At 43.6% G+C, this 72,089-nt stretch overlaps 3 protein-coding genes and 1 pseudogene across 3 annotated transcripts; all 4 read right to left on the reverse strand.

The window, feature by feature from the left end:
- Positions 1-8,094: 8,094 nt before the first annotated feature.
- LOC136470186 (uncharacterized) lies at positions 8,095-10,365 on the reverse strand. Its single transcript, XM_066468115.1, has 3 exons — positions 10,125-10,365; positions 8,196-8,580; positions 8,095-8,098 (listed from the first exon to the last, which is right to left on the reverse strand). The coding sequence occupies exons 1-3, from the start codon at positions 10,183-10,185 to the stop codon at positions 8,095-8,097; spliced, it is 450 nt and encodes a 149-aa protein (XP_066324212.1). The 5' UTR covers positions 10,186-10,365.
- A 1,473-nt stretch (positions 10,366-11,838) lies between these two features.
- On the reverse strand, positions 11,839-19,351 carry LOC136470187 (uncharacterized). The gene is made up of 4 exons (XM_066468116.1): positions 19,313-19,351; positions 18,703-18,865; positions 12,385-12,436; positions 11,839-12,268 (listed from the first exon to the last, which is right to left on the reverse strand). The coding sequence occupies exons 1-4, from the start codon at positions 19,349-19,351 to the stop codon at positions 12,109-12,111; spliced, it is 414 nt and encodes a 137-aa protein (XP_066324213.1). The 3' UTR covers positions 11,839-12,108.
- Positions 19,324-22,836, reverse strand: LOC136474019 (uncharacterized; annotated as a pseudogene).
- Positions 22,837-24,578: 1,742 nt separating this feature from the next.
- Positions 24,579-25,936, reverse strand: LOC136474020 (heavy metal-associated isoprenylated plant protein 16-like). Its single transcript, XM_066471638.1, has 3 exons — positions 25,732-25,936; positions 25,530-25,608; positions 24,579-25,413 (listed from the first exon to the last, which is right to left on the reverse strand). Exons 1-3 carry the CDS (start codon positions 25,735-25,737, stop codon positions 24,887-24,889), a joined length of 612 nt encoding a protein of 203 aa, XP_066327735.1. The 5' UTR covers positions 25,738-25,936; the 3' UTR covers positions 24,579-24,886.
- Positions 25,937-72,089: the final 46,153 nt, after the last annotated feature.

The raw sequence follows: 72,089 nt of genomic DNA on the forward strand, positions 1-72,089 counted from the left end.
TTATCGCACAGCCATTCACAAGTATGTAAATAAATGACAATAATTGTATCATGAATGCTTCACAGCATGTTATTTGAGATAACTATGAGCATATCTATAATGATATGGTGTCAACAGTCAGCAATTTATTACTAGCAACCAGATGGTGTCCGATTGCTTTGATGCCTGCCTGGTGTATATATCGCATTTATTATTTATTTTCCATTTCCACTAGTCCAGTTGAGTTGAGCAGAATAGCGTATTCAGAAATACATTGAGAGATTAATTGAGAAGATGAATAAATGGCAATACAAAAGGCTCAGTATTAGAAATTTAGAATACCCAAATAAGTCAGAGATTGTGAAAGATGGATCATTTGCAGCAGGTGTGATTTCCTGTATTACAAAGATGGTGGCCGGTGATGAAGAAACCCAAGACAAGATAATTGAAGAACTCGACCTGTATCAAAATCAGCAAGGGAGTTTTGGAAGTGAAATTGCCACAAGGCAGCGAAAGAACAAGAATTTCAATCCAGGTGAGGTTGCTGAATCGCTTCACCTCCTATTCATGCTCAGCCATCATTTTGAAAACGCTTTGCCACATTCTGTTCAATAGTGTTGCTTGTGGGATACCATTTTTTTAAAAGATTTGCTTGTACAAAATAGCAGCAGGATGGAACTGTTGTAGTTGAAAGTCTAGGTTGTGGAGGTCTTATATTCTTGCTGCAGAATTGAGCCATTCTAATTCAGCCTGGTGTGAACCACACAGTAGTGATTTGGTAGACTACTTATTGCATTAGTCATAGACTCATAGTTTCTGTGCCAGGTGTGTTGCTGCTGATTAGGACAGGAAGTTTTCTAGCTCAAGCATTGTCTGTACATGTATTTGGTAGACTAGAAAAAAATCTTGAGTTTGATTCTTCTAATAGTTTGGTGTCCCTATAGTCCCATTGTCTGTACATGTATTTGGTAGACTACTTATTTACAGTTAGGTGACTGCAAGCAATAGGCTTAAAGCCATTGCACATTTGCACCTCAATAGCTTTAATTATCTATACATAGAAAGCACTTAACTCTAGCTGCTACCTGAGGTATCCTCCACCCCACAGTCGGCAGCACCCCCGCAACCTTGCCACTCCAAACATTACAAAGATGGTGGCTGTTCAAATTCTAACTTGTTTAATGTTTATGCAGCAAAATGGTGGCTGCACCATGGCACAAGCACACCAAATCTTAGGAAATTGGCAGCAAGGATTCTGAGTCTGACCTGCAGCTCCTCAGCTTGTGAGAGGAACTGGTCAGTATTTGAACAGGTAAAAAGAAAATTATGACATGCATCTTTGTGTGCATGCTATCTTTTTTGAATTTTAAGGTTTGTTCATGGAATTTAAATCTGACCTGCAGCCTTGTCTTCACTACTTGACTCGTAGGTTCATACAAAGAAGCGCAATAGGCTACTTCATGAAAGGATGAGAGATCTTGTATTTGTTAAATTTAATTATAAGTTAAGGAATAAGAGAGAGAAGAAGGATAGAGATCCTTTGGAGAAAGAAGTAGATGATGTTGTGGCAGATGATGATAATGAATTCATTACTGGTATTACGCCTTTGCCAAGTGAAATGGAACAACAACAATGTACACAAGAATCACATAAGCACACACCACAACAAGCACACACCACAAGCTAAAAGGAAAAGGCCTGTGCACCCTAAGAAGAGGAAAGTCAGGAGCCTGCAGTCTTTGATGAGAAATGGCCCAGTGCAGCCTGAAGCTCCATCATCCGATTCAGAAGATTGTGCTAATGGTACTCTAATGCAGACTACTAACTCTGATAAGTCTTCCTCTCCCTATGTCTCTGAGTCTAATTAGTGAGACTAGAAGAAATGAAGATTGCAATATTGCCTCGTATTAGTAATTTAGTATCTGTCTGATTGTAATATTGCATTATCTGATTAAGTGATTAGTGAGACTAGAACTCTTGATGACCTTTTGTGTTGTACTGTTAGCTTTATTCAACTGGTTATGTATCAACTATCAACTGGTTATTGCCTTGTCTGTTAGTTTTAAATGGCCCAGTGCAGCCTGTTGTAATGTACTCCTTTCAATCAGTAATGGTTATGAAGTTATGCCAATGTCATGCTTACTTGAATCTTTTTTTTCAATCAGTAATTTTCCCTTGTGCTTCACATGAGGAATATGTTTGAATGCTACTTCTAAATTTATCCTAGTCCTGATCAGTTGCTGCTATCTGAACTGTTAGTTTGGTCCACTGGAAATGCTAGTTATTGTAGTTGCTGCGGATGGCTTAATTGATCACCAAACCAGGACATTTTTACATTTGTAGCAAGTCTAATGCATTGTTGCCTGATGAGGGTGGTGCTGAATTGTAAGCATGTAAAATGTGTTAAAAATGTCAGAGCTAGGCTTTCTTCTGCACTGATGTGAATCTTCTGGTTTTGTCTGCAGTTGGTGATCTGATTTAGTATCGATTATCAAGTTATGCCAAGATCATGTGTTTTTTTCTCATTTTTTTTTTGAAAAAACAGCTAAATGGCTTAGCTGCAGCTATATCCGGTTATATCTGCGCTTAGCTGTTGAGAAGGTCAGCAGCTAAGAGGCTTAGCCGGAGATTTAAAACATTGGTTTTTACACAGCTATGCCTGTGTCCCTATGACTGTGGTGGTTCTGTGCTCGAAGCTTCAGTCCGTTGTCGTCTCCACATACGTCGGAGGCGCCAGCAGCAGAGACGGAAGCGAACGCGAACGCGTAAGCTTTCCGTGGAGCATGAACAGCATATGGGTTCGCTGGATGCTGGTGGTTCGGCCGAGATTGTCGGTGCCACGACACCTGGCTGCCACGACGAGCCGGGTCGTGTCATTTCTGGGCTCGATCCGTTGACGTTGTCGATGCGCCTAGACGAGGGGCATGACGGTCTAGACATTGCAAATGATCCGATGATGGTGGAGCTCGTTACCTCGCTCCCTGTCATCCAGATAGCTGGAGCACTGCCGACTGTGCTTGATGGTACTGCGGAGGACGACGCCCCCTTACTACCATCTTCGCCTGCATGTAGCTGTGGGTCGCTGCGCCTAGGCGCGGGGCATGTCGGCCGCGATGTGGCAGAGGATCCGATCACGGTGGAGCTCGTTACCTCGCTCCATGTGATCCAGACAGCTGCAGCCCAGACAATGGGGCCTTCGTCTCCCGTGCTTGTTGCGCCCACACGGAGGACGAAGCCCCCAAACTGCCACCTTCGCCTGTGCGTAGCTGTGGGCTGGCTTCGGATCCTTCGGCGGACTCCCCAGACCTCAGCGAAGCGTAGAGTTTCATCGACGCCATCAAGCTACTTTATTATGTCACCGCCTAGGCTCCGCATCACCAAGGACCCAAAGGCTGCTGACGACGACGATATCGTTCCCAAGCGCAGCGCCCGTTTAGCTGCTAAGAGCAAGTTCAAAGCAACGAAGCCGGATGCCCAGGCAAGAAAGGTGCTCTTGAAAAAGCTCAGGCTCGAGGTCGAGGTCGAGACGGCGAAGCCTTATGAGGCGTCCTTTAAGGAGTTTCAGCAGAGTTTCACCACGCCGCTGACCCCTGGAAGGCGGGAAGCCATGGAGGCCCTCTTTCCGGGGAGAGGTCGGTGTCGACGGACATCGATTACGCCAAGCGAGGTGGACATCGATTAGGCTAAGCGGCCCCAACGCTTTTGCCTCGTTGTATCCATGGCCGTATAATCCTTTGAGTGTGTTGTGTTATAACTTTAGGATCGTTTAGCAGTGATCTAGCGAGTACAACTTTGGGATCGGTAGACAGTGACAGAGAGAAGTAGAGGAAGAGTGGGAGGAGTTTACCAGAGGGTTTGACAGGGACGGAGGAAGAGGATCCGGCGGCGGAGGAGCTGCCCTCGGCCATCGGGTCGGGGCAGAGGGGAGGTGCGTCGGTCGGTGAAGTAGTAGACGATGGTGCAGTGCAGTGGCGGTGGGCGGAGGTGCTTCCCGTCACTGGCTGCGCCCCTAGGATCGGGTTAGGGTTTGTAGGTGGGTGTGGTGGCTCACGGTGAACCTCATACCTTGAGCCGCCGGCCCCCACCTTCTTTTTATAGCGCAGGGTGACAGGGGCCCTCCAGCCATAGTGGGCTGGGCGCCCCCGATCAGGGCGCGTGGGTCAAGGGGCCCGAGTTGGGCCGTTGGGCCCAACTCGGGATTGAGATCATTCTAACATTCTCCCCCTTGATCTCATCTTTAACTTTATCTTTAACTTTACTCTTTCACTTTAACCTTTCATTTTACTTATTCCATCTCAGATTTGTGCATAGAACATGTTTCATCGTCACAGTCTATTGCCGTTGGATTTCACAGCTACAATACACATCTCTGGTTTGAAATAAATAAATACTTTATCTTTGGGCCCTTATTATCCAGGAATCATAGGCTTCTCCTTAAACCCATGCCGGCTACGTGTTCAACGAACACTTTGGGTGGTAAGCCTTTTGTAAGCGGATCCGCGAGCATCTTTTCAGTGCTTATGTGCTCAAGATTTATAACACGATCCTGGATTTTCTCTTTCACAACATAGTACTTTATGTCAATGTGTTTGGCAGCACCACTTGACCTATTGTTGTGAGCATACTCTATAGCTGGATTATTATCACAGTATAGAGTCATTGGTCCATTGATGTCATCGACCACTTTTAAACCGGATATGAATTTCTTTAGCCAATTCACCTGCCCTGATGCCTCATAACATGCCACAAACTCGGCATACATAGTAGAGTTTGTAGTAACTGTTTGTTTTGAGCTTTTCCATGATATAGCTCCTTTTGCGAGAGTGAACACATATCCAGATGTGGACTTTCTGTCATCTCCCGCATAATCAGAATCTGAGTATCCTAAGATCTTTAGGGATTCAGATCTTCTGTATGTTAGCATCAGGTCTTTTGTACCTTGTAAATATCGCAAAACTTTCTTTACCAATTTCCAGTGTTCAACACCTGGATTACTTTGGAATCTGCCAAGCAACCCGGTTACATAAGCCAAGTCAGGGCGTGTGCATACTTGAGCATACTGTAAATGTCCAACAGCTGAAGCATATGGAACACTTTTCATTTGGTTGAGCTCATACTCATTCTTGGGACACTGAAAATCCCCATACTTATCGCCCTTGACTATAGGTGCAGGTGAAGGACTACATTTATGCATCTGGAATTTCTCCAAGACCTTTTCAATGTATGCCTTTTGAGACAGTCCTAATACCCCCTTTCTTCTATCTCGGTGAATTTCTATGCCCAAAACATAGGAAGCTTCACCAAGATCTTTCATCTCAAACTTTGAGGACAAAAATCTTTTTGTCTCCTGTAGTAGACTCATATCATTACTTGCAAGTAAAATATCGTCTACGTACAGGACTAGGAAAATGTATTTCCCATTCTTAAACTTTGTATAAACACAATTGTCCTCGACATTTGCTTTAAACCCAAAATTCTTTACAGTTTTATCAAACTTCAAGTTCCACTGCCTTGAAGCTTGCTTTAACCCATAAATAGATTTCTTTAGGCGACATCCCATCTTTTCTTTGCCTTCCACGACAAAACCTTTCGGTTGTGCCATGTATACATTTTCCTCCAAATCCCCATTTAGGAATGCCGTCTTTACATCCATCTGATGCAACTCTAAATCATAGTGTGCCACCAATGCCATTATTATTCTGAGAGAATCTTTACATGAGACTGGAGAAAAGGTCTCAGTGTAATCAATTCCCTCCCTTTGTGTGAAACCTTTAGCCACAAGTCGCGCTTTAAATCTCTCTATCTTCCCTTGGGAGTCATATTTTATTTTGTAGACCCATTTACAGCCTACTGTTTTGGCTCCTTTGGGAATTTCTTCCAAGTCCCAAACATCGTTGGCACTCATCGATCTCATTTCATCTTCCATGGCTTCAAACCACTTGGATGAATGATCGCTTCTCATGGCTTGTTCAAATGAGGTGGGATCACCCTCCATTTGATACTCTTCAGTGATATTATTTAACTCATATATATCACTGGAGATAGCTGGCCTTCTTTCTCTTTGAGACCTTCTAGGGGCCTCTACATTTGGCACATCTACTATTGGAGGCTGAGATTGCTCCCCCTCATTTGTGGCAACATTTTCAATGGGTTCCTGCTGAACAGGTTCCTCATTTTCCTCTGTTGTTACCACAGGAGGAACAACAACAGGTTCTTGCTCCACAGTGTCTTGCACTATTGGTGCAGGAACAATAGGTAGCTCGAAAAATGGCTCCTGAATCACAGGATTGGGTGCACACACCCGCTTCTCTTCAAGATCAATTTTCCGAGCAGCCATACTCCCCCTCATCATTTCATCCTCTAAAAATATAGCGTGTCTCGTTTCCACAAACTTTGTGAGTCTATCGGGACAGTAGAAACGATAACCTTTTGACCTTTCAGGATAGCCAATAAAATGGCAACTCACTGTTTTGGGATCAAGTTTCCCAATATTTGGGTTAAACACTTTAGCCTCAGCAGGACACCCCCACACACGCAAGTGATCTAGTGAAGGTACCCTTCCTGTCCATAATTCATACGGTGTTTTGGGCACCGATTTACTTGGCACTCTATTGAGAATGTGAATGGAGGTTTTTAATGCCTCCATCCACAAACTCAATGGTAAATCAGAGTAACTCATCATACTGCGCACCATATCCATCAGGGTACGGTTACGCCTTTCAGCTACTCCATTTTGCTGAGGTTCACCCGGCATTGAATACTGGGCAACTATACCATTTTCCTGTAAGAACCTTGCGAAAGGTCCAGGAACTTGACCATATGGGGTATGCCGACCATAGTACTCCCCCCCACGGTCGGACCAGACTAGCTTAATCTTTAAACTATGCTGATTTTCCACTTCAGCCTTAAATATCTTAAACTTATCCAATGCTTCATCTCTTCCTTTAATTGGATAAATATAGCCAAACCGGGAGTAGTCATCTGTGAATGTAATGAACGAGTCATAGCCATCCACACTCTTTACAGGAAAGGGACCACAAATGTCAGTGTGAATGATCTCTAATATTCCTGTGCTTCGTTTGGCATTCTTTTTAATTTGCTTTACATATTTTCCTTTTATGCAATCGATGCATTGCTCTAATTCAGCGAACTCCAAAGGAGGAAGAATTTCATTCTTTACTAGTCTTTCTATTCTCCCCCTCGAAATATGGCCTAAACGACAGTGCCATAATTTCGCCGTTGCGTTTGTAGTTCGCTTTCTTTTTCTTTTCTCATTTGTAGACGAGGAAACGCTATCATTCACATTACATATGGAATTCACACTTTCACATAGCGATAACATATATAATTCGTCTTGTCGGAAGGCAAGACCAACACAAATATCATTAAACCAAATGACACATTTGCCATGTCCAAAATTACAGGTAAAACCTGAATCATCCAACTTTATTACACTTATTAAATTGCGCTGCAGTGTAGGAACATAAAAAACATCTCTCAAAGTAAGACTATAGCCATTAGGTAAATCTAATGCTACATCTCCAATTGCCTCTACTGCAGCCTGTACGCCATTCGCAACGCTAATGGCCTCTTCTCTTTTTAGCGTAGTTCTCGTCGAAATGAATCCCTGTAAAGAGTTTGCAACATGAATAGTTGCACCAGAGTCAATAAACCATGTTGACTTTGAAAACTTTGCATACAGAGATTCATTTACAAATGAAATAATATTCTCACCCTTTTTCTTCATGAGCTCTCTTAACCAATCAGGGCAGTCAGTCTTCTTGTGCCCCTCCTTTCCACAGTGCTAGCACAAGTTTTCACCTGCCTGTGGCTTGCTCTGTTGCTGAAAGTGTGGTTTCTGTGGCATAGGACCTTTCTTTGCTGGGGAGCCAGGATTGAAGGGCCTTTTGCCCTTCCCTTTGACCAGGTTCGCTTGGCCACCAGGTTGGCCATTGATCCTGAGCTCCTCATCAACACACTGAGCAATGAGCTTGTCTAAGTCCCATTTCTCAGGTTGCATGTTGTAGCTTATGACAAAATTCTCATACTCTCTAGGCAAGGAAGCTAAAACAAAATGGATAAGGAGCTGTGGTTGTATTTCCAGTTCCATTCCTTTCAGCTTATTTGCCAAGTGACTCATTTTCAGGATATGGTCACGTATGCTACCTCCTTTGAACTTTTCATTTGTCAATTGCCTGAACAAATGGGTAGCATACACTTTGGAGGAACCAGTGAACTGGTTCTTGATCCTCTCAAAGTAAGCAACAGCAGTGTCACACTTTTCAATTGACCCTGTAAGAGCTGGGTCAATTGTATTCTCAATGACAGCACAACATTTCTTGTTGTCACTGACCCATCGAGTATGCTTTATGTCATAAGCCATCTTTATGGGTCCAAAATCTTTCACCCTTTTGTCCCATGCTTCATTACTTTCACTGGCCTCCCGCACCGGTTCCACAGGCACTGTGGGACACGGTTCAGTGAGCACCCAGTCAACCTCAGCTATAGTGAAAGTGAAGTCAATCTTCCTCTTCCACTCAAGGTAGTTGTCTCCCCTCAGTGGTGGAATCTCTCTCAGGGCAGACATCAGGGAGGAACTACCTGAAATTACAATTCATATGAGGTGAGAACATAATACAAAATTTACTTTGCAATAATTCTAAATCACCGTTGGGTAGAAATAGAATTAATGTAGGCAACAACTATTAATCCACATCATAATATTGCTATTAATCAACGTTGGTCAGAATAATAACAACATTATAATCACAGTAAAATTATCCATTTTCAAATATTAAACTCTCCCGTTGGTTCGAATTTAATAATGAAAACGATAACAATTTAAATACGCAGCGGAAACTTTAACTTTTGTATAATCAATTTTCCAGAAACATTTGAGAAATAACTTTACTGTTGTCTGAACAAATTATCGTTGGACAAATTTGTGCAGAAAAAATATCATCTTTCAATTCAAAATGCATTCAAATATGCATCAAAATGATTCTGGAAAATAGAAAAACCATAACTGTAATTTCCAAAAGGCAAAAAAAACATTTCGGCCCACAACGCGGAGCCTCGGCCCACGGCCTCCCGCACGCGCGCGCGCGGCTGCCTGCTGGCGGCCCAGCCCAGCTCGGCGGCCCGGCCAGCGCAGCGGCCCCGCTTTTTTTTTATTATTATTCGTTGTTTGCGGCCCAAGACACCGAATTTGGCCCGGCCCAGCCGGCCTTTCCCGCCAGCGCCACATGCCGATCCGGTCCCAGGCCATAACGTGGGCCTGGGCCGGTTAATCGGCCTGCCTCCTCTGCCCGCCTGGGCCAAAAGGTTGGCCCGAGCGTTCTCGGCCGCCCAAAACCCATCCGACGGACGAGCGCCGATTTCGGCCGGATCAAAAACAGCGAGCCGGCGCCCCGGAACCCTAACTCCTCATTTCCATCCTCTCCCATCTTTCTCAGCCGCAGCCGCCGAGCAGCAGAGCGAGGCGAGCACGCATGGCGGCCGCCTGCGGGTCGCCGCCGCCGGCTCACCGACGGCCCGGCCGGAGCAGTTGCCGGCGGCTCCCTGTGCTCTCCTTCCTTCTTTCTCAAGCGCCGCGCGCTCTCTCTTCTTCTCTCTCTCTGCGCGGAGCAGCAGCAGTAGCCGGCCATGGCGGCCCGAGAGATGAAGACCGGCGCCACCGCGTGGCTCATCGCCGGCGCGCGCGTTCGCCCTAGGCGGAGCGCGCCGCCGTCGATCCGCCTCGCGACGGTGCCCAGTAGCAGGCGCATGCGCACACCGCACATAGGCGGCGGCGCTGCCCTCTGACCCGCGCGCCGGCGAACGGCGGCGGTCAGCCGCCGGACCAAGGGAGTGGTGCTGGTGGCGGTGAGCACAGGTAGGCCCAGGTAGGACCTCCCGTCTCCTTTCTTTTCCTTTCCCATTCCCAGATCCGTTAGGGTTAGGGTTCAACTTTCTTGATCCGATTGAAATCGGGTCAACAACTTTGATTTGATTCTTGTATACCCAAACTCGAGATCCACTGACTAGGTAGGCCACTGATACCATTGTTATAACTTTAGGATCGTTTAGCAATGATCTAGCGAGTACAACTTTGGGATCGGTAGACAGTGACAGAGAGAAGTAGAGGAAGAGTGGGAGGAGTTTACCAGAGGGTTTGACAGGGACGGAGGAAGAGGATCCGGCGGCGGAGGAGCTGCCCTCGGCCATCGGGTCGGGGCAGAGGGGAGGTGCGTCGGTCGGTGAAGTAGTAGACGATGGTGCAGTGCAGTGGCGGCGGGCGGAGGTGCTTCCCGTCACTGGCTGCGCCCCTAGGATCGGGTTAGGGTTTGTAGGTGGGTGTGGCGGCTCACGGTGAACCTCGTACCTTGAGCCGCCGGCCCCCACCTTCTTTTTATAGCGCAGGGTGACAGGGGCCCTCCAGCCATAGTGGGCTGGGCGCCCCCGATCAGGGCGCGTGGGTCAAGGGGCCCGAGTTGGGCCGTTGGGCCCAACTCGGGATTGAGATCATTCTAACATGTTGTACCTGCTAGGCTTTTGCTCTAGCTGATCGACGACGAATCCTGGCTACTTATGCACGCTAGCATCTTGCCTGTGGGCATGAAGCAACCGGAGTTCGTCGATGTTGTAAAACAATTCCTTTCGTCTTAATGAAATATGGGTACATGTACCCGTTCGCGAAAAAAAGGGTCCGCCTGTTCCCAGGCTTGGGTTACCTTGCTCTGGTGTTGCTGCTAGATAGGGCCGCCGTGGAATATGATCTGTGATCTCGACCCTTTCTAGTCTACAGAATCACATTATATATTGTATTATTGTTGGGTGCCATCGGTCGATGTCGCACCTATCTACTGGACTATCAAAATTGAGAACTCTGACAACTTACTCTTTATCTTGCCTTATTTAAATCCTTACTATGTGTGAGTAATCAGTCTAGAAAAAGGCAAACTTCTTATTATAATACCCTAGCTGTAAGTTTGCCACCGAATGCATACTTAGTAGCTGTAAGTTTTGTTCTTCAGTGTAACCATACATTATTTGTAAACCATGCCTTAATTAAGACATAGGTTTATGCTTCAAAACTGAAATATGCTTTTAGTGAACGACCCATGAGATCATCTAACAGCTCCCGAAACCTACGACACTACGCGCACATGGGGAACATCACTTTGATTTCGCACAATCTGGTTTGAAACAAGTGCGCCAGCCAACACTGAAGACAAATAATGCATACAGTTTGCCAGAGGAACAATCTGAAGGCAGAGGTGCGCAAAATCTATTAACTTATCAATAACTTCTATTTTATACAGTAGATAGCAAAATCCATAGTATCTATTCTTACCATTTAACAAATAATTGGGAGCTCAGCGGTAGACAGCCGCTGTAGCAAGCTCCTATGAACGAATTTATAGAGGTAGTAAATATGTCCAGTTCCACATCCCACACTATAACAACACATATTATACTATTACTACATTCTGCCGATGCACTTCCTCTGCAGCAGGTGTGCATGGTGCATGGTACATAGAATACTTGAAACAATCAAATAATTGCATTTCCACCACAACTACACATACTGAAATATGCTAAGCAGGTTACTCCATGGGCTGCAGCATCACAAAGAATGCATGTCTTTACGAGATGTCCAGTAAGATATCCCAATACACAGAACAAACACATCAATAGCTTTCTCACTAACTTTATTTTGCAAAATAAGTACTAAACTAAAACATTCTCACAACTGCAGTGTTAATGGAAGGTTGTTATATGCTTGTTTTTGTATAATATGTCAATGCAGGCCGAGCAAACAATTCTGGATCCTAACCACTATGTATGTAAATCCACCCTTATGTAATGCAAGTATCAAAACTTAACCATCAAAATGTATATTGCCTACGTATAGTCTTCTTAGATATATGGTTTATCATCTCTAGAAATAAACTTCGTTTTCACATGTTCCAAACCATACCGCAACACGTGCAGGGGCGCACGGCAGCAACTAGTTATTACTACTACTGCAACAGGCTAACACCGACGGTGACATTCACAGATGGGAGCAGGGGTCTTGCAAGAACCGTGGGTGATCTATCTGACGTGGGGGCATGCCGTTGGTGTCGGTGTCTGGTGGGCATCCCATCAGATGGCACCACGGCCGCCGCTGAGGATGTCGAGCGCGGCGAGGGCGGCCTTCTGGACCCTCTCCCGCTCGTCGTGCAGCGCCCGGCCTTTCTCCACCACGGCATCCCTTGCGCGCTCCACCTCCACACCGATCTCACCGTCACACAGCGCGATCTCGCTGCCACCGTTGTCACAAGAGGCATGGCACAACGGGCGTCAGGGCCAAGCCGGATGACTTTCGCAAGGATTAATCGGGAATCTGAAATGATGATGCGCAGCGCGACGGGTGCTCACCTGCTCATCTTGAGCATGCTCTGGAGACCGCACTGCACCTGCTGCGACACGTCTGCGCAACGCAAAAACAGTTCACGCTCGTGTTAGCATGAGTAATACTGTATCAGGGAATGCAAAGGTGCCAACAGTTCTTCTAATGGTTTGCAAAGCAATTGCAGTGTGCACTTGTGAACTATCAGTAGTTTGGGTATATAGAATTTAGTAAGCTATGTACTCTATGGAACAGAGGTGATTTGTAGATGAAATTCGTTTGACTTTATGTAAAATCTGATAGAAAATATGACCTCTAGGATTGTAGATCAGGGGATAAACTTGACTTAGATGGGAGACTTGGTGATATACCTCGCCATACGCAGTCACGGCCACGGCGCCACCGCGACATGGCCACTGGAGTCGTAGTAGGGGAAGCCGTGCAGGCGCCCGCTTGGTCGTCGAACGCAGCAGCAGTGCAGGTGCGATGCTGTGGCAGCGACGAAGGCGATGGCGCTTCGCGTCGCTCACAGCGCCCCTCTCGATCAGTCTAGGGTTAGGAACTTCGGAGTGGGGCTGGCAGCTACTGGTGACCTCATGTCTTGTGCCCCAGCCCCCATCATCCATTTATGGCGCTGCGCGACGGGGGCCCATCAGCCAGGAGAACCGGCTGAACGCCCCAGATCAAGGCGCGGATCAAGGGCTCAATTGGCCGTTAGGCCAACTGGTGGAGATCATCCTAACATTCTCCCCATTGATCTCACCTTATAACTTAAACTCAACTTACTTTATCTTTTTCCCATTCCGTCACAAATCAGTGCATAGAGCGTGTCTCATCGTCACGGTCAGTTACCACTAGATTAAACAGCTACAATGCACCTCTCTATTTTGAAACAGATTCTCAAATAGGCCCTTAGTATCCAGAAATCATAGGCTTTCCCGTAAACCCATATCGATTGTGTGTTCTCTGAAAGCACTGGGTGGTTAACCTTTGGTAAGCGGATCCGCAAGTACAACTCATATGCTCAATGCTTTCAAAATGATTCTGAATTTTCTCCTTTACAACATATAACTCAATGTCAATGTGTTTGCCAGCACACTTGACCTGTTATCTTAGGAGTTAACTACTTTAAATGGTCATTGCTATTGACTACCATTGTTAAATCCGGGTACTAATTTTCTTAACCTTCTTTTGCCTATTACTGGGGCCTCATGACAAGCTATACTATGGTATGCATCATTGACGACACCACAACTGTTTCATTGAAGCTTTTCCACAATAATACTCCAACTGCGAGTGTTAGCAACTACTGTGGATTTCACTACACATCTCGTCAAAACTTAACATTTGTACCCACAACTATTTGAGAGTATTTATTCTTTCTTACTCAGCATGAGGCTTTTGATACTTTGCAAAATTGCAAGACATTCTTAACTCCATTTTAGTGATCTATATCTGGACTGGACTTCTGCCAAAATATCCCGGATACGTAAACTATGTCAGGGTAAGTTCTTACTTGTACTTGTACACTCATCAAACTTCCAACAGCTGAAGCATATGGAACCATGTTTATTTGATCGATATCATATCAGTTCCTGGAACACTTAAAGTTTTCAAATCTATTACCCTTGACTATAGGAGCAGGCGTAGGCGTAGGTTTACCCGCATGCATATTTTATTTCTTTATAATCTTTTCTAAGTATGCCTTTGTGATAGTTCTAATACCCCATTTTCTTCTATCTCGGTGAATTTCGATTCCTAGAACCAATGACGCTTCACCAAGACCATTCACATTGAAACTTGAGGACAAAACTCCTTCTCCAATGACAAATTAACATCACTACTAGTGAGTAGAATGTCATCTATTCACAGGATGTGGAAAATAAATTTTCCATTCTTTAACTTCACGTAAACGCTATTGTCCTTCTCATTTTCTTTAAAACCCAAACTTTCTCTTTGTTTCATCAACTTCAAATACTATTGTCTAGAGATTTGTTTTAACCCATAAATGGATTTCAACAGGCGGCATCCCATACGTTCTTTTGCTTCCACAATAAAACTTTTGGGTTGTGCCATGTAAACGTTTTCATACAAATCCCCGTTGAGGAATGTCGTTTTTATATCCACTTGATGTAACTTTAAATCGTAATGTGTTAATAACACTATTTTGATTCTAAAGAATCTTTGCATGAGATTGGAGAGAAAACTCTCATCGTAATCTATTCATCCTCTTTGCGTAAAGCCTTTTGCTACAAGTCATGCTTTATATCTTTCTACATTTCCTTTGGAGTCACGTTTTGTGTTGTAGACCCTTTTACAGCTTACTGTTTTTACTCCATTAGGAATTTCTTCTAAGTCCTAAACATCGTTAGTATTTATTGAATTCATTTCAACTTCCATAGCTTCTTACCATTTAAATGAGTAAACGTTTTTCATGACTTCTTCAAATGAGGTGGGATCACCCTTTATTTGAATTTCTTTACTAACATAAACATCATAGTCATAAAAAAAAACTAGTTTACTAATTCTTTGAGACCTCCTGAGGCCTTAGGTACTGGCACTTTCATATGGGGTTGTTGTTACTCTTCATTGCCAAGAGGCAATTGATTCTACAGGCTCCTATATTACAAGATCTTTATTTATATTATTCATCTTCTTCGAAGAGCTAACAACAGGTGTTGTATTAGTCATACAACATCAATAGGTATTGAGAAACTTGTTGCTTCTGAGTCACTGGAGTTGGCACGTAGTCCATCTTCTCTTCAAATCTTAGGTCTCTACATATATCTACATACCATGCTTCCCCAGATCATTCCATCTTTTTTAAAGATGGTGTATCTTTAAATATCTTATTTTGGGTTTAATCTGTTAAAACCTCATATGGTGCTTTAAGCACCACCTTAACATCTTTGAGGCTGACTACGCTACCTTCCTGTCGGAACTTTAAAAGGTCCAAGAATTTAGCTATTTATCTGTTTAGGGGTATCATTGTTGTGACCGACTGTCACATTCATCAAAAACTTTATCGCACTCTTAATGAAGAGTACACATTCATCAATATCTTTATCTCACTCTTAATGAAGAGTAGTTTCTTAATTGATCTTAATTCATCTCACAACTCTCCCCCTCGAAATGTGGCATGAACTTTACTGCCATAATTTCAAGAACTATTCAGAAAAACTATGAACGTGGAGACACTTATGACTTACTTCATTCACATGATTATACCATGCAAATAAAGTTATTTCTTGATCCATATAGGAGTACACTGTCCTTATTCCACTTCAAGAACTCGACGAGGTCTTTTATTAACTGTACTTTTGTAAGTCACGCTTGGATCTTTTTCTTGTCCTTTGATTAGTATTGACCATGATAGTGCATTTCTATTGTGCCATGGTCAATACTAGGATAGCATAAGAGCTATATAAACTTCTCTTGCTATGTAGGATACAAAAATATATGAGTCATCATAAAACTTTTCTCACCATATAGGATTGATTGGCATAAGTACTACGCCAAACTTCTCCCCATGCGGGATAAATATATATACAAACACGCATGCTTAATCCAACATTGATCAAATTAGACATGCATGTTATTTATTGCAACTCTTATCATAAAAACATTCACTTATACTTTATTTTTCAATTAAATCTTCCCGTTAGTTCCAATTTAATCAAAAAATTAATAAACTAACAAAAAACAATCCTGAACTGGCTTGACTCAAGCCTTTTCCTTCACATAGCCTAGCATTGCATCCCGTTGGTATGCAGCCGAGTGATTTCGTTGGTTAAATAAATAAGGTGCTTCTGCATCAATTCTACATCACCGTTGGGCATAAAATAGAATTAATGCATAAAACTCATAAATCCACTTGAAATACATATAACTACTTTTTAAAATTAAATTCTCCCGTTGGTTCAAATTTAATTAGAAGATAATCAACATCATTGCAACGAAAACTTGATAATAAAATACATTCTTTTAGTTCAGGAGCATTTCTTAGCCCTTATCTACTCTCTGAAAAATTGACCACGTTAGTGTAAAATTTATCAGAGATTTAAACTTCAAACTTAAATTCATTATAATATTGTTATCATCAACGTTGGTCAGAAAATAACAATATCATAATCTAACATAAACATAATCGGACTATTCCTCTAATTTAAATTTTCCCGTTGGTTCCAATTTAATTAGAGGATAAACATAATCATAATTTACTAAAAGTAACTGTTCTTCAAATTAAATTCTCCCATTGGTTTGAATTTAATTAGAACATAATCAGCATTAAACTTTACAGCGGAAACATAAAAAAATTCTTTATCTACTTTTCAGAAGCAGTATTTTACTGTACTCATCTACTCTCTGAAAAAAATTATCCCGTTGGTTCAGATTTTGACAGAGATTTAAACTAGACAAAAATCATCAAAATTTGCCTCTGAAAATGAATAAACATGAAAACTAAAAACTTAACTGTGCATTTGGGCTGAAACCACTCGCGCGTTGCGCGCTGTCGCGGCCCAGCAGCGAAAACCGACCCACGGCGGCCGCTCGCGCCGCGCTCCTCCGCGCCTAGGCCGCAACCTGTGCCTGGGCCGGGATTTCCTAATCCCGCCTAGGCTGAAAGCAGCCCGAGCAACGTCAGCCGTCAGATCGCATCGGACGGTTTTTCGCGCATGTCGCTCGAATAAAACCATGTCGTAGCCGCTCTCCCAGAAACCCTAATTTCATTTTCTCTTCTCCCTCCCTCTCCTCTCCATGCCGTGGCGGAAAAACGAGAGCTCCCCTCGTCGGTGAGCACGCTCGCCCTAGGCTGAGTGCGCCGCCGTCGAGCGGTCTGGGCGATGGTGCCCTATTCCCCCATACGCGCTGCGGTGGCGCTCTTCCCTAAACCCTAGCTCTTACCCTTTCTCCTCAGTGCAACAGACGTCGGAGAAGAAGAGTGCGGCACCGCCACAGGTCCCCTCGCCAGAGCACGCGCTCCCCAGTGGGTGAGCGTGCCGCCGTCGAGCGGTCCTATGTCGACGCCCTGAGCTCGCGCGCCGACAACCCAGCGTCGAGCGGTGGCTTGGCCTGTTCTGCCCGCGCGACGACAGGTTTCTTCCCACGCGACGGCGGAAAAATTGGGTAGGTCCTCCCCTTCCCCGTCCATTCGCTTTCTAGGGTTAGGGTTAGGTTTAGGCGGTTTCTCCTCGCGCCTGCGGCGGCTCGGGGTGACTTCCCGCGCGGCGTCGAGGCGACGACCGGCGGTGGTGATAGTGCGGGCGGTTCCCAGGTAGGAAAACCCCCTTCCTTTCCTTTCTCTTCTTGTGATCTAGGGTTAGGGTTTGGGAAAACTTGGAAATATTTCATCTCCTTCTAATTTCTTTTCACTTTTCTACCCCAGACTCGATCTACATACTAGGAGAACCTGGCTCTGATACCATTGATAGAAAATATAACCTCTAAGATCGTAGATCAGAGGATAAACTTGACTTAGATGGGAGACGCGACATGGCCACTGGAGTCGTAGTAGGGGAAGCCGTACAGGCGCCCGCTAGGTCGTCGAACGCAGCAGCAGTGCAGGTGAGATGCTGTGGCGGCGGCGAAGGGGATGGCGCTTCCTGCCGTTCACAGCGCCCCTCTCGATCGGTCTAGGATTAGGAACTTCGGGGTGGGGCTGGCGGCTACCGGTGACCTCATGTCTTGTGCCCCAGCCCCCACCGTCCTTTATGGCGCTGCGCGACGGGGGCCCATCAGCCAAGAGAACCGGCTGAGCGCCCCAATCAGGGCACAATCAAGGGCTCAATTAACCGTTACACCAACTGGTGAAGATCATCCTACCAAAATATCTAAGACAGAAATTCAAATACTACGAGTAAACTTATCAAGAGGGAGTTGCCTTAAATGTCGCATCAAATTGGAACGGGATGCAGAAACAAACAAATGGACACGGTATGGTATGGATCAAAAGGGTAACCCTGACTTCGACGGCAGAGACGCAGAGTAATAGAGCCCCATTTCCAAAGTCACTCCAGTAGCGTCCATTCGAGCAGATACAAATCGAGCTAGCAATTTACAAGCATATTTCTAAGCAGGCCACATGCTCGTGCGAAACCAGGCAACGAGACACCACGGGGGATTCAATCCCCGCACCCCAGCACCAAATATTCCTGAAAGGAAGCACGAATTTGGAAATTCCGCATCAGCAACCACAAATCTAGGCCGAATAATCGCTTCGAACCCAGCATCGCGGATGCTGAGCAGAAGGGGGGAGGGCGATCGCACTAAGTAAACGGCAGAAGCGGACCGCGAGCGAGCAAGTAAGATGACGAGAGGTCTAGGGTTCTATGCGGATGTGGTCGTACCGGAGAGGAGCGCGGAGAGCTTGGAGTCGCCGCCGTCATCCGCCGCCGCGTCGGTGAAGGCCTCGTCCCCGGTCGACGCGCGCGTGCGCTGCTGCACCGGCGAAGGGTCGGGGCTGGCTAGCTGTGGGTTTGGGGCACTCAACAGTGGCCGTCGATCTGCATCCTACGGCCGTGGCTGCTATCACCTTAAGCTGGGCCGGCGGGACGAAACGGCCCAAAGGCCACTTTGCCTGCCTAGACCCAGGTTAGGAAGATGCAAGCCAGTGCGGCCATGCTCTATAAGAAAAACGTAGGGAGTATGTGTATCCTTCAAAAACAAAATTCAAGCTTGGCTATAAACATTACAGTGAGTCAGGGCAAAAACACGTAGGGAGTATATGTATAGCCTTCAAAACAAAATTCAAGCTTAGCTATAAACATTCCAGTGAGTCAGGGCAAAAAACCTGACCTTTGAATACTATTCGCCAAGAGGTTAGAGGTGTAAAGGTATTTCGTTTAATGTTCACTGCAAAGAGTCTACAAGTTCTAAGACATCAGATCTCTTGCTGATGAATTGATTTGCCCAGGCGAAAGATGGAAGGAGCCACACTATATAGTGATTTCAACAGACCAGATCCTTCGTGATTCCAGCACAATAACACAGCACCATGCATCCGAGTCAAACATGTACGGCAAATTAAGCATAATATCTGATTATCTGACGGCACCGTCACCCATACAGCTCGCGCCAGGGCTCCTGATCAATTGGTGATTTTTCGATCCCTCTCTTGATAACAGTTTCTCTGGAGAACTCCAAAGCCATGTGCTTGGTCAAGTGCTCTCCTAAGCATTGTAGTACCTGACAATTGGAAGAAATTGGATGAGCTAAGACTCAACAAACTTCACATATATAAAAAAAAGGGCGTACCCAGTGCAGAGAGCTCCCGCTCTGTGCGGGGTCTAGGGAAGGGTGTTAATGGCAAGCCTTACCCTCGCCTGTGCAATGCGAGGAGACCGCGACTCGAACCCGGGACCTTCCGGTCACAGGCGGTAAGACTCTACCGCTTGCACCAAGCCCGCCCTTCTTCACATTTATACATGTATAAATTATAAAACCCTTTTTTCCCAATTCTTCAGAACTGAACTGGACGATCATAGCATGCAGGCTTTTAATGCTAGCTATGTGTGGTTATGCACACTACATCATATTACAATATGATAAATTCAGAAGTCAAAACTTTTAACATTGCAGTACTAAATAGACAGCTCAAGAACACCAAGAACCAGACAAGATGACCATAGCAAAAACATGGTGTATTGCTTTTCTTTTCTTTTCTTTTCTTTTTTACAGAAGAGAACTAGAAAACAATGTTATCTGCTGTCCGCATAAACTTTTAGAGAGTTGAATTGTACTTGCATCCTTATAGGCTACTATGGTACCAAGGTCACAGGCTAACGCATTTTAACATTGCCACTACCTAGCATGCCTATTGTTTTGCTGATGTTTCCCATTTGATCAGAACAATTCTAAAAAATTTCAGGACCACAAAGTCTGCAGAGCTTTCCACCAAAAGGGGGCCAAACATAAGCAAAGCAAAGCAGAAATACACCATTATTATCCATGGCAAGAGCCTTGAGCACTTGAATAAAAGAAAATAATGTTTTCACTTAAATCAATACAAAAGTCAAAATATACCTCAAGATCAGAAACTGTAGAGCTCTTGCCTTGGTGCTGCCCACCATAAGTGACAAGAAACTGTAGGCATCTTCAACACGCGCACCATTTCCAGCAAACATAATATTGGTTCACTACGTATTTGCAAGGATGTAGGAGGTTTAGTGGTCCCACCAACAAACGAGTGAGTATAGTCAGTTGTTGCCCCTATTTCAGCACCATGAAGTACAGGCGATGCTTTTGTTGCATGTTCCATTCCACGATGATAGCTTAAAGATCTTGTGTTGAATGGGACAATTAGAACTCGCTCAGTGGAGGTAGCTTCAGAAGAAATCAGTTCCAAGACCTCATTTACAACACATGCTGCAAGAGGGGGCTTATAGTCTGGCAGAACAAAAATGGACACCTGGCAATAAACAACATAGCTTAAGAAATACAACAATTTCCTTATGGAATGAGGAAGGAAAGACAGTGTATATCCAATATTAGCCATCAGAAACATAATTGATGTTTCATGTCATAGAAAAATATAGCCAATTTTTCACTAGTGATGATCATCAAAGTAGACTAACAGCTCGACAGCCAACAGCCCATGGGTCGTGTAATTTGGAAGTCACGTTAGCTTACTGACAGCTGGACAACAGTTTCAACTTGCAAGAGGACCACATTGACAAAGAATAGAACACTGTTAGCAGAAACAAGATGAAACCAATTGCATATAGAGCACATATTAAAATTCACAAAATGTTGTCCATTTCCTTACTCTATCTAATAAAACTCAAGCAAGAAAAAACAAGAAATGTGAACCCCAGTAGGAAAGTATCCTTTTTTCCATTGGCATAGCGCATAGGTTCCACAATCAGTACTGTGCAGTATCATTTTAATTCTGTCCAAATATGATAAGTTGATTGGGATTTAAGAATGAAATCCACGAAAACGTCAGTATTATGTAATACTTGCTAAACCATATTTAGTGTTGATGCATCAGGTAGACTATTGCAAGTAAAGAGGTAAACAGGACGACAGCAACAAAAACAAGGGTGGCATTCACAGAGCATTCAATGGGATCAAGCCAGTTATAAAAAAAAATTGGATCAGCCAGGATGAAAGCCCACAAAAACAAACAGCCGCCACCTAGCTTCAGTTTATTAGTAATATGTTCTAAATCATGACAAGTTGATAATGAGATATGCGAAACAAATCTTCATCTCTTTTCGACCGATGAAGGTTTCTGCCTACACTCAGTAGTCAGTACTACCAAACCCCGAGGAGTGGAAAGTTTCTGAACCCTGGAGCTTCCATGAAGTTACATTTTGCAGGGAAGTTCAACAAAATGGCAGTGACAGGGGAGACTTTTCGTGTCCTGGAAGTGCTCACAGGTTTGTAACCACAACTATGTTTCCATATGAGAAGGGACTTTCAACCTTCAAGGCGAAATAAAAATGTCCTAGCAAAATCCTTAAAGGATACTCCCTCCGTTCCAAATTATAAGTCGCTTTGACTTTTTTAGTACATCTATTTTGCTACGTATCTAAATAAATAATATGTCTAGATACATGGCAAAATGGATGAACCAAAAATGTCAAAGTGACTTATAATTTGGAACGGAGGGAGTACTGATCTTCCAGTTTTAAGCAGCAAATCTGTTGTGCCCCAAGTTCATTTTGTTACAGAATTACAGTTAGCTTGTGTAGTACCTTGCAGCCATTTATCCAACCATATAAGCAACAAATTTCCGTTCATTTTGCTACATTTCAACTGGCAGAACACGAATCAAATCGAATAAATGAGACACCTAGAAATCCTCTGGTGCCCTTACCTGTGGAGAGCCACCGGAATCGGAAAAGCTCAGGAGCTCGCCGGACGCCTTCTCTCCGTCGAGGCCGTACTTGCCGAGGGGGAGCTCGAAGGGCGAGGACTCCCTGCCAGAAACATCCAGCGGCAGTGAGCGGATGCCTACGTGCGTTGGAAAGTTATAGGTTAGGGTTTTCGGTGGGAGCGAAAACCTCGTTAGCCCGGGCCGCGGACGGAGCGCGTCGGCGAGGGCAGCGCCGTATCCCGCGGCGTCGCGGACGAGGAAGAGCACCCTGGGTGCCACCCGCATGGCCGCTAGTCGCCGGCGCCGCCGCAGGCGAGTCGATCGGAGGAAGTGCCGCCGGAGGGGAGAGAGACTGCCGATTTCGATCGACAGAGAAAAATAGTACAACACCGCAAGCCGCAGCTACGAGGAATCCAATCAAGGCCCTTCGAATAGTGGGCCTTCCCATTTCATGGGCCTCCTCGAGTCCTCCAGCCCGTTTAAATAATGATGGGCCTCATAGTTCGTCAGGCCCTTTCGGCTCCTTGCCGTCCTTTTCAGCCTTGCGTCGCCAAGTGTATTTTTTTTCATATAACTAACGGTGTATAATGGTGCCAAGTTTCTTCGATGACGATGAAGGATGCTGTCAGTCTTGCATCGGAGGTTACTTCAGGGACCGGGCATTCAAGTGCTTGTTTAGTTCCCAACCAAATTTCAAAAAAGTGTTACAGTAGCTATCACATTGAATCTTACGATACGTGTATGAAGCATTAAATGTAGAGGAAAAAAAATTAATTGCACAGTTTGGTTGAAAATTACGAGACGAACGTTTTGAGCCTAATTAGTCTATGATTAAACACTAATTACCAAATAAAAACGAAAATACTACGGTAGCTAAATTTCTAAAATTCGTGAACTAAACACAGCCCAACTCGTGCACATTACTGGTACCTGACAGGAGCGTAGCATGCAGAATGCATCAGCGATGCTGTTTGCCATGTCAACGGGCCGCCAAATTTCTCGGTGGCCCACCTCACGAGCAGGAAACTTTTGCTTCTTGAAACCGACATGGATCGTACTGCTCCTACTCCAGTACTGTAGTAGTTAGAAGATCTAGAGGCAGCTGATTGAAGTGGCAGCTAAGGGACAAAACCCCCTGACTTGACCTCACCAATGGAGAGGCACGCAGCCTGTTTGTTTGGCTGTGGCTTGTCGTAAACGATCGTAAATTTCCAGTCGGAACAGTATTTTTCTCTCACATAAACCAGCCAGCAGTACTTCTTCACGAACCAGCAACGATACGAACCAGCCAACCGAACAGGCCGACGGCCTCACTGAAAAGCACTGAGTTTAAAAATTCCACGTAGAACACACCTGCTAGCTAGATTTGGCACATCATCATCAGCGGATTTAAAATATCCAGTTTGCGTGGCTAACTGGTAACTGGGATGGCCTGCTACTGCTGATTATATATTTTTATTTCGAGTTCGAAGAAGCCCGGTTCAGTTGCACTTGGAGCGACAGCTAGCATTTTCTTGAAGCCAGAAAGAGAATGGTTGACAAACAGTTACTGGTTAGTTTATTGCAGTGGAGTGAGTGACTGCGCGTGATTATTCGTTAATTCGCTCCACTGATCGGATGGTATAGAGAGTTTATTGCACGGCTACGAAACCTCGTCGATTGCCCATCCTGGTCCATTGAGTAGCTAGGATGGGCTCTGTTATTTGCGTCTCTCTCAACTGCTAATTATTCAGGGCTTGTTCGGCTGGTATTAAAGCCGGCTGAAACTGTTTTTGTTATGAGAGAAAAATACTGTAGATTCTAGCTGATAAGCCGGCTGATAAGTTCAAGCGAACAGGCCATTTGTAGGAACACAGTAGTGAGTGAGTGACGGCTTGTGATTAGTCATACTACTATATTCAGCGTCTCTAGTTTTGGACAAACTCTTGACTACGATGCATGAAGCATGATTGATGGCAGCAGCAAAGTTCAGAGATGTCAGATGCTTATGCACCAAATCTCAAAGGTGCCGTTTTGAAAAATACCAGTGAAGTGCAACGGTGAGGCCAGTAAAAATACAGGTTCAGTCCCATTTGGATTGCAGTTTTTTTTTTTAATCTAGCATTTTTCATGTCAAATTAAACTGATTCGTGGGAAATTTCTATATAAATCCTATGAAATTCATACGTTCCATAGGCTTCAAAGGTGCCAAAGGACTTCTAAGATTTTTAGGACAGCTAAAGCAGAGAGAGGGAAAACACATGTACCCCTCATTCAAGCATCTATAAATCACTTTGACGCAATCAAATCTTGCCTGTTTTAGATAACGATGCCATAAATGACAATGTTGAATTATGGCTATTCAAATGGATTAGGTTAATTTGGAAACCCAAAAGTTATTAACAGAACAGAAGTGGTAGTGTCTAGTGTACAAAAGCATCTTTGGTAGTTAACTCCTAAATGCATAGTTGCATACATGTAGTATGTTTACAGGTCGACTAATTCCACTTGGACCCATCCACAGAAACATGTACAAGATTGACAACCTTCGTCCACGCCTAATCCAAACCCGAACAAAACCTAAAACACAACAAATCCACACATGGAGGAGTAACTAACCACACGGTTTCCAGTTCCTGAGAAGGCATCAAGATTCAAGCAGCAGCCAGCAGTTCAGCTTCAGCAGCAAGGCTTTGCAGATTGCTAGGCCGCGTCGACTTGGCACACAGGCACTAGAGTATGGTGCAGCTGTTGGTGCCGCTGCCATGGCGCGGCAGCGCCATAGTCTCCCTCCGCTTCCCGGAGGAGGAAGAGGAGGAGTGTTCCATGGGCTGGTAGTCGTGCCTCTCCACCATCGGCGAGTAATTGGCCGGATGGCTGCGCGCCACGGCCCGCGAGTAGCTGCTGACCGCGGCGCCGCCGGCACCGTAGCCGTAGCCATAGCCGTAGCCGCCCACCGGCGACGGGTAGTAGTGGTAGGAGTACGGGCTGGTGGGCGCCGCGGCGTAGCTGTGCTGCCACTGCTGGTGCTGGTTGTTGTAGGGCGACCGCGCCGCCGCCGCCATCGCCGCCAGCTCCTGCTTGGTCCCCGGGAGCGGGAGCGCCGCCGCCTCGAACGTGTCGTGCGTCCTCAGCTCCACGATCTCTGCCTCGCCCACCTTCTTCTTGAGCTTCTTCAGGAGCTTGTTCGAGTCCACGCCGTCGCCGATCACCAGCAGCAGGCTCTTGTCGCCACCGGCCAGCGTCACGGACTCCACTCCTGCTCCAACCAAGAGTGGGAAAAATGATTTGCTGTCGCTGATATGAATGATAAGAACGATGTGATTGCTTCTGAATTCTCATCAGAAACAAGAACAGAGCACGCATCATGCATACCGCTTCCGGCTGCTGCCACCTTCATGGCCTTGGCCTGGCACTTGTCGGATTTCACATGAATCCGGATTATGATCTCCTTCTGAAAAAACAAATGACAGGTGCATAAATATTTCTGAATATGCTCAAGATAGAAAATCTGAAATACAGTACAAGACTACGAGAGAAGCACAAAATTAAAGGAAGCTGGGGAGGAGATATTTACCCTCATGGTTCTGCTTTGCTGCTCTGTTTTGTGACTGAGCTAGTGAGCTCCAAAGGTAGCAAGCGAGGAGCCGCTTTGTGGGGATGCTGGGATAGGAAACAGGAAAAAGAAGCGTGTGGTTTCTCTCTAGTACTGACAGACAGGAACAGGACGAATGGTAAATCTGCAAGTAGCAGCCACTTGTGAGAAGGGCCTTGTTTCATTAGTCGGCACTGCTACTTGGAAGGCAAGCAAGCGTAATGATCGATCGATAGATAAAGCTCTCATTGGCGAGATATTTAGACGATGACTTTGACCCAAGAGATCACTACTACAAAAAGCATTTTTTAGGGGCGGCTGGTAACCCTTTGTAGGAACGATTTGGCCAGCCGCCCCTACCGAACCGTCTCTACAAATCATACATTTGTAGGGGCGGTTCTCAGATCGCCCCTACAAATCGATTTATAGGGGCGGTTGGTGATTGAGCCGGGGCGGCTGGTATTACGAACCGTCCCTACAAATCTATTTATAGGGGCGGCTCAAGAACCAACCGCCCCTATAAATCTATTTGTAGGGGCGGCTGTAGTACCAGCCGCCTCTATAATACCTATTTGTAGGGGCGGTTCAATCTAGAACCGCCCCTACAGTACGTTTTCCCGCAAAAAAAATCAAATTTACAATTCAAATTCGACCAGAACTGTTTGTTTCTGCGTATTCCGTCCAGCATCCGCGTTGCCGAACGCCCCGCGACCAACGTTTCGAACCGCGTTCGCGTTGCCGAACGCCACGCGACCAACGTTCCGAACGCGACTACAAGCACAATAGTATTATATAAAGTACAATTACAAGTCCAATTCGTAATGATATATATATATACAATCCATCATTAAATATACAAATTTCATACACATTGTTATCAACGTCCTAGAGCTAGCCTTTCAGTCTCACGAAGGTGTTGGTACTGAGGATTTGTACCTAAGTCAGACTCTCGATCATGGTAGGCGCCTCTGACGTGTATAATCTGGTCCAATATGAAGTTGCAAAGGTCGCCGACGAGCTCTAAGAGTTGGTCATCCTTGTATGGGTCTCTTTTCATTCCTTTCTCTTCTCTCCACTACAAGAAAACAAGTTTCAGTTTAGTATTTCATACCATTTATGAAGTTTTTATACTACGGGTGAAGAGGTTTAAACTTACCCTTAAGGGGTGTCTCCTGTAGGCACCGGTGTTACTCATCATAGAACATATATAGTATCCACAATGTACACTCCCAGGCCTCTATTTGGGGCACTGTGTGTTTTGCATATGAAAATATTAGGTAATGCTTTTGACAGCCATGTAACGGAGTACTGAAGAAGTAAGTTACACTTACCGCACATAGTATTTTTATAGCCAGCTTTTTCTTCCTCGCTAGATCATGCCTTCCGTGATGATGAGAGACATAGAACCTAAATGCCCTGTTCGAATTATTTTAGCAAATACAACTTGTTAGTATGCATAAGTGAACGTTACAAGTATGTATACAGACATATAAGCTAATGAGGATTGTCGATATGTATACGTCTTGAGAATCGATATGAAGTCTTGTATGTCGCCGGGTCCTTATCTATTGAATCAAAGACCCATGCCATGCTCTTCCCGACATCGACGGCTATACAAATCCAGTGGTTGCTGCATGGATTTAATCATAGAACTAGATAAGCTCTTTTACATCGAATAAAATATATCGAACATAGCTTTAAGTTATAGTTGAACTTACTCGAAGTTGTATGGTAGCCATATAGTAGAGTGTTGTTGGAGATTTTTGAAAGCCAGAGCAATGTATGCCGCAACCTTAAGGGACTCTTCCCTTAGCTTCGCACTACGGATGCGCTCTTTCTCCCGAAGAGTCTTTGCAGCTGCTAGCTCTTTGGCATCCAGTGTCCACCGTTTAGGGTAATTAAAATTTGTTTGGGCTATAGCTTGAGGGTCTATATACCCGGCTTTCACACTTGGCATTTGTTTGACAATGTGCACTTGCATTCTATAAATCACGGCGTGGGTTAATTACAACAAAATTCAAAGATTACATTCATATCATATCGGGAGGACAAGGACTTACAGGCACCACGTGCGAATTAGATTCATCTCTATTTCTCCCAGGTGAAAGCATGTGTGCATGTTATTGAAGTCAAAGACAATTTTCCCGGCTAGGCTTCCAAATGTGCCGGTGGGAAAGCATGCTTGTATGATATCTATGCTCGTTGGGAGAACACGCAAGTACCAATCATGGAACCTTCTCATTCCAAGTGGTAGGCGCTGGATGTCCCGGTTTGGTAGGAAGGGCTTGCCTCTTTCATATTTTTTCGGGCAATCCTTTGACCATTCGATGGCATCAACATTTGGATACTGCTTTGCAATTTGGTGAAGTTTGCTACTGACGGCCTCCTCAGAACCCCGTGATGGGACTTTTTTAACTTGGTTTTCAGGCTTGAACTGATCATGGGAATACCACTTGGACACCGACGAGACGTCTTTGATTGGAACATAAACTGGCCTTATGTGGATTGGAATCTTCTTTCGGAGTTCCCATTCAGGCACGTCCTCATCTTCTTGTGCATCACCTTCTTTAGGAGGCACTCGTTGTTCATGTATCGGTTGTGCTTGTTGAGAAGACTGTGGCATCTCATGATGCACTTGCCCGGTATGAGCTGGAGAAGGTTGTGGCATCTCATCAGGCACATGCTCGATAGGAGGCGGGAAAGAATGTGGCATCTTAGGAATGTGGGGGTCACGAGACGGTGAAAATATCTCCCCGGCCTCAACAACTCACTCCAAATTTGGGAGAGGGGGAGGCGGCGAAGAAGCAGTCAATATAATGTCCCATTTGTGCCAGAGGATGAACTGCCCCATAACGTCTCCGAGTAACACCAGCCCCTCGGGAGTTGCATAGTCTATCCTCCACTGCATGAACTCAGGCTTCACTGTATGCACCTCGACCCTAGTGTAGTCCGGCGGTATGTTATTATTGTGGTGTAAGCCACCGGGAGGATATGCAACACCCGTTGCCACCTCCATCACAGTGTTCTGCCGGCCACTGAGAAACACCAAGGTGCAACTAGTAGGTTCCCGTATGAGATTGACTGAGGTTGTGGCTGCAGTGGAACCTTGGCTGCTAGGAACTTTCGGAGGGCTGCCAACTAATGCCAGTTCTCCCGGTGGCATCACTAATATACGTGGCTCCATAGACATTCCTTGCTCCTCCAGCGCCTTCGCAACTAGAGCCTTCACTTGGAGCTCAAGACTAGTCTCCCGGTCTCGGCCATGTTTCTTGTACATGTGCCTGTCCTCTTCGAATCCTTGCTTCCAAGTCATCCTTTTCCCTAGCCCCCTGGTGCGGCCTATATGCTCCTTGTTTCCCAAGCCAAGGCTAAGCTCGTCCCTCTCTCTAGAAGGATTGAATGAGCCCTTCTCTTTGTCTTCAGCATATTTCAGTATCCTTGATACCGCCTCTTGGGTCTCCGGCTTATCAAACTTAAGATTACTGCCGGATGGTTCTGTACTCCTCGCATATATCCAGTTCCTTGAGCGTACCTTCAACTTCGTCACATCGATATTCCCAGCAGCTGTGGCCTCTTCATCCATCTTTCTAAACTGCTCTTCCTTAGCATAGTAGCCACTAGGGCCTAGATGATGGTGGTGTTTGTTCCTCTTCGCTAGCTCGGTGTTACGAGCACTGAGCTCCAATGCCTCCGCTGAAGTCTTCTGAGCCACGAGCTCCTCCCATTGACTAGGAGTTATTTTGCCGAACTCGTTGAAGGGAGTTAACCTCTTTTGGATATACTTCATGTTAAGCTCCGACCTCCAACGTCGCAATGACTCTCCCATCATCCTGATAGCATTTTTTTATCAATTCGTGCTTACCCTCCGGAAATCTAAAATTGACCTTCAGCTGCCTATCCCATAGTGCATTCTTTATGTTCTCTGGTACCTCTTTCTAGTTAGGGATTGCTGGGTTCAATTTATCTCTTACTAGGGCCCCGATCGCATTACGGAATCGTCATCTTAATTCCTTCGGCTCAAGGATCTCCCCTGCTGGCCCAACCTCCGTTATCACATAGCAAGCCTTATCTGGATATAGATTTCCTTTTCTATCCCCTTGTTTCCTCTTAGGCTTGGTAGTCGTGGTTGTGTCTTGAGTTTGTGGAGCAGAGGCATCGTGATTCGTCTCTGTGGTTGTTGCCTCTGCTCTCCTTTCCTCTACTCCGTCTTGTCCAGCGAGATGTCGCGGACGTCGACGTCGTCTTTTCTGAGTTTCAGGAGGGACCTGTATATAGGACAGGTCAAAGTGTTAGCAGAGGTAACACAGCCAAAGCTTTAGCAAAATTTACAAGCTAAGGCTTCTTCCCTACCTCCTCTGTTCGGGTCAAAATCCTTGTCCAAATCTTCCTCCGTTGGCCTCCTTCTTGCTTCAGGTGGGAAAGGATCCTCGGGACTTTCATATCCCTCTTCTGACTCATCATCCTCTTCTTCTTCGCCTTCAGCAGCCTCTCCTTCAGGGCCTTCCTCCTCGTCACACTCCTCCTGAGTAAGCATCACTTCTAGATCTTTTTCTACCTCGTTATCGAATTGTTCCTGAGTAAGCTGGTCCTCTAGTGCTTGCTCCTCAAGGGTTGGCTGCTCATCATGCTCGGGGCATCGAGCTGCACGGTCTGTTGTCCATAACATTATTTTGCGCTTTGTTCTAAAAGATGCAAGAAAGTGTGCTTTAGGTACGCGAGAAGGTATACGAAATCAAAAAGGTCTATAAACCAAAGTAGTCCTATAAAACAATAATATAAAAAAACAAGAAGTAGCAGTGGTAGAGGCCTCAGAAACATGTCAATCATCATCTGATCTTAAACTTGGAGCATCAAGGCATCATAACAGAGAAGAGAGGAGAAGGTAATGTAGGGGCGGCTGCTAATGATGCCAAGTTCCTCACAAGTTCTTAACCATCAGCTCATATTCCATATAATGTATGGACTTGGACAATTTCATCATCGGTAAAACAAAGGAGAGGAGAGGAGAGGGGAGATTTGGCAAAAAAAGCAACAACTACTTAGCAAACATAAAGCAGTAGATGATGGCAAAACTAGCCAAAAATAGTAGTGGCCCACTGGTCCTATGCCCCCAAGCTACAGCAATGCTAAGATTATCAAAAAAGAGAAGACTATTAGAATTGTACAACAATTAGTACAATAATTAGTAGCCAGACTCCATCAGAAGAAAGAAGTAAAAGTTTACTCACTACATAAGTAGAAAATACTCTGAACAGATAAAGGTACTGATAACAACTACTTGAATTTAGTATGCAGGGAAGGCACAAAATGAACAGGCCAAAGTACCAGGTGAAAAGGGAAGGCACAATCAATAAGTACCACAGCAATTGATAGTCAAATTCAAATATTCTAAAAGCAGGGGGAAAAGACAAGTAGGATGCATCTAGCAATGAAATTGCCCTGAAAGTGCTCGAATGATCAGCACAAGATATACAACAATAGTAATGAGGGCCACAGCAATTGTTAGAGAAGTTTGACCTAGAACATAACTAAAATGACCTACATTTTGGAAGAATGAGGGCCAGAGAGGGGTTGTTAAACTCTAAATTACTCAAATATTTTAACCTCAAACAATGCTACCTGTAATTGTCCTCATGCAAAGATACACTTACATAGACAGAAACTCCAATAGTCATTTGGAGCACTAGGCACTAGCATGAAGGTCAGATTCCATAAATAGATTCTACAAAGCCTTAGTAAAAAAGAAAGAAACATGTCATGCACAACTATCAAGTGAGAGCTTTCCAAGCTATTGTTGGGAATTTTTACTGAAATATGTTAGCTCCATCTCATATGGAAGAATACTAGAAAGTAGAAAGTGACTTGCATACACAATTACTGAAACCAGAAGTTTTCAATCAAGATGCATTCAGAATCCTAGTTCTGGAAAAGTTGCAGCTTTAAAATGAAATGGGTGATGTGCTTACTCTAAGGATAGATGATGGATTATGAAGTATTAGTCTCCTAAAGTATATCATAGTTGTTTCTTTTTTATGGCTAGAGAACACTACATCCCAAATACACCCAAATGAGTGAGATAGACTTAACCTACAGACTTATGTTTCAGTGAGCCCTCTTGCACACTTGTCACATTTTCTGACCTAAATCAATACATTCACAAAGCTAAAAATCAAAGAGAGTGATACCCCTCAATGTGCACTAACACCATTCTCTGCATATTTGGTTCAGCAAACATGTCAAAAACTACATATAACAAACATGACTAACAAAATTACTAGAGGAAACTAGAATCAAGAACAATAAAAATTAAGCATTCCAAAAAATACTTATTCCTAAAAATTATCTTTACTGATTTTCAACTCAAGTTTATCTAGTAAAATTGTAAGAGCAGAAAAGAACTATTTTAGCTTATAGGAATGGTCCTTTTGCAGGTTGATGATGTACTAGAGTCGAAGTTAGCAGCTGCAAGGTTAACACATTTCTGTTAAGTTCAAATAGGAGCCATGTGTCGAGTGGCAGTGCAAAGAAACATATGCAATAATTGAATCACTCAATTTAGCAAGCATATGAGAAGAAAAGGGCTGCTGGAACTATATACCAGGGCCAAAAATATATAATAGCTAAAAGATCATTGTTTTAAATGGTTGCACACTGTTTCGGCATCAGCACATTGCTTTAGATGGTTTCAAATGCCTTACCAAGCAGAGCAAGCAGGTTGAATTAACATGACATTGTTTTCTCTAGTTGGACACTGACTTCAAATTGAAAAGTTTTGAATACCAAGTTTGTTAAATGAATCAATATCTACAATTGTTGTTTTGGTCAACTTTCCATTTGAGAAAGTTTGGACGGTTCAAATTTGTGATTTTTAAATTTCAACGCCTACAAACTAGTTTTCGGAACCCTAGGTTATCTCAAATTGAAAAGTTTTGAATACCAAGTTTGTTCAACTCATCAAGATCTACAATACTTATATAGTCCATTTTTTCATTTGAGAAAGTTTGAACAAAATGTAGTTCAAATTTCACAAGCGTGTGACATAGTTTCAGAAAGTCTATATGAGATTCAAGAATTTATGACTAGTGTTTGATAAAACTTTCTCAAATGGGAAAATGAGATATGTAACAATTGTAGATCTTGCTGAGATGATCAAACTTGGTATTTAGAGTTTTTTCATCTGAGGTCATGTAATGTCTCATTTGAGCAAGTTTGACAAGTCAAATTTGGTCAAATGAAAAAACAACACTTTGACTCTAGTATTATGAACTGTAAATGACTTCAAATTGAAAAGTTTTGAATACCAAGTTTGTTAAACGATTCAAGATCTACAATTGTTATTTTGGTCAACTTTCCATTTGAGAAAGTTTGGATGGTTTAAATTTGTGATTTTTAAATTTCAACGCCTACAAACTAGTTTTCGGAACCCTAGGTTATTTCAAATTGAAAAGTTTTGAATACCAAGTTTGTTCAGCTCATCAAGATCTACAATACTTATATAGTCCATTTTTTCATTTGAGAAAGTTTGAATAAAATGTAGTTCAAATTTCACAAGCGTGTGACATAGTTTCACAAAGTCTATATGAGATTCAAGAATTTGTGACTAGTGTTTGATAAAACTTTCTCAAATGGGAAAATGAGATATGTAATAATTGTAGATCTTGCTGAGATGATCAAACTTGGTATTTAGAGTTTTTTCATCTGAGGTCATGTAATGTCTCATTTGAGCAAGTTTGACCAAGTCAAATTTGGTCAAATAAAAAAACAACACTTTGACTCTAGTATTATGAACTATAAATGACTTCAAATTGAAAAGTTTTGAATACCAAGTTTGTTAAACGAATCAAGATCTACAATTGTTGTTTTGGTCAACTTTCCATTTGAGAAAGTTTGGATGGTTCACATTTGTGATTTTTAAATTTCAACGCCTACAAACTAGTTTTCGGAACCCTAGGTTATTTCAAATTGAAAAGTTTTGAATACCAAGTTTGTTCAGCTCATCAAGATCTACAATACTTATATAGTCCATTTTTTCATTTGAGAAAGTTTGAACAAAATATAGTTCAAATTTCACAAGTGTGTGACATAGTTTCAAAAAGTCTATATGAGATTTAAGAATTTGTGACTAGTGTTTGATAAAACTTTCTCAAATGGGAAAATGAGATATGTAATAATTGTAGATCTTGCTGAGATGATCAAACTTGGTATTTAGAGTTTTTTCATCTGAGGTCATGTAATGTCTCATTTGAGCAAGTTTGACCAAGTCAAATTTGGTCAAATAAAAAAACAACACTTTGACTCTAGTATTATGAACTGTAAATGACTTCAAATTGAAAAGTTTTGAATACCAAGTTTGTTAAATGAATCAAGATCTACAATTGTTGTTTTGGTCAACTTTCCATTTGAGAAAGTTTGGATGGTTCAAATTTGTGATTTTTAAATTTCAACGCCTACAAACTAGTTTTCAGAACCCTAGGTTAATTCAAATTGAAAAGTTTTGAATACCAAGTTTATTCAGCTCATCAAGATCTACAATACTTATATAGTCCATTTTTTCATTTGAGAAAGTTTGAATAAAATGTAGTTCAAATTTCACAAGTGTGTGACATAGTTTCAGAAAGTCTATGAGATTCAAGAATTTGTGACTAGTGTTTGATAAAACTTTATCAAATGGGAAAATGAGCTATGTAACAATTGTAGATCTTGCTGAGATGATCAAACTTGGTATTCAGAGTTTTTTCATCTGAGGTCATTAGTGTCTCATTTGAGCAAGTTTGACCAAGTAGAGTCGATGTTCAAATAGAGTCATCTGGATGTTGCAAAGGGTAGTCTCACACACATGCATAAAATGTAGTCTCACACACATACAAAAATATATAGTCTTACGCACGTACACAAATATATAGTCTCACACGCATGCATAAATGAAGCCTTACAAACACACACAACTAGCTAGCCCGCTGTAACGACTTTCCCCTTGACACCTTTTCGTTCCCATGGCATTATATCTTTGGGGATGTTCTTTTCCACACCACTGATCTTCTTAGGAAAGTCTATGAATAGCGGCATCTCATCATAGTTATTGTAAGCTTCAACATCGTCCTCGCCATCAACTCCAATAATGTGTTGTTTCCCAGAGGCAACAACGTGCTTTGTCTTCTTCTTCGGGGGGAGGTTACTTTGTGGGTCAGACATATAGAAAACTTGTGCGACACGTAAAGCGAGCACCCAAGGGTCATCTTGGTAGCCTAGATTCTTGAGGTCCAGGACTCTCAATCCGATCTCGTTCAGTTGGTGTTGTTTGATCCAGCGGCATCAAAACAGGGCCACCGTTATATCCCTTCCATAGTCAAGTTCCCATATCTCTTCAATGATGCCAAAGTATTAGATCTTTCGCTCGAATCCATCGAGAGCCTCTATTCGAACGCCGCTGTTTTGGTTCACATATTTACTATCCTTTGCATGGGTATAGTACGTGTACCCATTGATGTCATAAGCATTCCAAGATGTCACTTGTCTCGATGGCCCCTCCGCCAACCTACTGATGGTAATAGAGTCTATGGTTTCTCCAGGCGGTATGTTTTGGTCCTTTAACCATATAGTTAGTCGTTGCTTGTGCTGTTTCATGACCCAATCATCCGAACGGCCATTTCTCTCCACCATAATGATAGCCAAGTGTTCATCAATATACGGTTGCATCAGTTGTGTACTCTGCAAGACACTGTAATGCGCCCGACTGAAGGGTCGAGATGGCGACTAGAGGGGGGGTGAATAGTCTTTTCTAAAACTTAATCTCATCGGCTAACCGATACAAATGCGGAATTAAAACTATCGGTCTAGTCAAGACTATACCCCACTATATATGTTCACTAGCACCTTGCAAAGATAACAATTATGCAACTAAGGTGCCGGGCTAGCTAGAGCTCTCCTAAACAATTCTAGGAGCAAGGTCATACAAACCTATGCCACTAGTACTTTAAACAATAAGGGAGCTCCTACACATGCTAGTAAGCAAAAGCACAAAGCTAACTAAGCTCACTAGCAATGCTCAATAACAAGGCAACCAATGCCTAATTAGAGAGCATAAATACTTAGTTACACAAACTAAGCAATGTGACTAACAAGGTTACTAAAACCAAATTAGCCACGCAAGGGAGCTACTTCTATGCTGCACAAGCAAGAAGGTAATTAGCAAGCTACACAAGCTATCTAATTACAAGAGCAACTACACAAGCTTAATATGTATAAAAGTAATTGCAAGCTTGTGTAATGGGGATGCAAACCAACGGGAAGAACAAGGTTGACACGATGATTTTTCTCCCGAGGTTCACGTGTTTGCCAACACGCTAGTCCCCGTTGTGTCGACCGCTCACTTGGTGGTTTGGTGGCTAATTGGCATCACCCGCTAAGCCCGCACGTCGGGCGCCGCAAGAACCTACCCCTTGAGTGAGGGTAGCTTAATGACATGCTTTACTAGAGTTGCTCTTCGCAGCTCCCGCGGGGCAAGCACAATGCCCCTCACAAGCACTTCTCCGGAGCGCCGCACAAGCTTCTTGCGTGCTTCGACGGAGACCACCACCAAGCCATCTAGGAGGTGGCAACCTCCAAGAGTAACAAGCACCACCGGCTTGCAACTCAATCACCTAGTGCCACTCGATGCAACCTCACGATGCAATCGCACTAGAATCGCTCACTCACACAATCGAATGATCACTATCAAGTATATGTGTGATGGAGGGCTTCCAAGCACTCACAAGCATAGACACTAAGTCCCTTGAGGTGCTCAGCACCAGCCATGGCCAAGGGCCACTTCTATTTATAGCCCCAAGGGCTAAACTAGCCGTTACCCCTTCACTGGGCAACGGTCGGGCCGACCGGACGCTCCGGTCGTGTTGATCGAACGCTGGACCTCAGCGTCCGGTCGCCCACAGACGACCACGTGTCCCGGTTCCAATGGTCACTTGACCTGACTGGATGCTCCAGCTTCAACTGACCGGACGCTGGACCCTCAGCGTCTGGTCGTTTCTAGTAAGCTCCCGAGCATGACCGGACGCGTCCGGTCGAACGTGATCGGACGCAGCCAGCGTCCGGTCACATTCCAACTACTGCTACACTCCACGTCAGTGCGACCGGACGCAGCCTGCCAGTGTCTGGTGCATTCGGATCCAGCGTCCGGTCAGTTGACCGACGCCAGCATCTTCTCCATTCTCTTCACCCTTGCTCAAGTGTGCTAACCACAAGAATTTGCATCCGGCGCAATAGAAAATAGGCATTCCATTTTCCCGAAGCACCGAATGTGCCAACACCACCAAGTGTACACCACCATGTGTATGTGTGTTAGCATTTTCACAATCATTTCCCAAAGGATGTTAGCCACTCAACTTGCCACGCCACTCAATCCTAGCGACAATGCAAAGTTAGATCACTCGAGTGGCACTAGATGACCGATATGCAAACAAGTTTGCCCCTCTTGATAGTACAGCCATCTATCCTAAACCCGGTCATAAACTTCTCTACACACCTATGACTGGTGAAATGAAATGCCCTAGGTTATACCTTTGCCTTGCGCATTCCATTCCATCTCCTTCAATGTTGATGCAACACATGCACCAACACGATCAACAATGATATGATCCACTTCATATCATCACATGATCATATTGGTTCATCGATCTTGACTCTACTTGCTCTTCACCGTTGCCATCGTCCATCGGCGCCAAGTCTTGCTCAAGCTTCACCATCACGCGGTCCATCACTCCAAGGCCTTCGACTTGCCCTTCACGCTTGCAACCGGTCCATCAAGCCAAGTCTTGTCTTGATCTTCTCCACCTTGATCACATGACTCAATGTCATGTCTCATGTGCATTTAAGCTCCTTCATCATCACATGTGTGAGCTTTGCAACATCTCCAAGCTATTTTCACCTATATGTTGCTCACACACATGTACCTGTGGACTAATCACCTGTGTATCTCACATAAATATAATTAGTCCACCTAAGTTGTCACTCAATTACCAAAACCAAACAAGGACCTTTCACCGACTCACCTCTTTGTAATCATGGTCGATGAACACTTTTCTACCACTGGTGCCCTTCCCAGCCAGCCTACCCTTGTGACGAGAATCGAGTTTACTAATCCCTTTCTATACTTTTAGGTACTCTTGACAGCACTCGACGACTTCTTCAGTACTGTAACCCTCTATCATGGAGCCCTCTGGGTATGCTCGATTATGCACGTATCAACTTAAAACCGACATGAACCGCTCATAGGACCACATTTCATGCAAGTAGCAAGGGCCAAGCGCCTGTATCTGATGAACCATGTGAATCATGAGATGTGGCATTATATCAAAAAAAAAGCAGGAGGTAAACACATCTCCAGTTGGTTTTGTGTCTCCACCACAAATTCATGTAGGTCACTCAGCTCTTCCTTGCCAATCGTCTTCTGTGAGATCTTCGAAAAGAAGTAGCACATGCGGGTGATGGTCATTTTCAAGAACTCTGGCTTTATAGCCCTGATTGCAATAGGTAGAAACACTGTCAGCATCACATGGCAATCGTGAGCCTTGTAGTGTGTTATTGACAAGTCCTTCATCGACACTAGCTTCTTCACATTTGCTGAAAACCTAGTTGGGACTTTGATCCCCCTCAGGAAAGTGCATATAGCTCTCTTCTCGTCTGGTGTTAGGTTGAAGCACGCCGCGGGCAGAGTGTATTTTCCATTAGCCTCAGGTACCGGGTGAAGCTGTGGCATCATGTTTAGCTGCACCATGTCTTTCCGTGCTTTCAGACCATCCTTTGACTTGCCTGTGTCCATCAAGGTAGCAATGAGACTCTCAAAGACATTCTTCTATACGTGCATAGCATCAATGGCATGGGGGACCTCCAAGTCTGGCCAATAAGGCAGATACTGAAAGAAGATCGATTGTTTCTTGAAAGGTACGCCTTCGATAGGAGGTGTGCTTCTATCTCTGTTCGTCCCATCTAGATTCTTCTTTCCATAGATGACGCGTATATTTTTCACCATTCTGTACACATGTTCTCCGTTATGACGTCTCTCCGGAGGGGGTTCAGTCTCTAGGGCGTTGTCATAAAATCTAAAGAACAATTTGCTGTGGTACTTGTGACTTGTCTTTAAGAAGCATCGGTTCCTTAGGTAAACTATCTTCTTGGATACATCCAGGTACACCCATGTAGTACCATCCAAGCAAACCAAGCATCCCGTCTTCCCTTTGATCTGTCCAGACAAAGTAAACAACGTGGGGTAATCATTGGTAGTAACAAATATTATTGCTCTACATATGAAGTCCTCCTTTCGAAACACATCGTACATCTACTCCCCATGCCTCCATAGTCTCTCCATTTCTTGCATCAAGGGCTCGAGGAACACGTCTATATCAATGCCTAGTTGTTTAGGGCCAGAAATAAGAATAGTGAGGAGAAGGTACTTTCTCTTCTGACACAACCATGTTGGGATGTTGTACATGGTCAAGATCACTGGCCATGTGCTGTGGTTGCTCATCCTCTCATTGAAGGGATTCATTCCATCGGTGCTCAGGCCAAACCGTACATTCCTTGGGTCATCGCTGAATTCTTTGTGCTTCTCATCAAACCTTTGCCACTGACTACAATCAGCTGGGTGTGCAATTTTATCATCATCCACCTTGCGCTCATCATCCCACCATGTCATGAGTGCGGCTTCTTTAGGGTTTAGGAACATACGTCTCAAGCGGTCGGTCACTGGCAGGTACCACATTACCAGGGCAGGAATTCTTCTCTGCTTTGCATCATTGCCTAATGGAGTGTCCTCTGGGGGCTGAGATTCTTGTACCACCTTTTTTGTACCCTTCTTATTCCTCTTTTTTCCCGTGGATGGTTCGTCCCCACCGTAAAGGTCATTGTTCTTGTACCGGCTGGCCCCACACTGGGGACATTTATCCAATGACTTGAATGTTTCACCACGAAAAAGTATACAGTGGTTGGGGCATGCATGTATTTTTTCAACCCCTATTGTCAATGGACTTATGATCTTCTTCGCTTGGTATGTGTTGGCGGGAACTGAGTTTGGTTGTGGCAGCACCCATGACAGAAGATGCAATAGATCATTGAAACTACAGTCTGACCAGCCGTACTTAGCCTTCAGGATGAGCAGCTCAAGCACGAAACGTAGCAATGTCCAATGTGTCGGACAACCCTTTTCAACACCATACATAGTCTCCTTCGATGCTTTTGTCACTCTTTCCAAATTTTCTAGACCTTTCAGGCTATTTAGTAAAATCTCTGGTCCAAGGGTTCGAATCATGTCATCTAAATCATCTTCAACTCCGACACGTGCTCCACCATCATTATTGGCACCACCTTCGTCGTTACCATCCCAACCACCAGCATCACCACCTTGTTCATTGCCAAACTCGAAATCTATTTGTGCATCAAGCTCGACTGAATATTGGGACAGGGATTCTATGGTTTCATCGTCGTATTCCTCCTCATCCTCGTCGTTAACAATAACCGTTTCACCATGATGAATCCACACTGTGTAGTCCTCAACAAATCCTCATATAATCAAATGTGATCTAATGATAGTCACATCTGTCCATGCCATACGGTTCTTGCAATCTTTACAGGGGCAAATAATTGTATCCTTATTCTCTTTCAATGTCGTTGCATGCTTCGTTGCGGCTTCAATAAATTTATCCACCTCTTCACGGAAACCTGCCTTGAACCTTAACGAACCATACATCCAAGAGTTCCTGTACTCCATCTTTTACAACAACAACAAAATAAACATTAAAGGACTACTTATTCAGATATATATAAAAATTAATCAAAGTAATAATTATTTGAGAATAATTGTATATACCTTAGATATATGAATATAAATCTAATATAATTACATGAAGCATACAAACACACCATGGTAGAGGAAAATTAATTAATGGCCCATTTATCCATAAATAATTAAAATACATATTTATTGATTACAATAAACAATTTCAAAGACAACAATTAGCAATAATTATACTTTACACAATATCTTTCGTACAAACCCTAGTCCAATTTTTATCAAACATAAATTTACAAAAATGAAATTAATAAAAAAACCAAACCCTAGATCTAGATCACATGCACATGAAACATCCATAAAACTAACTAATGGTTCACTAAAATCAAGAAACATGGACCAAATAAGGGTATGATCTTGTTCCCCTCCCTAATTTACCCTAGTACATTTAAAAGTTGGATCTAATTTGCTCATAAATAGCTCAAGCACCATAGAAGAGAGAGAAAAACAAAACTCTAATTATTCACTAATCAACCATTAAAACTTCAAAAAAAGTGTGGAATAGCATTTTCTTACCTTCTACAACCTCTCCACTAAAGGATTTGAGACTAAAACCTTCCCCCCTTAGTAGAGTAATTTTTGGGAGGTGCCCAAGCCCTCCCCAACTTTCTTTCACGAGTTGGAGTGAATGACCCGAGGAGAAAGAAGGTGCTGCTTCAGTTTTATATGAGGGTCATTTGTAGGGGCGGCTGGTGATTGAGCCGCCCCTACAAATAGAAGCTATAAATACGGGCTATTTTTAGGGGCGACTCAATCACCAGCCGCCTCTACAAATACCATTTCTTGAGGCGGCTGATGATTGAGCCGCCCCTAAAAATTATACTCCATTTGTAGGGGCGGCTCGTATCACCAGCTGCCCCTGCTATTCCATTTGTAGGGGCGGCTGGTGTCTGGGCACCCGAGCACGCCACTGTAGGGGCGGCTCCATCACCAGCCGCCCCTACAAAAAAATTGAACTGTTGCTACAAATCGTTTTCTACGTAGTGGACTTTGCCGGTGGTTTTTAACTCGATCTTCCGAATTGGCGGTTTTTATGTTCGATCAATCATTGAGGCCCAACTAACATCATGTAATTAGCAAGGCCCACACACTACTTCTCTTGGCGGAGGCACAAAAAGGCCCACCAAATTAAACTCTATTTTAGCCAAACTACAACGTTCTTCGTATATATATAGGCGTGCACAAAATGTTGAGATGGTTGTCTGTAAAATGACCCGTGCGATGTGAAAAGAACTTCAAAAGACAACTTTTCAATTCACTGGCTTTTGGTAGTACCGTTCAATATTAAATGCAAGATAAAAACAATGAGCGTTGTTTCATGTGATGAAAAGATATTCTTGACAATTGAGTTTTGCTTGATTGGTTAATTCCTTGTGGAGCGCAACCCAAACATGAAGTACTGGTTTTGTCTTAGCATTAGTGCTCACATTTTTCTAAATTATTTATTCAACAAAAATGGCACTATTTAATTAGTGGTGGGTAATGTGACAATTACAGTGAAACATGTTGTAAGGAAAATGGACCCTAGACCCATTGACTTTAGATTTTGGTTTTTGATGACCAACATAGCCAAATTAGACTAATGAATTTACAAGTAATTATTTTGTAGTTCAATAGAGTGCAAACGTGACTTGGACGAAGGCGACATGATGATCCCACAATCAACATCATAAGCAAGACCTAAGAAGCACAAGAGAAGATCCAAGATATCAAGCAAAATCCAAGCACGTAGATGGGAACCAAGCCGGACGCAAGATTGCGAATAAACAAGCTCGGCAGAGGTGACCGGACGTGGCCCTATGAGGACCGGATGCGTCCGATCAGTTGCTCGGCAACGACAGCCGTCAGCAGCAGTAATCGGACGCTGAGCGAGGCAGTGACTGGACGCACAAACTTCACTATTCATCGTCGCGGCAACAACTCAGTGAGGACCAGACGCAGCGGCACTGGATGACCGGACGCATAAAATGCAACGTCCGATCATGTCCAAAGAGGTTCTAGAGCGGCACAAATGCGACTGGACACGTTCGGTCGATGATGACCGAACTCGGCAATGCGTCCGATCTCTACGCGCGCGCTCAACGATTGGGACGACCGGACGCATCCGGTCAGGACGACAGCAGCGTCCGGTCAGTAGCAGAAAACTGGGTTTTGCCCCCAACGGCTACTTTCTCCATGTGGCTTATAAATAGACCCTCAACCGACCATTTAAGATGTGGAGAGTTGAGAAAACATACCAAGGGTGTTGATACAATATTTTAGTGATCTCTACTTGTATAGTGTTTAATGATTCATTAGGTGATTAGCGTAGGTGTTTTTCGAAGTGCTTAGGTTGATTAGACCACCGCTTATGCGCTTGCTCTAGGTTTAGGCCTAGTGTTTAGTGAGGTTTGTACACCTCTTACCACTCGGTGCTTGCGTGCACCATTGTTGTACATCGGAGGGGCTTGTAGTCTTGCAAGATCACACCAATTGCGTTTGTGGTGTGGCCACCACAATGTACCGAAGGAAACAAGACCCACGGTGGTTCGATCAGAAGCTTGATAATAAAGACAGCGAGGAGCGGTCCGGGAGAGGCTTGCCAAAATGCACACTAGAGACCTATTTACGCATGGGAAAGGCATGGGGCTATCCACGGAGTTATTCGACTGGGAGCTTGGCCCTTACGAGGGATTTCTTGCGAGGGGCTCCAATGAGGACTAGAGAAAAGCTTGTGTGCTTCTCGATACCTCGGTAAAAATACCGGAGTCATCGACGGGAGTTTGCATATCTCTACCTTACTCTTTAGCTTCCGCATTTACATTGCAATCTTGGTTTGTGCTTTACTTTCCTAGCTTAGTGATAGGCTAGTTGATAGGTTTGGAACCTAGGTTGAATAACTCCTTTTTGCGGTAGAGATAGCAAGACACTAGCAAAACCGTAGTTGCACATTTAAATAGTTTATCTTTTGCATAGGTTTTTGCTAAGGATAGAAAAAGATGCTATAGTTTAGGGTTAGAGTTTTAAGTTGCCTAATTCACCCCCCTCTTAGGCATCACAGTCCCTTACAAGTGGTATCAGAGCCAGGTTATCTCAATTTGGACCTTTGGCTTTACCGCCTTGAGTCGACGCTATTTAGAGTGGTTATGATAGATACCTCTAAGCCTCCGCACTTTGACGGCACTAACTTCCCCTATTATAAAGCTAGAATGGCTTGTCACCTTGAGACGGTAGATTTGGGTGTTTGGAGAGTTACTCGTGACGGGATGAAACCCATTAAGAATCCTAATAAACCCACAAAGAGTGAAGAAAAAGAAATTTATTTCAATGCTAGAGCTAAAAAATGCTTGTTTGAATCTTTTAGTATGGATGTGTTTAACCAAGTGTTCACTTTAAATACTGCACATGAAATTTTGTTAAAACTCCAAGAGCTCCATGATGGCACAACTAATGTCCGTGAGCAAAAACATTGTCTAGCTAAACAAAATTATGATTCCTTTAAAATGAATGATGATGAGCTTGTTCATGAAATGTATTCTCGTTTGAATCTAATTATTAATGAGCTCCATTCAATAGGATTAACAAAGCTAAATGATGCGGACATCGTGAGGAAGATCATCTCCGTGCTACCACAAAAGAAATATGCAAGCATCATCACCATCCTTCACAATATGTAGGACTTGAGCACCATGACCCCGGCCATAGTCATTGGCAAGATAGTGGCATTTGAAATGTCATAGAAGATGGGTCAAGAAGAAGCCTCATCATCAAGCAAAGGCAAAGCTCTCTCATGTAGTGAGAAAAAGAAAATAAAGGGCAAGCAAGTTGAGACAAGCTCAAGCTCAAGCTCCTCAAGTCAAGAAGAAGAAGATGAGGATGATGATGTAGATTCAAGTGATGAAGAATCAATCAAACTTATCAACAAGGTGGAGAAGATGATCCAAAGGCTCAATGACAAGGGTGTGCCCATCCAAATTCAAGATTTCATCTTCACCAATCCAAGAAATGAGTAAAGAAAGAAAGGATGCTATGGATGCGGTGAGTTGGGGCACTTTGTGGAAGTTTGTCCAAACAAGCACACACCCATAACAAAGAATAAGGCATGCAAGGACAAAACCCTCACATCAATAAGGTCATGGGATGATTCTTCAAGTGAAGAAGAAGACCATCACAAGAGGCAAGGCCACAAGCACTCATCATCAATTCTTGTATGTGCCTTATGGCATGAGGTAATGAAAGCTCATCCTCTAGTGAGAGGTATAGTGATGATGAAATGCCTTCTTTTAATGAACTTATGCAAGAAAATCTTAAATATGCTAAGGCTTGCACTAACCAACAAAAGAAGCTAAAATGTTACAAGAAAAGATAGATAGTTCACAAGAAGCATATAAAACCTTGCTTGAATAATATGAGACATTTGCTAATCTCAATATTGAACTATCTACTAAAATTAAGCAACTTGAGGCTAGTGCAACAACAAATGCATGCACAATCAATGATGAGCAACTTGTAAAGAAAAATGAAAAATTAAAAGAAAAGTTAGCTAGCTCACAAGATGCTTATAAAAGTTTACTTGCTAAAATGGAAACCATGTGCAAACATTATGATGAGCTAACTAATAAAATTGCTAATCTTGAAGCTATCGATACAACCCTCACCAAGGCACCTAAAAAGAAAAGTTCTATCTTTAACATGCCTAAAAAGGATGCTTCTACTTCTTGCAATGATTTATGTTTAGACTCACCCTTGTGCAACTAAGTTTGTGTTGACAAAGCTATTGTAGATACATGCACACAAGAGGTCGCAATGGAGAATGAGCAACTCAAGCAAGAAGTGGCCTGCCTTACCAAGGACTTGACTCAAGTAAAAGGCAAAATAGAGCAAGCCCAACATCATCAAGATAACACCATTAAGGGAATGAAGAAGCTTGATGAAGAACAAACCGTGGTTTGCTACGTGTACCACAAGGAAGGCCACAAGTCCTATGAGTGCAAGGTGAAGAATGGGGGAGGAGCTAAGAAGAAAGAGAAAAATAAAAAGGAAACAAGCATACTCTCCAACACCTACACCAATAAGGTGGGCAAAAAGGCCTCCACACCTTATCTCTTGAAGAAGAAGAAAAATGATAAGGTGATGGCCATCAAGGTGAACAAGCAAGCCAACAATGGGGCAAACACATTTGGGTGCCAAAGGAGATCAATTCCAACATGAAGAGCAACAAGAAGGTTTGGATCCCGAAAGGGAAGTGAGAAATTCGATGGACTTTGGGGAATTTGGAGATTTGACAAAGTATGGGTGCATGTGGGGATATACCCCCCCGGTACCCATAAGACAAGACATGGGCCACACCACCAGGGGAGGTCCAGCCCATAAGATCAAGACCTACGATGCTCAGCTCTGGTCGGCGTGCACTACAAGGCAATCAGAAGAATCTCGAAGATAGAGAAGAAATTGTTCGGATATGATAGATGTCATATTCCTTATAAATACTTATCATATAGCCGACTAGATTTAGATTTAACCGACTTGTAACCCTGCCCCTCCAGACTATATAAGGTGGACAGGGACCCCTCTCGAAATCATCTCATATTCAATACAATACAACAAAGACATAAGACGTAGTGTATTACATCGATTAGACGAACCAAACCTGTCTAAATCGCTGTCTCTACGCCTTGTGTCACCATCCGGTTCCTATCACGTGCACCTCCACCGATCAATCTATCTTCATGGGATACCCCTTAGAGGACTGTCGAGCATCTTTTATCGACAGTTAGCGCGCCAGGTAGGCGAGTGCGTGTAACACCTCTGGTGTTACGAGCTTGCTTAGCAACGGGATTTAAGACATAAGAGTGTTTACCGAAATGATTTTCCCAAATTTTTAAAATTTAACTTATGTTTAAAAGTGTCATTTTGGCGAATTATATTGAACAACAGGTTAATTAGTTCCTAGATGTTTTGTTTCTCTAAGTTAGTATGATGTATGGACCAGTGCTTAACATTGTCTGATAGCAAATAAAAGGGCGAATGGCTTGTTTATTTGATTAAGCACGAAAAGTGAAATTTATAAACAAAAATATGATACGACAGATATATAGTACTTAAGTAAAATTCAGAGCATGATTTTTTGTTGCATTTAAATTATCGAGTAACAAACTTTAGTGCTTTAGCCGTGTTTAAAAATATATATAGTCAGCTTGAAAATGAATATTTGAGGGCTAAAATGATATATAATGTGGATAGAAAAATTATGCCATCAGCAAGGTAAGATCATCGTGGGTGTGTTAGTATGTTTGTTTCGAGTGTTGCTGTGATGTTTGTTAGTTTCAAAATTAGTTTGAAAAGGAACGAAAATGGAAAACCCGTTCGTAGTTTGTGTCGATAAATAATAGTCAATTTGAAAAGTGATTTTTTATAGAGCGATAATAATATAGAACGCATTGGGGACGTGTCATTGGCACTCTATCCACGAACTGACAACTGTAGCGAACAATCTCGGCCGCTCACCTCAGCTACCTCGCCTTGCTCGCTCTCGGCCATTCGTTCCATCTACCCGAGCTACCGAAGCCACCAGCGCATAGAGCTAATATGCATGCATCATTAGCAGCTCATAGTACTAGCAGCGCTCAGCGGGAACACCCTATCGGTAGCATGCCATCGCTGTATGGGCATGCCTCAGTTGCTGTTGTCCCTGCTAAACGCCATCATCCAACTGACAGCGTCATCGCATCACCCTACAGCACCATCAATGCCTCGCCTCTGTTGCCTGCCTCGCTTGTCTCTGCTGCCTCTGTCTGCCTCAACTTCTCTGCTTTCCTTTTCCTTTTACTAGAGCAAGGCACGCAAGCAAGCAACACCACATCCTTGTCGTGTACGCCATCTACGCCTACACGTGTGCCACCCTATTGCTCAGTCACGTCACGCCAAGATAGGGTCAAGTTTGAGCCAGACCTGCTTCTCCCTCCCTCCCTTTTTCCATTGCCACCGAGGCCGAACTGTTGCGCCGTTGCCCAGCTCCTCATTTTCGCTCTCGCGCTGCTTTTCCTTGCCTCCGTTCGCCCCCTCTCTCTACCGAGCAAGCATCAGGATTACGTGCCGCCACACCGCGCCTCCACGGCACCATCGTTGCTCGGCCACCAAGCGCGAGCACGCCCACGTCCCCTGGGTTCCGTGCTAGAGCTGTGGCCCTATAGCGCTGCCCTTCTAGCCTCCCGGCGATGCCTTCCCATGCTGCTCCACCTCCGCGCCATGTCCACCGGTGCAGAGAGGCTTGCCAGCACCACAACCGCCGTCGCTGCACCACCCACCTGTCATTTTCCCCCTTTGCGAGCGCACGTGAGCTCCACTACACTGCCCCACCAAGCGCATAGCCTGCTTTGCGGCGATCGTCACTGGCGTGTGCAACCACAATGCCTCCCCCACGCTACCTTTCTACGCACGACTCCACCCTTCTCCTTCACCGCTACGTAGGCGCCCTTGCTCGGCAAGCCACATGACCACTTCACCACCGACGCGCTCTCGCCATGGAGCCGCCCTGCCAGTGTGTCCTCTTCCTTCGCATGTTGCTGTGCGCGCAAGCGCGCTTAGGCCCGTGTTGCTCCACAGCCGCCCCCCCATCTCCGTCAGCTGGCACACTGCCTCCCCTACCGCAGCCGCATCCGGTCGCCATGTCGCACCGCCACTACACGTCGCCCCACTGTTGTGGGCCACCTTGTCCCATACTATTGGCACCTAGGGATGCGGGCCGGTTCTGCGCACCCTGCGGCCGGTTCTCTGCCACCGCCGTGCCTTTCCCATGCCGGATTCGGCCGCCGATGATGGTTTCCCCACGTGAACTCTGCTCTAGAGGAGGAGGTGAGGACGTATAAATGTAAATACAAGATTTTCTAAGGGGCTAGATGTAAATACTATGACTCAAATTAATAGTAGAAACAGTAACATACTAAATAGATAGAAACTTGGGGACATTTTTGCAAAGCTGTCATCGCACCCTAGGCTTGCCCAGTAGGCCTAGACGGCATTGCGACCAGGGCCACTGGCCGCACGCCCTGTCTAGGCCGGCCTTGTGCTACTGGGCCGCACCTGGCCAGTGGGCCGCGCACGCCATGGGCCAAGCCGCACTGTGGGGACTGCCATCGCGCCCTAGACCAACCTTTTCCGTTGCTGGGCCACGCATCTGCGTGGGCCGAAGGGGTGGCCGCTGGTCCTTTAGTCTTATGAAGCACTTGCTAATTTAGTTGCGGAAATAAACTTATAAAATCGTTATAAATTTGTGTAGTTGTCCAAAAATTATGAAACCAATTTTGTTGAGTTCCTAAAATTATGATCTATCTAATAGTGTATTTTGTTCACATAGATTCTGGTATGTTTTAGGGTTGCTGTAATTATTTTAACATGCTTAATATTGTTAAAAGGTGAACTTGTAGGAATTTTTTTGTGGGGAAATGGTGATAGTGTTGACTCTAAAAATTTTATGGTAGATTCCTAATATTATTAGATGCTCACTGTAATTTTTGTAGTTCTAAAATAATTAGTTTGCTAGATAGGTAATGCTGCCCTATTTTGAATAAAGATTAAATCGATAGGATAGAATAAAGAAACAACTTGGGTTTATATAACTAAAATAATTGTTGGGAAGTAACACCTTATTCGACAACGTGGATACATAGCTGAAGTACGATTGTCATTAGAACTAGCTCGTTAACTTGAAAGGCGTAAATCGTATTTTTACGAGTCACGGTTGTAGTTGATTATGTCTTTTTATTGTATCGCATTGCATATCATAATAGGGACGTCAATGGATCACGGAGTCATCAGGAGTTGCTGGAGAAATTGTGCTTTAGAGATCATGTCACCATGTTGGAAAGCTAACTTCTGATTATATTTTATCCAGGCAAGCCTCAGTGCATAACCCCTATTTTTCTGCACTTTAAATTATATTTGCGCATTAAGTTTTAATGAGTTAAGTGAAACTCACTTGCATATATAAATATTTAGCCTATGAGTCTTACTAGTATGATAGGATCATGTAGATTGCTATGCTATAGGACTCCGATAGAAGTTGAGTGATTGCCTGTCACTCACAAGAGATAGAAAATATATTACTATATTATTATCACTTGGAATATATAAAATGGTGGAAAGAAAAATGGTGACCGGGTAGGGATATGGTTGGAGTATTGGTGGGTGTAAGAGGTTATGTCATGTGGCCAACGGGGCATAACTTGGTTACACTGTTTTCCCTGTCCGTGTCGGTTAAGGACCGAACATTGCATAAGACTCTAGGCAAGTCACAGACTTATTATCCCGAGCACATACTTGGGTATGGGCGCTTGGAAGACTTGTTACTCTCTTGTCATGGGTTTTGGCTCTTTTTAGACCGACTATCAGAGTGGTTTTTGGGTTAGGAGATCCTTGCATTGCACTGAGTCCGGGACTCAGGGGTGGGGGCTTGGAGTCCCAATTTGGATGGGGACCTAGACCCCATGATAGGAGGGTAGTGGGTTGGTCCTGCTTGTGCCTAGGGTACAAGCGGGGCATGTGTTTTCGGGGTACCTAGCTGGGGGCATTGATTTGTGAATCGTTGGGCAATCCGATATGGCTTGTCTGTGGTCTAACACCGTAGTAAGAACAGGAAGATGAAAGATGGAAAAAGGAAATCTGATTGCTTACCACCTGCTTGAAAGTAGCACATGTGCTTACATAGAATGGTTAGTAAATAAACTAATGCACTGCTAATAAAAAGTGAATATAAGGACACACTTTTAGTAATGCTCTTGCAAATGCAATAAACCCATAAGCCAGATAGCCTTGCATATCCCTAGAGTCTTTTCTTTCCTCCTGTCAGGTAAGTCTTGCCGAGTACAATTGAGTACTCAGGGTTTTATTTCCCCCTGTTGCAAGTGACAGGTGGAGGCTAGAGCTGACCTTTGTGTGTGGATTCCTCCTGGTGGGCTCAGAGAGGATTTCCTTTACGCTGTGATCATAGTTTCTATTTATAACTCTTACTAAATGTTTTTATAAATGAAAGTTTTATAATCTATTGTCATAGTTTATACATCGATGCTTCATCATGTCATGAATAGATGTTTAATTCCGCTGTAACTCTGTTCACATGTTTATATTCCGCTATTCAATTAAATTGTTCATAACTCTGATAATATGATTACATTCCGCTGTTATAACAATAAATAATGCACTCTAATGGTGTATTAAAAGTGATGTAAGAAATGGTTAAAAATGATGTAAGCTTTATTCTCTCATTTGTGATCCTGATGGAAAAATGTGGATTTTTGGGTTCTCCCTTGGGGTGTGCCCGACAAAACTGTGTAATTTAGTGTTCTCCCTTGAGTGCTTAGTGTCTAATGGAAGACAAGCACTCCTAGGAGGCATTAGATTAGGCGGTTCTACCACATGTGGTATCAGAGCATAAATGAGGAAATAAAGCTTCAGAACCTATTTCAAAAATAAAATTTGACAACAAATTCTTTTCAAAGAATAGGATGTTTTTATGCGAAGTTATATAAGTAGCCCTATTACTATGGTTATGTACCCAGGATAGATGGCACTCTGCTGACTTAGGTAGGCTTAATCAATTCTTCTACAGGTACACTAACCCCGAGCATAGTCCGATAGTATCGACTAGCTACAGGGAGAGAACGATGTACTAAAAATCTAAGAACGGTTGCCCTATATGTTAGCAACAGTGGAAGGACATATAGGACGTGCATTCATGCATATCCTATTTGTGCATTGTAGTGTTCATATTATTTGCAGATACAACATCCATAGGTGTCACGTGTGTCGTATTGTACACGTTTGGTCCGTCCTTGCGCTAGAGTTATTTCTGCACTATGACTTCATGCTCCACGTTCACCCATGGTTCACGTCTGTCATGACCCACGTCTCCTGTACCCCTTTTCTATGCTCTTGTCAGACACTGGCCCTGCAGTTGTACTAGTCAGTAATGGCCTCAGACATTGCTCGCCTCAAACATGTGGAATTTGGTCAATTCCTTCATAGTAATCCCGTGCAGGAACCCTGGTGGACTACGCCAAGACCACTGAACGCTCCACCTTTATAAGTAGAGCCTGGCTTAGCCATTGGTACGACCATTCGGTGCACTTTAGCTTGCCTAGCTTTTCCTTTTAGCAAGCTTTTCACTCAGCCTTCCTTGCAACCATCACCAGGGATGGCAGGAGCCTGGGTTAGTAGTTACTGCCTAAACGTCGAGGGTTTTCCTAGAATCCTACATGCCACCCTGCAAAAGCTCAGAGTCAAAGATCATCCCGAGTATGAGGGCCATGAGTATAAGAAGCATGGCATCGAGTGGTGTGAGGTTACCATCTACATCGGGAAGAGTGAAGTGTTCCCCGACCTCACTGAAGCCTAGAATGTGACCGCGACTGGGTTTCACTTTATCAACACCTACCAGGTTGTGGCCCACAAAGCCTTGCGGTACCTTTGTTAGATCTATGAAGAGCCCATTGCCCGTACCCCCATGAGGTTCTTTCCACCTTTGGACAAGAATTGGCTCACATGGAGGCCTTACAAGGGCGGGATGCGCAAGAAGATAGTCCTATCGTGGTGTACTTGACCACGTACCTGCTTGCTCTGGATGAGCAGTATGACCGGTAAGCCTCGAAGATGAGGAAGTGCCTCCGTCGAGCTGAGGAAGCCGAGATCTTCACCTAGATGCTCTAGGTGAAACTTGCCGAACTGCATGCCAGTGTGGCAGCCATAGAAAGTCAGGAGACTACCATGTTAGAAGCTCTAAAGGAGGCTAAAGATTGGCATGTCCATCAGCTCAGTGAGGCATATCTTATCACCAGGGCCAAGCAGAGGACGCTGGTTGTGGAACGGTAGGATTCCTCGATCTTGGAAGGAATCCCTATCCATCCACCAGAAAGAAGAAGAACTGGTGTTTAAGTGCCGCCAGCACCTCCACCCTCGAAAGTGTCAGAAGTAGAACCCTTGATTCCTCTCACTCAGCCATTACCAAGAGAAGAGGTAGATCCATAGCTAGGGTGGTAGAAGAATCCACCGAGCTCGGGAATGAAGATGCATGGTCCCGAGTAGATTAGTCGCCTTGGGATGCTATACCCATAGTAGTAGTGTTTTTCGTCGCTGTCCTCCAGTATTGTACTCTTGCCGTTGTAGTCATCCATAGTTGTTGAGATCATCTGTAGTAGGGAGGGTGAATGATGTGTAATGAATGGGAGACTGAATGCCTATACATTGTACCTGTATAAGACTATTCGAAATATGCATTTTATTTATTTGTTGTGTTATTGCGTGCATCTACCTTAAGTTTCGTTAGACGTGCTTAGAGTTTTCAAAGACGATGTTAAGTGGGTTACAAGAGAAGTTACCATTCAAAGGTTACCAGACTAGTTGTGATTGGAGAACATAGGACACTATGACGACTAATTGTGGTTGTCCTAGCAGAACACTTGAATTCTCTTTAAATGAAATCCGCCATTGGGTTTGAATTCCTTATTCCTTTGTTGTGAAGAGAACCCTTGTAGTTTGAATCTTCCCTTGCAATACTTCCCTTACTCTATGGTCTATGACCCCACTGCCTTCATGGTGTGTAAGTTGGTAACAGTTGCCTAGTTAAAAGCTTATGGTGCCACGATGAAACTGAGGGCTCCCTATGGAACAGCTGCCACATGGTGATGCTGCTCGGCACGTGCTGGTATCGAGGTTGTTGACCAAGTACCTTTTTCCAAGTTACACCGCCGTACCGCTTTTGCTACAAAAAAAAATCCTTGGAAATGTTCAGATGTTCAAACGGGAAATCCACAACGGGTTGATGAAATAGTATTCTCTCTAAGTAAACAAGAGGAGGTGGTTTTAGAGGAAGAAAGTATGACACGGTTTTAGTCTACATAAAAGACGGATGTGGTCGAGTAAGGGAAAGAAAAAGAAGAATAGTAAGGAAAGTTAGCCTCGGATAGTCAGGAGCGATTATAAAAGCCTGAGTGGACGTCATGTTTGAAACCCTGTGTTTTGTAGACCACACTACGCATGCTGGTTATTGCACTGCGTGCCCTGCGGACGCCGTCTGTGTCGGGCCCATTAGCACCCCATTTTCACGTGGCTGCGGCATTGTGCCGCACTCGCTGTCCTTATGCACTATGCGCTTTTCCTTTTCTCCAGCATCCGGTCGGCTCTCAACCCCCATGCCTTGTTCCTCATATCGGACCCCCTTTTCCCCTCCCTTCTTCCTTCTTTTGGGGACACAGCCACCCACATGCCTACCTTGTTGAGCGGATCCCCCCTCTCCTCTCCTTTATTTCCCCTCTACCGCTCACACATGAAGCGCACCATGGCCATGTTTATCCCCACAGCATGACTTGTCTATGTATGCCATTCATGTCACCACCACTTCTAGTGTGTTGTGCTCCACCTCCGTTCATCACTATAAGATACCCTTGGTCCTTGCTCTTCTTCTTCATCCCCATCCCTTCGAACCTGACGCAGAGCTACGAGATCTAGTCATTATTGTGGAGCTAGGTTCATTAGTCTGAGGTGATGGTGTAATCTAAGGAGAAGAAAGGATATGGTTTTCAAAGAAGTTCGATTCTACCGCTGGTTAGTTTAGTCTTAGGGTTCACGATGTTTGACTTCTCAGTTGACTGTTTTTGAATCTGTTGGTCATACGTCATGTTTTGGATAATCATTATCTTGTTGTTTATCCATTGTCCTTGTCTATCTTAACTTCTGGATTAAGTCACGGTTGTATTAGGTTGCTCTGAACCATGTATCCCTAAATCCCTGTGTGGTTTAGCATCCAAAGTCATGTAATCTTTCGTGTAATCCCTGATCTACATAATATAATTGTGTTTCTCTATTTTGGTTCTTGTTTCGAATCTCGGGACGAGATTCTTTTTAAGGGGGTTGGTTGTAACACCTCTGGTGTTACAAGCTTGCTTAGCACCAGGGTTTAGACATAAGAGGATTTACCGAAATGATTTTCCTGAGTTTTTAAAATTTAACTTATGTTTAAAAGTGTCATTTTGGTGAATTATACTAAACAATGGGTTAATTAGTTCCTAGATGTTTTGTTTCTACGAGTTAGTATGACGTATGGACTAGTGCTTAATATGTCTGATAGCAAATAAAAGGGCGAATGGCTTGTTTATTTGATTAAGCACAAAAAATGAATTTTATAAACAAAAATATGATACGATAGATATATAGTACTTAAGTAAAATTCGAAGCATGATTTTTTATTGCATTTAAATTATCGAGTAGCAAACTTTAGTGCTTTAGCCGTGTTTGAAAATATATATAGCCGGCTTGAAAAATGAATATTTGAGGGCTAAAATGATATATAATGTGGATAGAAAAATTATGCCATCAGCAAGGTAAGATCATCGTGGGTGTGTTAGTATGTTTGTTTCGAGTGTTGCTGTGATGTTTGTTAGTTTCAAAATTAGTTTGAAAAGGAACAAAAATGGAAAACCCGTTCATAGTTTGTGTCGATAAATAATAGTCAATTTGAAAAGTGATTTTTTATAGAGCGACAATAATATAGAACGCATTGGGGACGTGTCATTAGCACTCTATCCACGAACCGACAACTGTAGCGAACGATCTCGGCCGCTCACCTCAGCTACCTCGCCTTGCTCGCTCTCAGCCGTTCTTTCCATCTACCAGAGCTGCCGAAGCCACCAGCGCATAGAGCTAATATGCATGCATCATTAGCAGCTCATAGTACTAGCAGCGCTTAGTGGGAACACCCTATCGGTAGCACGCCATCGCTATATGGGCATGCCTCAGTTGCTGCTATCCTCGCTAAACGCCACCTTCCAATTGACAGCGCCGTCGCATCACCCTACAGCACCATCAATGCCTTGCCTCTGTTGCCTACCTTGCTTGTCTCTACTGCCACTGTCTGCCTCTGCTTCTCTACTTTCCTTTTCCTTTTACCAGAGCAAGGCATGCACACAAGCAACGCCACATCCTTGCCGCGTACGCCATCTAGGCCTGCACGTGTGCCACCCTATCGCTCAGTCGCATCACGCCAAGACAAGGTCAAGTCTTAGCCAGACCTGCTTCTCCCTCCCTCCCTTTTTCCTCTACCACCGATGCCGAACTGCTGCGCCGTTGCCTGGCTCCTCGTTTCCCCTATCGTGCTACTTTTCCTTGCCTCCTGCCTCCCTCTCTCTCTATGGAGCAAGTGCCTAGGGTTGCTCGCCACCACGCCATGCCTCCACGGCACCGCCGTCCCCCGGGTTTCATGCCAGAGCTATAGCCCCATAGTGCTGCCCTTCCAGCCTCCCTGCTATGCCTTCCCATGCTGCTCCACCTCCGCACCATGTCCACCGGTGCAGAGAGGCTTGCCAGCGCCGCAACCGCCATCGCTGCACCGCCCGCCCATCGTTTTCCCCCTTCACGAGCGTGCACGAGCTCCACTGCGCTGCCCCATTGAGCGCACAACCTGCTTTGCGGCGGTCGTCACCGGTGTGCACAACCACAACGCCTCCCCCACACCACCTTTCCATGCACGACTCCACCTTGCTCTGTTGTCATAGTTTATACATCGATGCTTCATCATGTCATGAATAGATGTTTAATTCCGCTGTAACTATATTCACATGTTTATATTCCGCTGTTCAATTAAATTATTCATAACTCTGATAATATAATTACATTCTGTTGTTATAACAATAAATAATGCACTCTGATGTTGTATTAAAAGTGATGTAAGAAATGGTTAAGAATGATGTAAGCTTTATTCTCTCATTTGTGATCCTGATGGAAAAATGTGGATTTTTGGGTTCTCCCTTGGGGCGTGCCCAATGGAACTATGTAATTTAGTGTTCTCCCTTGAGTGTTTAGTGTCTAATGGAAGATAAGCACTCTTGGGAGCCATTAGATTAGACAGTTCTGCCTTAGTGCGTGCTATTTCATGGCAAACAAGATGGATTTCAAGATCAACATGTTCTTAGCGATGGCCCCATGCATCAATTGCTCATAGGGCTGCCACTAGGGAGGTGCAGCAACACGGCAAGCTTATCGCTTGATTTGATCTCGAGATGTCATTCATAAGCTCCACCATGTTTGCTTGCCAGATTGTGCTCGAGATCTCCACCTATGATCGAGTCAACATCAATATCAATCTACTCAGCAATTTCTTCTATGCCGTGTGGTCAACAACTTAGCGGAAAGTACACCGCCAAGAGACATCAGTACCTTCGCAATTGCGTTGATGGATCGCTACTCGGTGCCAATTGACATGCTCAGCGCTACACCAGATTATATGGAGGAGGACCCGGCAACGGCGGTGGTGCGTGAGCACATGCAGTACCATGACAAGAATGCTACGTCTGAGACATGCCATGCCATCTACAGCTTCATGCATGCTTGATGATGCAAGCAAGCAATCTATTGAAGGAACCGATCCACATGCAAGCCAATGACAAACAAGTAAACTAGATCATCATGCAAGCCACAGATACTTCCATGTATACATGCATCTATGCTCGACGTTCTCACCAACAATTTTGCCGCACTCGTGTTCTTATCTTGGTGCATAAGCCTAACTATGTCCAAGAACTTCGCCTCTCCACGTGGATTGACTCCATCCGGCTCCCACTACGCCCGTTCGAAGACAACTTCACATACTCATTTGACTGCATCGAGCTACCAAGCAAGCCACCCAAGCCATGGAGCGAGCCATGCCGCATTGCAACGATGATCACCATGAAGAATGATACTATGACAACCGCCGCCACTACTACAGGCCGGAAAGCTCAAGGGCCGAGAGATTTCATCAACGCCAACCAGACATTTTACCTAAAGCTAAGTACCTCTCCTATATCTGCATTTAATATAGCTTTCTCCAATTATTTTCTCCAAGTTTTCGCCGCTTCCTCAATTATTATTTCACCAGTTATTCTCCATAATTAAATGTCTCCACGTTTAATATCTCCGTGTTTAAGATGCTCCATAATGCAATATCTTCTCCATAAACTCGCCGACCAGCCACGTTCTCACTTGCGTTACCAGAAATAGCTCTATTCTCGATCTCACTCTTACACATGCATGAGCGCCAGCCCTCTGCGTTATTGGTGGTCGACAGTGGCTCCTCGGCGATGCCTGTGCTCTTATGCATACATGGTGCCAGCCACTCCGCACTATAGAGTTTGGGCTAGTTGGGGCTGGTGATGCGATATAGAACCAACTGGCAGGAAGTTACTCATATTTAAAATATGAACACTTCAAACAAACATAATGTTTGTCTACTCCGCTCTGTTGCCTTCATTGCCAAGTTCCTATATTTATTTTTACATCATGTACTACCAATTCTATATATTTATTAAAGGATCATTGTCCCGGTGGTTGCACCACCTGGCCTTTGGACTTCTCCGCTAATCAACTGGTCGGACCGCTAGGTTCATGGACTTCGACACCGATCAGTTGGTTAGACTGCTCGGTGCATGATTCTTTGCCAACCAACTGGTCGGATTGTCTATCACTTCATCATCAGCTATGCTAGGGCTCGCCAGCTAAGCTAGCGACTCCTCGGTGTTCCATCACTTCACCGCCGACCAGTTGGTTGGGCTGCTCAGTGCACATTTCTTAGCACACCAACTGGTCAGATTATCCATTGCTTTTATCATCAGCTACACTAGGGCTCGCTAGCTAAGCTGGGGACTCCTCAGCATTCCATCACTTCGCCACCGACCAGTTGGTTAGGCTACTCGGTGCATGTTTCTTCACCAACCAACTGGTCGGATTGTCCATCGCTTCATCGTTAGCTACACTAGGGCTCGCCATCTAAGCTAGGGACTCCTCGACATTTCATCACTTCACCACCAACCAGTTGGTTGGGCTGTTTGGTGCATGTTTCTTGACCAACCAACTGGTTGGATTGTCCATTGCTTCATCGCTAGCTATGCTAGGGACTCCTTGGTGTTCAGATTCTTCATGCATGCATCTTCAGCTAAGCTAGAGACTCCCTTGGTGGTTGGATCTTGCTACGTCTCATTGGTGTGCTATCAAACTGCTCCATGTTGTTTGGATCAGGGTGCTAATCTTGGGCAGCAAGTCTAGGGTCTTGATACGCGCATGTCAGATGATGTCGGCAAGCTTTTAGACTTCTTTTCTTTGACCCTGCTACAAGATTCATTCTTCATCTTCCAGCAGGCTCGGGGACTAAGTGGCTACACTTCACCTGACGGTGAATGTAGTGCTTAATTCTTGACTTACCCTCCATATTGACAGAGTCTAAGTGGCTACACTTCTCCTAAGGGGAAGAATTTTCAAATTTTATCTTGAGCACCTTACATCATTCTAGCAAGCCTTACTTGGCTAAGTATGAGGTCTCCTAGCCAGTTAAACTGGTTGGCATTGACTTTCACCGCCCAGATCACCAGTTAAACTGGTTGGCATTGACTTTAACCGCCTAGGTCACCAGTTAAACTGGTCGGCTTTGATTTTGACTGCCTAGGTCACTAGTTAAACTGGTCGGCTTTGACTTCCACTACTCGAATCACCGGTTAAACTGATCGGCTTCACGTCAAACTACTTAGACTTATTCAAGACAATGTTGCTCAAAGGATACAAGGCACTCGAGGACTAGATGTGGGGATCTACCCCCAGTACCCATAAGACAAGACATGAGCCGCACCACTAGGGGAGGTCTAGCCCATAAGATCAAGGCCTACGGTGCTCGGCTCTGGTCGACGTGCACCATAGGGCAATCAGAAGAATCTTGGAGATAGAGAAGGATTTGTTTGGATATGATAGATGTTGTATTCCTTGTAAATACTTATCATATAGCCGAATAGATCTAGATCTAACCGACTTGTAACCCTACCCCCCGGACTATATAAGGTAGGTAGGTATCCCTCTCGAAATTATCTCATATTCAATACAATACAACAAAGACATAGGATGTAGGGTATTACATCGATCAGACGGTCCGAACCTGTCTAAATCACTGTCTCTACGCCTTGTGTCACCATCCAGTTCCTATCACGCGCACCGCCACCGATCAATCTACCTTTGTGGGATACCCCTCGGAGGACTGCCGAGCATCTTTTGTCGACAGTGCATTTCATGGGGTGCATTATATGGACAAGGTAATTGCCATGTGGGTTAGTGAATACTATGGATCCAAATTCCCCTTCCCATGTTATGTAACTAGATTTATTTTTTTGCAATTTTAATTAGCATCTAGTTCCTTTTCATGCCTAGGTTTGCATTTGCAAGTTTCATCTTTTGTCTTGCATACACTAGGTATATCTTATGGTAGGCTTGCTCGGTTTCACTCTTAACCCTTAGAGCAAACCTACATGGTTTAAATTGTTTAGGAGCATGGCACATAGCTTGTTTTACAATTGTTCATCTAATGTGTGCCAAAGTCCAAATTGTAGATAACTTCTCCCGAATATCACTTTCGAAAATGATTCTCACATTCATGTGATGTCATCTTTCAAGTGGTATTTTTATTCTAAAATCAATGTGCAGGTCTGCTACAAGTATTCCTTACTTGTGTGCACAAATTTAAGGGGAGCTTACTCTACAAGTTGGATGCTTTGAGACTAACACCTTTTCAAGCTTATCATGTGTGTTGTAGTCTCATTGCAAGGAAAATAGAGTCCCCGGAGTTAAGCATCATACTTCAAATATCCACCACCTATTGCAAGTGGTATATATCAAATTGGTTTCCACATGTGGTATTTCTAAACCAATATCATCATGTTGATTTCACTTTGGTATTTATATGCTTTCTCCATGCATTATATAGATTAAACTCCCTTGAGCATTAATTTGCCAATTATGCATAAACTACATTCTTCATCAAATGTATGCATATATTTAGGGGGAGCTTAGTCTATGTAATGTGAGAGTCAGATTTGGTGACCTATTCCACTCCACATACAAAGGATCACAAAGTTTGACCCTCCCTTGTGCTACCTATGTCTTCCTTTTCGGTGTTTCATTCCAAAGGGGGAGAATTTGTAGGACCAAAAGCAAGCCCGATCATAATAATTTACAAGTGGTAATGGTCCGAGAAAGAGAGGATAGTGGATTATAGAGTTAGGGGGAGGCTTAAATCCATAATGCCACATGGGGACATTTGTAAGGGCAAGATAAGTTTCCAAAGATGTTTACATGTGGTAACTTTTAGCATCATATAACATTGCCCTTTGCATTGCATCCTAGCAAGTAAATAGTTTTTAAATTCTAAAATTTTATTATTTGTTTGCTTTGGTCGTGTTGTCATCAATCACCAAAAAGGGGGAGATTGTAAGGAAAATGGACCCTAGGCCCATTGACTTTAGATTTTGGTGTTTGATGACCAACACAACCAAATTGGACTAATGAATTTGCAAGTAATTATTTTATAGTTCAATAGGGTGCAAACAGGACTTGGACAAAGGTGACATGATGATCCCACAATCAACACCATAAGCAAGACCCTAGAAGCACAAGAGAAGACCCAAGATATCAAGCAAAGTCCAAGCACAAAGATGGGAACCAAGCCGGACACAAGATCATGAAGAAACGAGCTCGGTAGAGGTGACCGGACACGGCCCAATAAGGACCGAATGCGTCTGATCAGTTGCTTAGCAATAGCAAGCGTTAGTAGTAGTAACCGGACACTGAGTGAGGCAATGACTAGATGCACAGACTTCACTATTCATCATCGCAGCAACAACTTAGTGAGGACCGGACGTAGCGGCACTGGATTACCGGACGCACAAAGTGCAGTGTCCGATCATGTCTAGAGAGGTTCTAGAGCGGCACAAATGCGACCGAACGCGTCTGGTCGATGTTGATCGGACTCGGTAGTGTGTCCGATCTCTATGCGTGTGCTCAATGGTCGGGACGACCGGACGCATTCGGTCAGGACGACAGCAGCGTCCAGTTAGTAGCAGAAAGCTGGGTTTCACCCCAACGGCTATTTCTCTATGTGGCTTATAAATAGACCCCCCAACCGGCCATTTGAGATGTGGAGAGTTGAGGAAACATACCAAGGGTGTTGATACACCATTTTAGTGATCTCCACTTGCATAGTGCTTAGTGATTCATAAGGTGATTAGCGTAGGTGCTTTGCAAAGAGCTTAGGTTGATTAGACCACCACTTATGTGCTTGCTCTAGGTATAGGCCTAGTGTTTAGTGAGGTTTGCACACCTCTTACCACTCGGTGCTTGTGTGCACCATTGTTGTATATCGGAGGGGTTTGTAGTCTTGTGAGATCACACTAATCGCGTTTGTTGTGTGGCACCATCATGTACCGAAGGAAACAAGGCCCGCGGCGGTTCGGCCGAAAGCTTGATAGTGAAGACGGCGAGGAGCGGTTCGGGAGAGGCTTGCTGAAAGGCACACCAGAGACCCACTTGTGCGTGGGGAAGGCTCGGGGCTATCCACAGAGTTACCCGACCGAGAGCTTGGCCCTTGTGAGGGAGTCCTTGCGAGGGGCTCCAACAAGGACTAGGGGAAAGCTGGCGCGCTTCTCGATACCTCGGTAAAAATACCAGAGTCATCGATGGGAGTTTGCATATCTCTACCTTACTCTTTAGCTTCCGCATTTACATTACAATCTTGGTTTGTGCTTCACTTTCCTAGCTTAGTGATCGGCTAGTTGATAGGTGTTTACACCAAAATTTGGAAAGAAGAACGTGGGAACTCGAAGCTTCCAATATTGTGTCATCAAGGAATCAATTGTATAAGGATCGATATCAGCTGATTCAGACATGGTACTAGGATCGGCTCTCTTTGGATGACATCAGCAGATAACATCAATGAGCTATGGTTGGCGTCGGGAAAAATATGTTGGACTCTACAAAAAAGGAAAGTTTAGAGTCCAAGTTATCTTAAGTTAGGAATGTTTTCTTTTATTCTAAAGATTGTAATGATTCATATTTGAGTAGGATTCATGCTTAGGTTCCGGGTATAAATATTGAACCCCAGCTATTATAAGAGAAACAACAAATAAATCAATACCAATTACCTTTTTTGGCTTCATGCCAACCCTTAGGAGTAGGAGTACTATAGATCTTGGCGAGTTCTTCATCAAGCAGGGCTGCATTGATCCGGTCGACCTCTGGCTTGTCTGTAAGTACCTTCATGGCTTATACCTTTGTTTCTAAGGCTACATCGGTCTGGCTGACCTATTACGAGCTCTAGTATAAGTTAGTTATCGATCCTTATCTAGTTCAAGTATGGCTGCATCGGTTAAGTTCGACCTCCACTGCTCGAATTAGATTAAGGTCAAGTTATCGGCTCTGCCTAAGGGTGGCATCCTTTGGGTAGATTCATTAAGTTACCGATCTTGCTGATGTTCTTTTTGTCATTAGTTTCAATAATATCAACCTGCCCGATCGAGATCGATCTAGATCGGCCTCACATCCCTTTTAGTCCATCATTTATTTTGTCACATTGTGATGGTTCTTACTTTAAACGGCGGATTATGTTTTATCGGCTGTTCTACTTCGATGTTGATCATGCATAGTATATGGCTAAGGCATGTCTGATCTTGAGAAGGTTTACTAGCAAGTTGAATTTGGTATATCGCTCGCTATTGTGGCTGTAACGATCCGGTCGATCCCCACTGATAGCATTTTAATCGAAGTATGCTAGTTGATAGATTTGCTTTTGACCAGGCATGACCTTGGCTGTTTGTTATGCCTGTATCGGCTAAATAGCCAATTGCCCGTACTTTAACGCTTATAGTGTATCTTCATCATTCTATTAAATATGAATAGATCCATTTACTTTAAAGGTTTGATCTGTTATCTTTATCATGGCTGCCATTGATCCGGTCAAACCCCACTGTTAAGGATAATATGTTAGATTTGATGAGTTTATAGGTTTGTCCATATTAAATAGTCGATTGTTCACATGTTGTAATCCTTTTTCTACCTGAATCGACTATTTTAGCCAATTTGCTTGTGCTTTCACAGATATAGTATGCTATCATGAACCTATTGAAGTATGGTTGGTTCTATGGATTTTCTGGTTCTAGGCTATCATCATCATCATCATAGCTGCATCGATCCGGTCGAACCTCACTGTTGATGGTAATAGATTAGATCAAGATAGTTCGTAGGTTTGTCTATATCAAACAGTTGATTGTTTGTGTGGCATATCCCTTTTCACTGGATTCATTGGCTCTACACTATGTATTGATCAAATCTAATTTAGCCAGTGATGTATCTTTGACGCATACATGCTAATAGCTTAAGGGAAAGGATCATTAAAACTAGGTGCATTGTATTTGTTACTATAAAATCGATCATGACCCACGAGCATTACAGTCCTTAATAGCCAATTTCTTCTCGTATTAGTTATTTAGTCGATTTTTCCATCTGGCTGCTCCTGATGTGGTACACTTGAAATTGTCTAGGCAAAACCAGCATGTTCCACCCTAAATTACTGATAAACTTTCTCTCCTTGTCAATTGCAGGTCAAATTGACTAGCATGCCCTTGGGAATTCACAGGATCGACTGGTCCTGCGATGAAGCCAGGTAGATCTCTAGATCATTCGGTCTTGCTGCGTGTCCACTCAGCATGGCTACCATGTTTTTGTGCCGACACGCGTTTTGGCACGCTCGGTAGGACCCCATAATCGTCATGGCAACTCACAACAACAGGGACATTCTTATGGTGCCTTATGATGACCTACCTGATGAAGATAAAGATGTCATCAGCAAAGCTATAGAAGAATTCCAGAACAAGTGTTTGTTGTCCTACACCAAGACATGTGACAATAAAGTTGTTCAGAAATATCCACTATCAAGAGTTTTGATGCATGGGCAGTCAGATACAAACGAAGCTGATGATAGGCGTTTCTTCGTAGATGCGGTAAACAAATATGTTCATGATGTCATGTTGAACCATAATATAGCTTTCTTGAACACCTTCCATAATACCATGAAAAAGGTGTTTCATGGATGTCCAATTGATCAGGTTGGACCGGCTTATTACAACATTCCACATTCATTGACTCAGGGGGCTAATCAAGTCAGTACTAGCCATCAAGAAGCAGCACTAACTGGTAATGATGATGTACAGGCAGTTTAGAGCTCATTTGAGCAAGTTCAAGGCACCACTACTAATCAAATACAAAATAATTCTGGATTATCAGTGCAGTATGTGCAACAGCCGACAAGGCAAGTTCATAATCAAATGGTTAATTTTGGCACATCAGGCCAAATACTGTCATTGGCTCAAAAAAATAGCACCATCAGTTTAAAGGATTCATAGAGATACAGATCCTAACATTTATAACCAGAGACTTCAAGCAGCAAATCAGCAAAGGACCCAATAGATAGAGATTCCACAAGGATATCATTATGGAACAGATTATAATACCCTTCATATGATTCCAAATTTGGGGAATCAAGGTACCTAGAATTTTAATCCATAGATGGGTCAACAATTGTAGAGAATCCAGATTCAAATGCTGATGAGTTGTTGCTCAGAGTGACCGAGATGATGAAGAATCAGTTCGGTTTGAAACCAAAAGTGCAGATCTTTTCGTACAAACGTCCATATCTAGAGTGGTATAATTTGGTCGCTCTTCCTATAAATTACAGGCTCCTAGAATTTGCTAAGTTCACTGGTCAAGATAGCACAAGTACAATAGGACATGTTAGTCGGTATCTTACACAGTTGGGCAAAGCGTCCATTGAAGAGGCTCATCGAGTTTGTTTCTTCTCCTTGTCCCTGTTAGGACCAGCTTTCACTTGGTTTTTATCGTTGCCAGTTAATTCCATTGCCAATTGGACTGATCTAGAGAAGAAGTTTCATACATATTTCTATATTGAGATAGGAGAAAAGAAAATCATAGATTTGACGACCATAAGGCAGAGAACTAATGAATCGGGTGCCGAGTTTCTTCAGAGGTTCCAAGAGACCAGGAATTTGTGCTTCTCATTGAATCTGACTGATGATCAACTAGCTGCTTTAGCTGTTCAAGAAATGTTGGCAACATGGAGGGAGAAGCTGCTTGGAGAAGAGTTTGACAATTTAGGTTAGTTGGATCAACGAGTGATAACACTCAATAGCCAATTCTAGAATATATGCAGAGATACTCGATTCTAGAAGAATGCCACAATTACTGAAGCTTGTAATCCATATTCAGTTAATGATGGCGATGAGGAAGAAGATATTGCTATGGCTGAATGGAGTTGGGGTAATAAGATAGTGATGGTGCCAAATCCTTAGAGAAAAGGAGTTGAGGAGAGCTATGATTTTGACGTCATAAAATCAGACAAGCTCTTCGATTTCTTGCTTGAGAGAGGATAAATCAAGTTGCCCGCCAATCATGTTTTGTTACCTCCTAATCAATTGAGGAATAAGAAGTTCTATAAATTTCATAATGCTACTTCTCATTCTACTAATGAGTGCAGAATTTTTTTGACAACATATATAGAGGGCTATTCAGCAAGGAAAGCTTAAATTTGATGCACCTCAGAAGATGAAAGTTGATGATAATCCTTTTCTAAGAGATCAGAACATGGTTGATGCTAAGTTTTTCAAAGGGAAGACTAAAGTCCTAACATCAACTAGGGCCAAAGAAACCAAAACCGTCAATCCAAAGATGCAAATATCGACTAATGAATATAGAGAGATTAAAAGGCATCATGACCAATAGAAGAGTCGATATAAGCAGGGGGAGACATCAAGGAATGGGGCGATAAGGCCACGTGTCACATCTCAAATTTTGTTGAATAAATGGCAATGGTAGAAGGAAAAGGATTATCAGTGTTGGTTATAAGAGAAAGAATACCAGCATCAACAAGAAGAGGAGAGGTATGAAAGAAAACAAGTTGAATCACATTAGAATTGTCCTTTCTTTAGACATTGTTGGAATGAAGGTATGAAATTGCCTACTAGAAATAATTGCCCAGAGTGTAGTGAGCAATATTGGGAGTTTAGGCAATCTCAAGCCAACTGCCAGTCTATCCATGCTCAAAATGAGTATCATCATAATAATATGGATCAGCACTTAAAAATAGAAGTGTTCATGATCGGCTTAGGAAGCGAGTTGTTGATCAAAATTGGGTTGATTATGAAGAAGAAGATAATGAGAAAGAGTATGTTTGGCAGGAAGGGCAATGGTGTCCAAGAGGTTTGACAAGAAGCCAAAAAAGAAGGATACAACACCTAAGGAATAGAGAGCTAGAACAGGCTCAGGCATCTAGTAGACCTCAAGTGTGGTGTGCTAAACAAACAGCCGATAGGGGTCAACCATTAGCTAATATTTAAATGGCTTTTTCGTTGCCGTCAGAATTTAGAGCTCCAGCAGACCAAGAAGTCTATTTAGATTTTGATAAATCAGAGTATGAGGAAATAGTTGCCAAGTTGATAGTTATACAACAAGCTATATTCGATAAGCCAGTCAAGCATCGGCACTTAAAAGCTTTATATGTAAAAGGTTTCGTTGATGGGAAGCTGATGAGCAAAATGTCGGTGGATGGAGGTGCTTCTATTAATCTTATGCCTTATACTACTTTTTGCAAGCTTGGCAAGGGACCAGGAGATTTGATTAAGACCAACATAATGCTTAAGGATTTTGGGGTAATGCATCTAAGACCAGGGGGCAATAAACGTCGAATTGACAATCAGAAGTAAGACTTTGCTCACCATATTCTTTGTCATTGATGGAAATGGTTCATACAGTTTACTCCTTGGTCATGATTGGATTCATGCAAATTGTTGTGTACCATAGACTATGCATCAATGCTTGATTCAGTATCATGGAGATGTTGTTGAGCTGGTTCATGCTGATGATTCTGTGAGTATAGGAACAGCTGATCCGATGTATTGGGAACTAGAAGACTTTGAATATTTTTCTGGCAAGCTATGGGAAGAAGGCTTCATTAAGATCAATGATGAAAGCCAACAACCGATCCAAGCAATCGGCTCTAAGAGTTTGTTTTAATAGATAATCCAATAGATGATACATATGGTAAACTAGGACATGGCTTTACGTTGACCGATGAATTAGAGGAAATAGATATTGGCTTTGGAGATAGGCCTAGGCCGATGTATGTAAGTGCTAAGTTGGATCCTAAGTATAAGCAAGAGTTGATAGATTTATTAAAGGAATTTAAAGATTGTTTTACTTGGGAATATTATAAGATGCCTGGTCTAGATCGATCAATTGTTGAACATCGATTGCCAATCAAACCTGGATATCAGCCGTTTAAACGAGCTTCGAGGAGATTTAACCCAAATGTTCTTAATGGTATCAAAAAGGAGACTAAAAGACTACTAGAAGCAAAATTTATCCGACCATGCCGATATGCAAAGTGGATATCGAGTTTGTTCCTGTGTATAAGAAAAATGAAAAGTTAAGAGTTTGCATCGATTTCAGAGATCTAAATAAGGCTACACCCATGGATGGTTATCCGATGTCGATAGCTAATATGTTAGTAGATGCAGCAACCAGGCATAAGGTTATTAGTTTTATGGATGGCAATGCAGGATATAATGGCTAAGGAAGACAGCTTTTAGGTGCCCTGGCGCAATCGACTTATTTGAATGGGTTATAATGATCTTTGGTTTGAAGAATACTGATGCAACCTATCAAGGAGCGATCAATGGAAAGCATCTAAAGGAATATTATCCTAACATTTGGAATAATACTTGACAGCCGATTTGTTCAGTCATTGGCTCTAATAGCTGGTACCAAAAGGGTATCGCCTTTAGTTCAAAAAAAATAAATTAACCCAAAGAGGGGAGAAGCCGATACGATATGTATCGCCTATAGAGAAAAAAACTAACACCTAAACGATTATGGTATACACAAGACATTGTAGAAAGTACACTGAGACATGATCATAGAAAAATAGAGGTTTTTACTCATTGATTAGTTTGCTTTAAGTACAAACTAGTGAAAAACATTATTTATCACATCATGAGTGGATGTAATATCTACAATGGCCTCCGCTGCATCAACGAACTCCTCGATCAACTCCTCATGCTCCTTAGGACCGTCGCCCATCGGGAAACTGGTCTCCATAGTATGGAGCTTGTACCCGGTTTGGACCTGCGCCGCGGCCAGCGCAACTGATGCGCCACGACGAACGCCATGAAGGGCAATCTCCTGGACATGGGCTGGGACATCGTGAAGGCGGTCATTGATGAAGGGGCCCCGAGCGTTGATAGCCGTCGTAGCCACGTTCACCGCCAGTTGGAGGGTCTCCAACTGCACTGTCAGGGCTTGCGATCACAGAGACAAAGGAACTATCAAGACAAAGATAGTGGAGAGTGAAACAAGGGTTTTTTAGGAGTTCATCTTACCCACCACCATGGCGTTAGACTCGGCCAGTCGTATCCGAGTTGCCCTAGCCTCTCCCGTAGTGGTGAGAAGGGCGGCTTGAGAGACCCCAAGGTGGATCTCAAGCTGACCGTTCTCCCAAGTTGCCTTGGAATAACGGTCCTGGGCCACCCTCCACTCTCGGAGAAAATGCCAAGTGTTGTCGTCGTTGTAGGAGTCAAAGGAGTCTGACGATGAATCTGGTACAGAGGCAGCATCAGATGCAACATTAGAGGGCTCACCGGCCCTGGGAGGAAGTGAACGAAGGCTGTCATTCAGGATGAACCTATAAACAAGTTAGAGGAATTCATTGCCATGAGAAGAAGATGTCGATCTCACCTCATATAGCAGAGGCACTGGCTCACTGGTAGGTTAATGGGGACGAGGGTCCCGATCTTCCGTCAGGTTCAAGATAAACAACGATTTGTTTGGAGAGCGACACACCGATCCGGCTTCAGATCACAAAGACCCAAACCCTGCAACCTTAGCACCACGTCTCCTCTGGTTATCAACCATGTCACAATCTGGTTGACCTCGCCAATAAGGCTAATCCCTACTACGAATCAAAGAACACAAGCAAGAACAAGATAAAAAGCAACTCAATTAAAGTGACAATTGCAGATGAATGATTAAGCACTCGAAGTTGGGGTCTTGCAAACCGATAACGGCGACTGTTCAATGATAGATTGATCTAAAACAAAACCCAAAACCTAATGTAGGTGGTGGCTACTGATTATATAGCCTAAGGGACATCCAAAGATCCCTCTTCACATCCTAAAGGTGTCCCAACACGTTACAAGGTCCAATGGCCCAAAAGACGACGATGCAGCGCCGTGATAGATTCTGGACGTCAACTTGTTTTGACGATTCCCATTGATTCTGATGGAATTTTGACGTGGGACCACTTCCATTGGTTTCCTTATGAAATTATCTTTCCATCCATATGTGGATCATCAAAAACGGAGTTCGGATGCGTCCTGGGCATCCATTTTATTGCAGACTGATCCTGACGGCCGAGGCAGACTCGAACTCGGATTGGACTTGGCCTCTGGCTTGGCTTGGACGTCCTTGCTGGCCTCCTAAGGTGGTGGCCAAGGAGGAGGACGTCCAAGGCCATCTCTTAGGCGTTCTCCATCTTCTTGGGACGTGCTCCAACTTGGGCCTGGGTCCCAAGGATGTCTAACAAGCCCATGACGATAGTGTAGCTCCCGCCAGAAATAGCAACAGAATATATTGGTGATTTGAAGGCCTTACCGACATGATATTGAGATGGAACCAGATCTATTTGAAAGCTTATCAAACAAGCTTTCCATCAAGTGCTCATTGACCTCGATCGCACTTCGGATGGATGAGTTATGGCATTCCCAATGAGGCACTGTCGGGCTGCCGACGAACCGAAAGTTCAACTTTGATGAACTTCCATTATGAAACACATTTGAACCTACAATCAAATAGTGACATGTACATGTGGAACCAAGTGAATTATAACCAAAGCCACTATGCAAATGTAGGAATGAGCGCACCTTATAATCATTGTTCGTATCCGAATGTGCCATGTCCTCATCATAGGTTCTCCTCTGGAACCTCTTCCGCCGCGCGCTTGCCCTGGTTGTCCTCGCCAGCCATGGGGTTTGGTTAGATCTACTAAGGGGAGGAAGGAAACCACTATGGGGTTTGTGAAGGCAGAGAAGCACAGAGAATAGAAGCAGTTGTAGGTATGGGTGTGTTTGAGGTTAGAGCCCTTGGCTCATATTTGTAGCCACAGAGATGGGATGGTAGATATCTCAAGACGTGCGAAGAGTAACTGCAATTAATAAGAAGACAAAGCGCCACCCCACTAATGCCGAGGAGAATGCGGCGTTGATAACTAAAGACAGAAAAATGGGGAATTTTCTTAATGAAGGCCATATTTTCAGACTTAATTGGATTAAGGCCAGAGGTCTAGAATCGGCTATTTTCAAATTGGCTCTTTAGTCGTTACAAGAAATACAATAGATCAGTGGGAAATATGGTTCTCATTAGTTTCACACGAGATATATGTATTACAAGTAGTGACATCATAAATTCAAAGCATCCCAGATTGCCTTCAAAACTTTCAGCCGAATAACATCAACCTCTTCAATCTGTTGCTTGTCTCCTTCGACTGAACCAGGAATGTTCTCAAAGCTGCTACGGATGGCTTTGCCTTCTTTGACCTTGGTCAGCATCTCTTGTTTCTCCTGTTTGATGGCGTTGGGGATCTAAACCAAGTTGGACTCATGGCAATTAATGGTAGCCTTCACACTTTCTAGTTCTCTCTCAAGTTCAGCACGCCTAGCTCTCAACTGATTCAACTCTAGTTCGATTCTAGAAGAGGAATTCTTTAGATTGTCAATCAGTTGCACTAGCTCCTTGGCTTCTTGTTTATTGGAATGCTTCTTGGCCATCAAAGCTTCATGGTCAGACATATTCCTTTGAGCTTTTCTCACCTTCAGAGCTTGATCTTCGATGATGGATAAAGGAGTCAGAGCTTCGATGAGATCCGAGGACAAATTATCCCTGATAGCTAAGAAGGTTCTTCACATTAAATTTGCATCTTGGACCAAATTGGCTATATCTTTCTCAAGCATTGGTAATATGTCCCTTAGTCGATTTCTGATCTCTTTTGATAAAGTCTCTTGGAGAGAGGTGGCTGATGAACTAATATCGCCTTCATCTATGTACTCTTCAAAATTGAAGGAGTAGCTCAGAGCTAGAGAACTAAGTGCCTACGTATGAGCAAAGGAAATCTTGTTAAAAGGATCAGATTAGTTGATGAGATAAATGGTGAAGTAAATACGGTACCTTTTCTAGGATAGCTTCTATCTAAGAAGAAGGAACAACTGATGATGCACCAATGAAATCTGGTTGAATTGGCTCTGAACTTTCAACATTGGTATCTACAAATATCAAGGAAGATTTTTTTAATTCCTATTTGTTGTAGAAGAGTAAAATAGATATATGATCTTCTTACCATCAATTGTTTGCTGGATAGGAGATTCGACAGTCTAGATGACAACGCCAATAGGATCATTTTCAATAGGTAGACTGTCAGACTCCTGCTCTTGCGTGAGTGTTTTCTCAGGGAGTATCTGGCGTAATAAATAGCCAAGGAAGGGTAAAAATTGAATAAAAATTAAGAGTTTGGAGGAGATACCTTGGCAACATCAGGAAGTGAAGTGGGAAGATTCTCATCTTCTGCTGTCCT

This window comes from Miscanthus floridulus, chromosome 8 (assembly GCF_019320115.1).
Source record: "Miscanthus floridulus cultivar M001 chromosome 8, ASM1932011v1, whole genome shotgun sequence".
NCBI lineage: Eukaryota > Viridiplantae > Streptophyta > Magnoliopsida > Poales > Poaceae > Miscanthus > Miscanthus floridulus.

What these genes read in the sequence shown, in the direction of transcription:
- LOC136470186 (XM_066468115.1), bottom strand. Translation starts at nt 10,185, where the DNA reads ATGGCCGAGGGCAGCTCCTCCGCCGCCGGATCCTCTTCCTCCGTCCCT. An exon ending in CGTCCCTGTCAAACCCTCTG is followed by an intron (nt 8,581 to 10,124) that starts GTAAACTCCTCC and finishes TTGTAATTTCAG; the next exon opens with GTAGTTCCTCCCTGATGTCT.
- LOC136470187 (XM_066468116.1), bottom strand. Translation starts at nt 19,351, where the DNA reads ATGGTGCTGTGTTATTGTGCTGGAATCACGAAGGATCTG. An exon ending in CTGGAATCACGAAGGATCTG is followed by an intron (nt 18,866 to 19,312) that starts GTCTGTTGAAAT and finishes CCACGGCCGTAG; the next exon opens with GATGCAGATCGACGGCCACT. An exon ending in GCTCTCCGCGCTCCTCTCCG is followed by an intron (nt 12,437 to 18,702) that starts GTACGACCACAT and finishes TGCGTTGCGCAG; the next exon opens with ACGTGTCGCAGCAGGTGCAG.
- LOC136474020 (XM_066471638.1), bottom strand. An exon ending in GGTGGCAGCAGCCGGAAGCG is followed by an intron (nt 25,414 to 25,529) that starts GTATGCATGATG and finishes TGGTTGGAGCAG; the next exon opens with GAGTGGAGTCCGTGACGCTG.